At 46.3% G+C, this 72,089-nt stretch overlaps 1 protein-coding gene and 1 non-coding gene across 2 annotated transcripts; one reads left to right on the top strand and one right to left on the bottom strand.

Moving 5' to 3' along the window:
* Positions 1 to 55,629: 55,629 nt before the first annotated feature.
* LOC135529108 (U2 spliceosomal RNA) lies at positions 55,630 to 55,820 on the top strand. Its single transcript, XR_010453653.1, has one exon. It is a non-coding gene; the product is annotated as a U2 spliceosomal RNA (small nuclear RNA).
* Positions 55,821 to 58,599: 2,779 nt separating this feature from the next.
* LOC135529104 (14-3-3 protein beta/alpha-A-like) lies at positions 58,600 to 70,355 on the bottom strand. Its single transcript, XM_064958001.1, has 3 exons — positions 70,161 to 70,355; positions 62,555 to 62,650; positions 58,600 to 60,538 (listed from the first exon to the last, which is right to left on the bottom strand). Exons 1-3 carry the CDS (start codon positions 70,338 to 70,340, stop codon positions 60,482 to 60,484), a joined length of 333 nt encoding a protein of 110 aa, XP_064814073.1. The 5' UTR covers positions 70,341 to 70,355; the 3' UTR covers positions 58,600 to 60,481.
* Positions 70,356 to 72,089: the final 1,734 nt, after the last annotated feature.

The following is a 72,089-nucleotide window of genomic DNA, read 5'->3' as shown; positions in this document are numbered from 1 at the left end:
TAGTTACCAGAAAGACGCGACAGAAGGTTAGTTACCAGAGAGACGACAGAAGGTTAGTTACCAGAGAGACGACAGAAGGTTAGTTACCAGAGAGACGACAGAAGGTTAGTTACCAGAGAGATGACAGAAGGTTAGTTACCAGAGAGATGACACAAGGTTAGTTACCAGACAGACAACAGTAGGTTAGTTACCAGACAGATGACAGTAGGTTAGTTACCAGAGAGACGACAGTAGGTTAGTTACCAGAGAGACGACAGATGGTTAGTTACCAGAGAGACGACAGAAGGTTAATTACCAGAGAGACGCGACAGAAGGCTAGTTACCAGAGAGACGAGACAGATGGTTAAGTTACCAGATAGACGACAGAATGTTAGTTACCAGAGAGACGACAGAAGGTTAGTTACCAGAGAGACGACTGAAGGTTAGTTACCAGAGAGACGAAAGAAGGTTAGTTACCTGAGAGACAACAGGTTAGTTACCAGAGAGACGACAGAAGGTTCGTTACCAGAGAGACGACAGAAGGTTAGTTACCAGAGAGACGCGACAGAAGGTTAGTTACCAGAGAGACGACAGAAGGTTAGTTACCAGAGACACGACAGAAGGTTAGTTACCAGAGAAATGACAGAAGGTAAGTTACCAGAGAGACGACAGAAGGTTAGTTACCAGAGAGACGACAGAAGGTTAGTTACCAGAGAGACGACAGAAGGTTAGTTACCAGAGAGACGACAGAAGGTTAGTTACCAGAGAGACGTGAAAGAAGGTTTGTTACCTGAGAGACGACAGAAGGTTAGTTACCAGAGAGACAACAGGTTAGTTACCAGAGAGACAAGAGAAGGTTAGTTACCAGAGAGACGACAGAAGGTTAGTTACCAGAGAGACGACACAAGGTTAGTTACCAGAGAGACGACAGAATGTTAGTTACCAGAGACACGACAGAAGGTTAGTAACCAAAGAGACGACAGAAGGTTAGTTACCAGAGAGACGACAGAAGGTTAGTTACCAGAGAGACGACAGAAGGTTAGTTACCAGAGAGACGACGGAAGGTTAGTTACCAGAGAGACGACAGAAGGTTAGTTACCAGAGAGATGACAGAAGGTTAGTTACCAGAGAGATGACACTAGGTTAGTTACCAGACAGACAACATTAGGTTAGTTATCAGACAGACGACAGTAGGTTAGTTACCAGACAGACGACAGTAAGTTAGTTACCAGAGAGACGACAGATGGTTAGTTACCAGAGAGACGACAGATGGTTAATTACCAGAGAGACGCGACAGAAGGCTAGTTACCAGAGAGACGAGACAGATGGTTAAGTTACCAGAGAGACGACAGAATGTTAGTTACCAGAGAGACGACAGAAGGTTAGTTACCAGAGAGACGACTGAAGGTTAGTTACCAGAGAGACGACAGAAGGTTAGTTACCTGAGAGACAACAGGTTAGTTACCAGAGAGACGACAGAAGGTTCGTTACCAGAGAGACGACAGAAGGTTAGTTACCAGAGAGACTCGACAGAAGGTTAGTTACCAGAGAGACGACAGAAGGTTAGTTACCAGAGACACGACAGAAGGTTAGTTACCAGAGAAATGAAAGAAGGTAAGTTACCAGAGAGACGACAGAAGGTTAGTTACCAGAGAGACGACAGAAGGTTAGTTACCAGAGAGACGACAGAAGGTTAGTTACCAGAGAGACGACAGAAGGTTAGTTACCAGAGAGACGTGAAAGAAGGTTTGTTACCAGAGAGACGACAGAAGGTTAGTTACCAGAGAGACAACAGGTTAGTTACCAGAGAGACGAGAGAAGGTTAGTTACCAGAGAGACGACAGAAGGTTAGTTACCAGAGAGACGCGACAGAAGGTTAGTTACCAGAGAGACGACAGAATGTTAGTTACCAGAGACACGACAGAAGGTTAGTAACCAAAGAGACGACAGAAGGTTAGTTACCAGAGAGACGACAGAAGGTTAGTTACCAGAGAGACGACAGAAGGTTAGTTACCAGAGAGACGACGGAAGGTTAGTTACCAGAGAGACGACAGAAGGTTAGTTACCAGAGAGACGAGACAGAAGGTTAGTTACCAGAGAGACAACAGGTTAGTTACCAGAGAGACACGACAGAATGTTAGTTACCAGAGAGATGACAGAAGGTTAGTTACCAGAGAGACGACAGAAGGTTAGTTACCAGAGAGATGAGACAGAAGGTTAGTTATCAGAGAGATGACAGAAGGTTAGTTACCAGAGAGACGACAGAAGGTTAGTTACCAGAGAGACGACAGAAGGTTAGTTACCAGAGAGACACGACAGAAGGTTAGTTATCAGAGAGACGACAGAAGGTTAGTTACCAGAGAGACGAGACAGAAGGTTAGTTAACAGAGAGACAACAGGTTAGTTACCAGAGAGACACGACAGAATGTTAGTTACCAGAGAGATGACAGAAGGTTAGTTACCAGAGAGACGACAGAAGGTCAGTTACCAGAGAGACGAGACAGAAGGTTAGTTACCAGAGAGACGACAGAAGGTTAGTTACCAGAGAGACGACAGAAGGTTAGTTACCAGAGACACGACAGAAGGTTAGTTACCAGAGAAATGACAGACGGTAAGTTACCAGAGAGGACAGAAGGTTAGTTACCAGAGTGACGACAGAAGGTTAGTTACCAGAGAGACGACAGAAGGTTAGTTACCAGAGAGACGACAGAAGGTTAGTTACCAGAGAGACGTGACAGAAGGTTTGTTACCAGAGAGACGACAGAATGTTAGTTACCTGAGAGACAACAGGTTAGTTACCAGAGAGACGAGAGAAGGTTAGTTACCAGAGAGACGACAGAAGGTTAGTTACCAGAGAGACGACACAAGGTTAGTTACCAGACAGACGAAGGTAGGTTAGTTACCAGACAGACGACAGTAGGTTAGTTACCAGACAGACGACAGTAGGTAAATTACCAGAGAGACGAGAGATGGTTAAGTTACCAGAGAGACGACAGAAGGTTAGTTACCAGAGAGACGCGACAGAAGGCCAGTTACCAAAGAGACGAGACAGATGGTTAAGTTACCAGAGAGACGACAGAATGTTAGTTACTAGAGAGACGACAGAAGGTTAGTTACCAGAGAGACGACAGAAGGTTAGTTACCTGAGAGACAACAGGTTAGTTACCAGAGAGACGACAGAAGGTTTGTTACCATAGAGACGACAGAAGGTTAGTTACCAGAGAGACGACACATGGTTAGTTACCAGACAGACGACAGGTTAGTTACCAGAGAGACGAGACAGAAGGTTAGTTACCAGAGAGACGACAGAAGGTTAGTTACCAGAGAGACGACAGAAGGTTAGTTACCAGAGAGACGACAGAAGGTTAGTTACCAGAGACACGACAGAAGGTTAGTTACCAGAGAAATGACAGAAGGTTAGTTACCAGAGAGACGTGACAGAAGGTTTGTTACCAGAGAGACGACAGAAGGTTAGTTACCTGAGAGACAACAGGTTAGTTACCAGAGAGACGAGAGAAGGTTAGTTACCAGAGAGACGACAGAAGGTTAGTTACCAGAGAGACGACACAAGGTTAGTTACCAGACAGACGAAGGTAGGTTAGTTACCAGACAGACGACAGATGGTTAGTTACCAGAGAGACGACAGATGGTTAAGTTACCAGAGAGACGACAGAAGGTTAGTTACCAGAGAGACGCGACAGAAGGCCAGTTACCAGAGAGTGTTAGTTACTACAGAGAGACGGAAGGTTAGTTACCTGAGAGACAACAGGTTAGTTACCAGAGAGACGACAGAAGGTTTGTTACCAGAGAGACGACAGAAGGTTAGTTACCAGAGAGACGACACATGGTTAGTTACCAGACAGACGACAGTAGGTTAGTGACCAGACAGACGACAGTAGGTTAGTTACCAGAGAGACGACAGATGGTTAGTTACCTGAGAGACGACAGAAGGTTAGTTACCAGAGAGACGACAGAATGTTAGTTACCAGAGAGACAACAGGTTAGTTACCAGAGAGACGACAGAAGGTTAGTTACCAGAGAGACGGCAGAAGGTTATTTACCAGAGAGACGACAGAAGGTTAGTTACCAGAGAGACGAGACAGAAGGTTAGTTACTAGAGAGACGACAGAAGGTTAGTTACCAGAGAGATGACACCAGGTTAGTTACCAGAGAGACGACGGAAGGTTAGTTACCAGAGAGATGACAGAAGGTTAGTTACCAGAGAGACAACAGGTTAGTTACCAGAGAGACACGACAGAATGTTAGTTACCAGAGAGACACGACAGAAGGTTAGTTATCAGAGAGACGACAGAAGGTTAGTTACCAGAGAGACGAGACAGAAGGTTAGTTAACAGAGAGACAACAGGTTAGTTACCAGAGAGACACGACAGAATGTTAGTTACCAGAGAGATGACAGAAGGTTAGTTACCAGAGAGACGACAGAAGGTCAGTTACCAGAGAGACGAGACAGAAGGTTAGTTACCAGAGAGACGACAGAAGGTTAGTTACCAGAGAGACGACAGAAGGTTAGTTACCAGAGACACGACAGAAGGTTAGTTACCAGAGAAATGACAGAAGGTAAGTTACCAGAGAGACGACAGAAGGTTAGTTACCAGAGTGACGACAGAAGGTTAGTTACCAGAGAGACGACAGAAGGTTAGTTACCAGAGAGACGACAGAAGGTTAGTTACCAGAGAGACGTGACAGAAGGTTTGTTACCAGAGAGACGACAGAATGTTAGTTACCTGAGAGACAACAGGTTAGTTACCAGAGAGACGAGAGAAGGTTAGTTACCAGAGAGACGACAGAAGGTTAGTTACCAGAGAGACGACACAAGGTTAGTTACCAGACAGACGAAGGTAGGTTAGTTACCAGACAGACGACAGTAGGTTAGTTACCAGACAGACGACAGTAGGTAAATTACCAGAGAGACGAGAGACGGTTAAGTTACCAGAGAGACGACAGAAGGTTAGTTACCAGAGAGACGCGAAAGAAGGCCAGTTACCAAAGAGACGAGACAGATGGTTAAGTTACCAGAGAGACGACAGAATGTTAGTTACTAGAGAGACGACAGAAGGTTAGTTACCAGAGAGACGACAGAAGGTTAGTTACCTGAGAGACAACAGGTTAGTTACCAGAGAGACGACAGAAGGTTTGTTACCATAGAGACGACAGAAGGTTAGTTACCAGAGAGACGACACATGGTTAGTTACCAGACAGGACAGGTTAGTTACCAGAGAGACGAGACAGAAGGTTAGTTACCAGAGAGACGACAGAAGGTTAGTTACCAGAGAGACGACAGAAGGTTAGTTACCAGAGAGACGACAGAAGGTTAGTTACCAGAGACACGACAGAAGGTTAGTTACCAGAGAAATGACAGAAGGTTAGTTACCAGAGAGACGTGACAGAAGGTTTGTTACCAGAGAGACGACAGAAGGTTAGTTACCTGAGAGACAACAGGTTAGTTACCAGAGAGACGAGAGAAGGTTAGTTACCAGAGAGACGACAGAAGGTTAGTTACCAGAGAGACGACACAAGGTTAGTTACCAGACAGACGAAGGTAGGTTAGTTACCAGACAGACGACAGATGGTTAGTTACCAGAGAGACGACAGATGGTTAAGTTACCAGAGAGACGACAGAAGGTTAGTTACCAGAGAGACGACAGAAGGCCAGTTACCAGAGAGACGACAGAATGTTAGTTACTAGAGAGACGACGGAAGGTTAGTTACCTGAGAGACAACAGGTTAGTTACCAGAGAGAGCGACAGAAGGTTTGTTACCAGAGAGACGACAGAAGGTTAGTTACCAGAGAGACGACACATGGTTAGTTACCAGACAGACGACAGTAGGTTAGTGACCAGACAGAACAGTAGGTTAGTTACCAGAGAGACGACAGATGGTTAGTTACCTGAGAGACGACAGAAGGTTAGTTACCAGAGAGACGACAGAATGTTAGTTACCAGAGAGACAACAGGTTAGTTACCAGAGAGACGACAGAAGGTTAGTTACAAGAGAGACGGCAGAAGGTTATTTACCAGAGAGACGACAGAAGGTTAGTTACCAGAGAGACGAGACAGAAGGTTAGTTACTAGAGAGACGACAGAAGGTTAGTTACCAGAGAGACGACAGAAGATTAGTTACCAGAGAGATGACACCAGGTTAGTTACCAGAGAGACGACGGAAGGTTAGTTACCAGAGAGATGACAGAAGGTTAGTTACCAGAGAGACAACAGGTTAGTTACCAGAGAGACACGACAGAATGTTAGTTACCAGAGAGATGACAGAAGGTTATTTACCAGAGAGACGACAGAAGGTTAGTTACCAGAGAGACGAGACAGAAGGTTAGTTATCAGAGAGATGACAGAAGGTTAGTTACCAGAGAGACGACAGAAGGTTAGTTACCAGAGAGACACGCCATAATGTTAGTTACCAGAGAGATGACAGAAGGTTAGTTACCAGAGAGACGACAGAAGGTTAGTTACCAGGGAGACGAGACAGAAGGTTAGTTACCAGAGAGACGACAGAAGGTTAGTTACCAGAGAGACGACAGAAGGTTAGTTACCAGAGAGACGACAGAAGGTTAGTTACCAGACAGACGACAGTAGGTTAGTTACCAGAGAGACGACAGATGGTTAGTTAACATAGAGCCGACAGAAGGTTAGTTACCAGAGAGATGACAGAAGGTTAGTTACCAGAGAGACGACAGAAAGTTAGTTACCAGAGAGACGACATAACTTTAGTTACCAGATAGACGACAGAAGGTTCGTTACCAGAGAGATGACAGAAGGTTAGTTACCAGAGAGACGCGACAGAAGGCTAGTTACCAGAGAGACGACAGAAGGTTAGTTCCCAGAGAGACGACACAATGTTAGCTACCAGAGAGACTACAGAAGGTTAGTTACCAGAGAGACGATAGAAGGTTAGTTACCTGAGAGACAACAGGTTAGTTACCAGAGAGATATGACAGAATGTCAGTTACCAGAGAGACGAGACAGAAGGTTAGTTACCAGAGAGACGACAGAAGGTTAGTTACCAGAGAGACGACAGATAGTTAGTTACCAGAGAGACACGAGAGAGATGACAGAAGGTTAGTTACCAGAGAGACGACAGAAGATTAGTTACCAGAGAGACGACAGATGGTTAGTTACCAGAGAGACGACAGAAGGTTAGTTACCAGAGAGACGACAGAAGGTTAGTTACCAGAGAGACTACAGAAGGTTAGTTACCGGAGAGACGACAGAAGGTTAGTTACCTGAGAGACAACAGGTTAGTTACCAGAGAGACGACAGAAGGTTAGTTACCAGAGAGACGCGACAGTAGGTTAGTTACCAGAGAGACGCGACAGAATGTTAGTTACCAGAGAGACGCGACAGAATGTTAGTTACCAGAGAGACGCGACAGAATGTTAGTTACCAGAGACGCGACAGAAGGTTTGTTTCCAGAGAGACGACAGGTTAGTTACCAGAGAGACGACAGAAGGTTAGTTACCTGAGAGACAACAGGTTAGTTACCAGAGAGACGACAGAAGGTTAGTTACCAGAGAGACGACAGAAGGTTAGTTACCTGAGAGACAACAGGTTAGTTACCAGAGAGACGACAGAAGGTTAGTTACCAGAGAGACGACAGAAGGTTAGTTACCAGAGAGATGACAGAAGGTTAGTTACCAGAGAGAGACACGACATTAGGTTAGTTACCAGAGAGACGCGACAGTAGGTTAGTTACCAGAGAGACGCGACAGAATGTTATTCACCAGAGAGACGACAGAAGGTTAGTTACCAGACAGACGACAGTAGGTTAGTTACCAGAGAGACGACAGATGGTTAAGTTACCAGAGAGACGACAGAAGGTTAGTTTTCCAGAGAGACGCGACAGAAGGCAGTTACCAGAGAGACGAGACAGATGGTTAAGTTACCAGAGAGACGACAGAATGTTAGTTACTAGAGAGACGACGGAAGGTTAGTTACCTGAGAGACAACAGGTTAGTTACCAGAGAGACGACAGAAGGTTTGTTACCAGAGAGACGACAGAAGGTTAGTTACCAGAGATACGACACATGGTTAGTTACCAGAAGTGGACAGAGGGCTGGAGGATGAGGATGGCGAGGAGGAAGAGGAGGGTGAGCAGACCGTGATGAAAAGGAACCGGGCCAACATCATAACCTTCACAGAGGAGCAGGCGGAGGAGCTGGCCAAAAATGACCCTGGTGACGAGGCATCAGTGTCAGAGAAGGTGCTGGCCCAGTCGGCGGCGGAGCGCGACCGCATCAGCGAGATCAAGGACAAGGCGGTGGAGCTGGAGACAGAGCCCAAGTTCGCCAACTGCTGTAACTTCTGCCCCAAGAGCTTCAAGAAGCCCAGCGATCTCGTCAGGTGAGCTGAGTGTTGGAGAACTGTCTCCCTCTGTCCTGTACTCTCTTATATGCTCCTTCTCACTCTCTCTTCATCTACTTTCTCTGTCCTATTCAGGGCCTGAAACTAACGTTTTGTTCCGCCAGCCATTCTGTGGCAGGTAGATTTAAAAATTGACCAGCCACCCATTTTAACTAGCCAAAATGTTTTTTTTTCTCCATAATTACACCAAAACCTTCCCCCCAAAACAGAGGACCATGCCTCTAAAATAAGAAATGTTTTACTAGTAAGAATTGATGTGGTATATTGCCCAATGCTATTTCATGTTCTGTGACCTTAGTCTTTCAATCAAAATATCACAGATGAGACAAAAAAATTCAGCTGCTCCTTTAAAGGAAAGATTCACCCATTTTGAGCGATGTTCTATCGATTCCCTGGGTCATTTCATGTTTTCATGTGTATCTGAGCTATCGCTGTTCAAGCAGGCAGAAATGTGGCTGGTATGAAGCATCTCACTACACTGGAAGTTAATAGGAATATGACTTTTAGATCACAAAAACATCTGTCATACATGTCAGATTTAAATACTGTCCGATGTCATAACGCGAGAGATTGTCTTCGATTGAGCCATTGATCATGTTTTTGCGATATTCCTACCTGGAGAAATGTGTAATTGAAGAGGGGGTCTAGCACATTTCTCCTGTTTGTCTGCCTCTTCAGTACAGGGTGCATTGCATGGTGCTGTTGTCAATGTCAGACTGCAGGTTGAACATGGTAAGATTGTAGACTTCTAAATTGATAGCTGTAAAATTGCCAAAACAAACTGCACCAACTAGCTACTTCACATGCTGAACAGATTTCCATGTTTCCACATCCATTTTCACATGTTGGTACCAACCTTATTATAACGATAAAATAAAACATTTGTTCACGAAAATATGGATGGATGTCATAAGGTGAATTCACCAATTTGTAAGTCGCTCTGGATAAGAGCGTCTGCCAAATGACTTAAATGTAATGTAAATGTAGACAGACGACAGTAGGTTAGTTACCAGAGAGACGACAGATGGTTAGTTACCTGAGAGACGACAGAAGGTTAGTTACCAGAGAGACGACAGAAAGTTAGTTACCAGAGAGACAACAGGTTAGTTACCAGAGAGACGACAGAAGGTTAGTTACCAGAGAGACGACAGAAGGTTAGTTACCAGAGAGACGACAGAAGGTTAGTTACCAGAGAGACGTGACAGAAGGTTTGTTACCAGAGAGACGACAGAATGTTAGTTACCTGAGAGACAACAGGTTAGTTACCAGAGAGACGACAGAAGGTTAGTTACCAGAGAGACGACAGAAGGTTAGTTACCAGAGAGACGACACAAGGTTAGTTACCAGACAGACGAAGGTAGGTTAGTTACCAGACAGACGACAGTAGGTTAGTTAACAGACAGACGACAGTAGGTAAATTACCAGAGAGACGAGAGATGGTTAAGTTACCAGAGAGACGACAGAAGGTTAGTTACCAGAGAGACGCGACAGAAGGCCAGTTACCAAAGAGACGAGACAGATGGTTAAGTTACCAGAGAGACGACAGAATGTTAGTTACTAGAGAGACGACAGAAGGTTAGTTACCAGAGAGACGACAGAAGGTTAGTTACCTGAGAGACAACAGGTTAGTTACCAGAGAGACGACAGAAGGTTTGTTACCATAGAGACGACAGAAGGTTAGTTACCAGAGAGACGACACATGGTTAGTTACCAGACAGACGACAGAAGGTTAGTTACCAGAGAGACGACAGAATGTTAGTTACTAGAGAGACGACAGAAGGTTAGTTACCAGAGAGACGACAGAAGGTTAGTTACCAGAGAGACGTGAAAGAAGGTTTGTTACCAGAGAGACGACAGAAGGTTAGTTACCAGAGAGACAACAGGTTAGTTACCAGAGAGACAAGAGAAGGTTAGTTACCAGAGAGACGACAGAAGGTTAGTTACCAGAGAGACGACACAAGGTTAGTTACCAGAGAGACGACAGAATGTTAGTTACCAGAGACACGACAGAAGGTTAGTAACCAAAGAGACGACAGAAGGTTAGTTACCAGAGAGGCGACAGAAGGTTAGTTACCAGAGAGACGACAGAAGGTTAGTTACCAGAGAGACGACGGAAGGTTAGTTACCAGAGAGACGACAGAAGGTTAGTTACCAGAGAGATGACAGAAGGTTAGTTACCAGAGAGATGACACTAGGTTAGTTACCAGACAGACAACAGTAGGTTAGTTATCAGACAGGCGACAGTAGGTTAGTTACCAGACAGACGACAGTAAGTTAGTTACCAGAGAGACGACAGATGGTTAGTTACCAGAGAAATGACAGAAGGTTAATTACCAGAGAGACGCGACAGAAGGTTAGTTACCAGAGAGACGACAGATGGTTAGTTACCTGAGAGACGACAGAATGTTAGTTACCAGAGAGAAGACAGAAGGTTAGTTACCAGAGAGACGACAGGTTAGTTACCAGAGAGACGACAGAAGGTTAGTTACCTGAGAGACAACAGGTTAGTTACCAGAGAGACGACAGAAGGTTAGTTACCAGAGAGACGACAGAAGGTTAGTTACCAGAGAGACGACAGAAGGTTAGTTACCAGAGAGACGACAGAAGGTTAGTTACCAGAGAGACGACAGAAGGTTAGTTACCAGAGAAATGAAAGAAGGTAAGTTACCAGAGAGACGACAGAAGGTTAGTTACCAGAGAGACGACAGAAGGTTAGTTACCAGAGAGACGACAGAAGGTTAGTTACCAGAGAGACGACAGAAGGTTAGTTACCAGAGAGACGTGAAAGAAGGTTTGTTACCAGAGAGACGACAGAAGGTTAGTTACCAGAGAGACAACAGGTTAGTTACCAGAGAGACGAGAGAAGGTTAGTTACCAGAGAGACGACAGAAGGTTAGTTACCAGAGAGACGACACAAGGTTAGTTACCAGAGAGACGACAGAATGTTAGTTACCAGAGACACGACAGAAGGTTAGTAACCAAAGAGACGACAGAAGGTTAGTTACCAGAGAGACGACAGAAGGTTAGTTACCAGAGAGACGCGACAGAAGGTTAGTTACCAGAGAGACGACAAGGTTAGTTACCAGAGAGACGACAGAAGGTTAGTTACCAGAGAGACGAGACAGAAGGTTAGTTACCAGAGAGACAACAGGTTAGTTACCAGAGAGACACGACAGAATGTTAGTTACCAGAGAGATGACAGAAGGTTAGTTACCAGAGAGACGACAGAAGGTTAGTTACCAGAGAGATGAGACAGAAGGTTAGTTATCAGAGAGATGACAGAAGGTTAGTTACCAGAGAGACGACAGAAGGTTAGTTACCAGAGAGACGACAGAAGGTTAGTTACCAGAGAGACACGACAGAAGGTTAGTTACCAGAGAGACGACAGAAGGTTAGTTACCAGAGAGACGAGACAGAAGGTTAGTTAACAGAGAGACAACAGGTTAGTTACCAGAGAGACACGACAGAATGTTAGTTACCAGAGAGATGACAGAAGGTTAGTAACCAGAGAGACGACAGAAGGTCAGTTACCAGAGAGACGAGACAGAAGGTTAGTTACCAGAGAGACGACAGAAGGTTAGTTACCAGAGAGACGACAGAAGGTTAGTTACCAGAGACACGACAGAAGGTTAGTTACCAGAGAAATGACAGAAGGTAAGTTACCAGAGAGACGACAGAAGGTTAGTTACCAGAGTGACGACAGAAGGTTAGTTACCAGAGAGACGACAGAAGGTTAGTTACCAGAGAGACGACAGAAGGTTAGTTACCAGAGAGACGTGACAGAAGGTTTGTTACCAGAGAGACGACAGAATGTTAGTTACCTGAGAGACAACAGGTTAGTTACCAGAGAGACGACAGAAGGTTAGTTACCAGAGAGACGACAGAAGGTTAGTTACCAGAGAGACGACACAAGGTTAGTTACCAGACAGACGAAGGTAGGTTAGTTACCAGACAGACGACAGTAGGTTAGTTACCAGACAGACGACAGTAGGTAAATTACCAGAGAGACGAGAGATGGTTAAGTTACCAGAGAGACGACAGAAGGTTAGTTACCAGAGAGACGCGACAGAAGGCCAGTTACCAAAGTGGTTAAGTTACCAGAGAGACGACAGAATGTTAGTTACTAGAAGACGACAGAAGGTTAGTTACCAGAGAGACGACAGAAGGTTAGTTACCTGAGAGACAACAGGTTAGTTACCAGAGAGACGACAGAAGGTTTGTTACCAGAGAGACGACAGAAGGTTAGTTACCAGAGAGACGACACAAGGTTAGTTACCAGACAGAGACAGAAGGTTAGAAGGTTAGTTACCAGAGAGACAGAAGGTTAGTTACCAGAGAGACGACAGAAGGTTAGTTACCAGAGAGACGAGACAGAAGGTTAGTTACCAGAGAGACAACAGGTTAGTTACCAGAGAGACACGACAGAATGTTAGTTACCAGAGAGATGACAGAAGGTTAGTTACCAGAGAGACGACGGAAGGTTAGTTACCAGAGAGACGACAGAAGGTTAGTTACCAGAGAGACGAGACAGAAGGTTAGTTACCAGAGAGACAACAGGTTAGTTACCAGAGAGACACGACAGAATGTTAGTTACCAGAGAGATGACAGAAGGTTAGTTACCAGAGAGACGACAGAAGGTTAGTTACCAGAGAGATGAGACAGAAGGTTAGTTATCAGAGAGATGACAGAAGGTTAGTTACCAGAGAGACGACAGAAGGTTAGTTACCAGAGAGACGACAGAAGGTTAGTTACCAGAGAGACACGACAGAAGGTTAGTTACCAGAGAGACGACAGAAGGTTAGTTACCAGAGAGACGAGACAGAAGGTTAGTTAACAGAGAGACAACAGGTTAGTTACCAGAGAAACACGACAGAATGTTAGTTACCAGAGAGATGACAGAAGGTTAGTAACCAGAGAGACGACAGAAGGTCAGTTACCAGAGAGACGAGACAGAAGGTTAGTTACCAGAGAGACGACAGAAGGTTAGTTACCAGAGAGACGACAGAAGGTTAGTTACCAGAGACACGACAGAAGGTTAGTTACCAGAGAAATGACAGAAGGTAAGTTACCAGAGAGACGACAGAAGGTTAGTTACCAGAGTGACGACAGAAGGTTAGTTACCAGAGAGACGACAGAAGGTTAGTTACCAGAGAGACGACAGAAGGTTAGTTACCAGAGAGACGTGACAGAAGGTTTGTTACCAGAGAGACGACAGAAGGTTAGTTACCTGAGAGACAACAGGTTAGTTACCAGAGAGACGACAGAAGGTTTGTTACCATAGAGACGACAGAAGGTTAGTTACCAGAGAGACGACACATGGTTAGTTACCAGACAGACGACAGAAGGTTAGTTACCAGAGAGACGAGACAGAAGGTTAGTTACCAGAGAGACGACAGAAGGTTAGTTACCAGAGAGACGACAGAAGGTTAGTTACCAGAGAGACGACAGAAGGTTAGTTACCAGAGACACGACAGAAGGTTAGTTACCAGAGAAATGACAGAAGGTTAGTTACCAGAGAGACGTGACAGAAGGTTTGTTACCAGAGAGACGACAGAAGGTTAGTTACCTGAGAGACAACAGGTTAGTTACCAGAGAGACGAGAGAAGGTTAGTTACCAGAGAGACGACAGAAGGTTAGTTACCAGTGAGACGACAGTAGGTTAGTTACCAGACAGACGAAGTTAGGTTAGTTACCAGACAGGCGACAGATGGTTAGTTACCAGACAGACGACAGAAGGTTAGTTACCAGAGAGACGACAGATGGTTAAGTTACCAGAGAGGACAGAAGGTTAGTTACCAGAGAGACGCGACAGAAGGCCAGTTACCAGAGAGACGAGACAGATGGTTAAGTTACCAGAGAGACGACAGAATGTTAGTTACTACAGAGAGACGAAGGTTAGTTACCTGAGAGACAACAGGTTAGTTACCAGAGAGACGACAGAAGGTTTGTTACCAGAGAGACGACAGAAGGTTAGTTACCAGAGAGACGACACATGGTTAGTTACCAGACAGACGACAGTAGGTTAGTTACCAGACAGACGACAGTAGGTTAGTTACCAGAGAGACGACAGATGGTTAGTTACCTGAGAGACGACAGAAGGTTAGTTACCAGAGAGACAGAAAGTTAGTTACCAGAGAGACAACAGGTTAGTTACCAGAGAGACGACAGAAGGTTAGTTACCAGAGAGACGACAGAAGGTTAGTTACCAGAGAGACGACAGAAGGTTAGTTACCAGAGAGACGAGACAGAAGGTTAGTTACTAGAGAGACGACAGAAGGTTAGTTACCAGAGAGACGACAGAAGATTAGTTACCAGAGAGATGACACCAGGTTAGTTACCAGACAGACGAAGTTAGGTTAGTTACCAGACAGACGACAGAAGGTTAGTTACCAGAGAGACGACGGAAGGTTAGTTACCAGAGAGATGACAGAAGGTTAGTTACCAGAGAGACAACAGGTTAGTTACCAGAGAGACACGACAGAATGTTAGTTACCAGAGAGATGACAGAAGGTTATTTACCAGAGAGACGACAGAAGGTTAGTTACCAGAGAGACGAGACAGAAGGTTAGTTATCAGAGAGATGACAGAAGGTTAGTTACCAGAGAGACGACAGAAGGTTAGTTACCAGAGAGACACGCCATAATGTTAGTTACCAGAGAGATGACAGAAGGTTAGTTACCAGAGAGACGACAGAAGGTTAGTTACCAGGGAGACGAGACAGAAGGTTAGTTACCAGAGAGACGACAGAAGGTTAGTTACCAGAGAGACGACAGAAGGTTAGTTACCAGAGAGACGACAGAAGGTTAGTTACCAGACAGACGACAGTAGGTTAGTTACCAGAGAGACGACAGATGGTTAGTTAACATAGAGCCGACAGAAGGTTAGTTACCAGAGAGATGACAGAAGGTTAGTTACCAGAGAGACGACAGAAAGTTAGTTACCAGAGAGACGACATAACTTTAGTTACCAGATAGACGACAGAAGGTTCGTTACCAGAGAGATGACAGAAGGTTAGTTACCAGAGAGACGCGACAGAAGGCTAGTTACCAGAGAGACGAGACAGATGGTTAAGTTACTAGAGAGACGACAGAAGGTTAGTTACCAGAGAGACGACAGAAGGTTAGTTCCCAGAGAGACGACACAATGTTAGCTACCAGAGAGACGACAGAAGGTTAGTTACCAGAGAGACGATAGAAGGTTAGTTACCTGAGAGACAACAGGTTAGTTACCAGAGAGATATGACAGAATGTCAGTTACCAAAGAGACGAGACAGAAGTTTAGTTACCAGAGAGACGACAGAAGGTTAGTTACCAGAGAGACGACAGATAGTTAGTTACCAGAGAGACACGAGAGAGACGACAGAAGGTTAGTTACCAGAGAGACGACAGAAGGTTAGTTACCAGAGAGACGACAGAAGGTTAGTTACCAGAGAGACGACAGAAGGTTAGTTACCAGACAGACGACAGTAGTTTAGTTACCAGAGAGACGACAGATGGTTAGTTACCAGAGAGACGACAGAAGGTTAGTTACCAGAGAGACGACAGAAGGTTAGTTACCAGAGAGTCTGCAGAAGGTTAGTTACCGGAGAGACGACAGAAGGTTAGTTACCTGAGAGACAACAGGTTAGTTACCAGAGAGACGACAGAAGGTTAGTTACCAGAGAGACGCGACAGTAGGTTAGTTACCAGAGAGACGTTAGTTACCAGAGAGACGTTTAGTTACCAGAGAGACGACAGAAGGTTAGTTACCAGAGACGACAGAAGGTTTGTTTCCAGAGAGACGCGACAGAAGGTTAGTTACCAGAAAGACGCGACAGAAGGTTAGTTACCAGAGAGACGACAGAATGTTAGTTACCAGAGAGACGACAGAAGGTTAGTTACCAGAGAGACGACAGAAGGTTAATTACCTGAGAGACAACAGGTTAGTTACCAGAGAGACGACAGAAGGTTAGTTACCAGAGAGATGACAGAAGGTTAGTTACCAGAGAGAGACACGACATTAGGTTAGTTACCAGAGAGACGCGACAGTAGGTTAGTTACCAGAGAGACGACAGAATGTTATTCACCAGAGAGACGACAGAAGGTTAGTTACCAGACAGAACAGTAGGTTAGTTACCAGAGAGACGACAGATGGTTAAGTTACCAGAGAGACGACAGAAGGTTAGTTACCAGAGAGACGCGACAGAAGGTTAGTTACCAGAGAGACGAGACAGATGGTTAAGTTACCAGAGAGACGACAGAATGTTAGTTACTAGAGAGACGACAGAAGGTTAGTTACCAGAGAGACAACAGGTTAGTTACCAGAGAGACGACAGAAGGTTTGTTACCAGAGAGACGACAGAAGGTTAGTTACCAGAGATACGACACATGGTTAGTTACCAGACAGACGACAGTAGGTTAGTTACCAGACAGACGACAGTAGGTTAGTTACCAGAGAGACGACAGATGGTTAGTTACCTGAGAGACGACAGAAGGTTAGTTACCAGAGAGACGACAGAAGGTTAGTTACCAGAGAGACAACAGGTTAGTTACCAGAGAGGTTAGTTACCAGAGAGACGACAGAAGGTTAGTTACCAGAGAGACGACACAATGTTAGCTACCAGAGAGACTACAGAAGGTTAGTTACCAGAGAGACGATAGAAGGTTAGTTACCTGAGAGACAACAGGTTAGTTACCAGAGAGATATGACAGAATGTTAGTTACCAGAGAGAGACAGAAGTTTAGTTACCAGAGAGGACAGAAGGTTAGTTACCAGAGAGACGACAGATAGTTAGTTACCAGAGAGACACAGAGAGAGACGACAGAAGGTTAGTTACCAGAGAGACGACAGAAGATTAGTTACCAGAGAGACGACAGAAGGTTAGTTACCAGAGAGACGACAGAAGGTTAGTTACCAGACAGACGACAGTAGTTTAGTTACCAGAGAGACGACAGATGGTTAGTTACCAGAGAGACGACAGAAGGTTAGTTACCAGAGAGACGACAGAAGGTTAGTTACCAGAGAGTCTGTTAGTTACCAGGAGAGACGACAGAAGGTTAGTTACCTGAGAGACAACAGGTTAGTTACCAGAGAGACGACAGAAGGTTAGTTACCAGAGAGACGACAGTAGGTTAGTTACCAGAGAGACGCGACAGAATGTTAGTTACCAGAGAGACGCGACAGAATGTTAGTTACCAGAGAGACGACAGAAGGTTAGTTACCAGAGACACAGAAGGTTTGTTTACCAGAGAGACGACAGAAGGTTAGTTACCAGAGAGACGACAGAAGGTTAGTTACCAGAGAGACGACAGAATGTTAGTTACCAGAGAGACGACAGAAGGTTAGTTACCAGAGAGATGACAGAAGGTTAGTTACCTGAGAGACAACAGGTTAGTTACCAGAGAGACGACAGAAGGTTAGTTACCAGAGAGACGACAGAAGGTTAGTTACCAGAGAGATGACAGAAGGTTAGTTACCAGAGAGACGACACGACATTAGGTTAGTTACCAGAGAGACGACAGTAGGTTAGTTACCAGAGAGACGACAGAATGTTATTCACCAGAAGGTTAGTTACCAGACAGACGACAGTAGGTTAGTTACCAGAGAGACGACAGATGGTTAGTTACCAGAGAGACGACAGAAGGTTAGTTACCAGAGAGACGCGACAGAAGGTTAGTTACCAGAGAGACGAGACAGAAGGTTAGTTACCAGAGAGACGACAGAATGTTAGTTACCAGAGAGACGACAGAAGGTTAGTTACCAGAGAGACGACAGAAGGTTTGTTACCAGAGAGACGACAGAAGGTTAGTTACCAGAGATCGACAGATGGTTAGTTACCAGACAGACGACAGAAGGTTAGTTACCAGACAGACGACAGTAGGTTAGTTACCAGAGAGACGACAGATGGTTAGTTACCAGAGAGACGACAGAAGGTTAGTTACCAGAGAGACGACAGAAGTTAGTTACCAGAGAGACAACAGGTTAGTTACCAGAGAGACGACAGAAGGTTAGTTACCAGAGAGACGACAGAAGGTTAGTTACCAGAGAGACGACAGAAGGTTAGTTACCAGAGAGACAGAAGGTTAGTTACCAGAGAGACGACAGAAGGTTAGTTACCAGAGAGACGACAGAAGGTTAGTTACCAGACAGGTTAGGTTAGTTACCAGAGAGACGACAGATGGTTAGTTAACATGAGAGCCGACAGAAGGTTAGTTACCAGAGAGATGACAGAAGGTTAGTTACCAGAGAGACGACAGAATGTTAGTTACCAGAGAGACGACATAACTTTAGTTACCAGAGAGACGACAGAAGGTTAGTTACCAGAGAGATGACAGAAGGTTAGTTACCAGAGAGACGCGACAGAAGGCTAGTTACCAGAGAGACGAGACAGATGGTTAAGTTACTAGAGAGACGACAGAAGGTTAGTTACCAGAGAGACGACAGAAGGTTAGTTCCCAGAGAGACGACACAATGTTAGCTACCAGAGAGACGACAGAAGGTTAGTTACCAGAGAGACGATAGAAGGTTAGTTACCTGAGAGACAACAGGTTAGTTACCAGAGAGATATGACAGAATGTCAGTTACCAAAGAGTTAGTTACCAGAGAGATGACAGAAGGTTAGTTACCAGAGAGACGACAGAAGGTTAGTTACCAGAGAGACACGAGAGAGACGACAGAAGGTTAGTTACCAGAGAGACGACAGAAGATTAGTTACCAGAGAGACGACAGAAGGTTAGTTACCAGAGAGACGACAGAAGGTTAGTTACCAGACAGACGACAGAAGTTTAGTTACCAGAGAGACGACAGATGGTTAGTTACCAGAGAGACGACAGAAGGTTAGTTACCAGAGAGACGACAGAAGGTTAGTTACCAGAGAGTCTGCAGAAGGTTAGTTACCGGAGAGACGACAGAAGGTTAGTTACCTGAGAGACAACAGGTTAGTTACCAGAGAGACGACAGAAGGTTAGTTACCAGAGAGACGCGACAGTAGGTTAGTTACCAGAGAGACGCGACAGAATGTTAGTTACCAGAGAGACGACAGAAGGTTAGTTACCAGAGAGACGACAGAAGGTTAGTTACCAGAGAGCGACAGAAGGTTTGTTTCCAGAGAGACGACAGAAGGTTAGTTACCAGAAAGACGCGACAGAAGGTTAGTTACCAGAGAGACGACAGAATGTTAGTTACCAGAGAGACGACAGAAGGTTAGTTACCAGAGAGACGACAGAAGGTTAGTTACCTGAGAGACAACAGGTTAGTTACCAGAGAGACGACAGAAGGTTAGTTACCAGAGAGACGACAGAAGGTTAGTTACCAGAGAGATGACAGAAGGTTAGTTACCAGAGAGAGACACGACATTAGGTTAGTTACCAGAGAGACGCGACAGAGGTTAGTTACCAGAGAGACGCGACAGAATTAGTTACCAGAGAGACGACAGAAGGTTAGTTACCAGAGAGACGACAGAAGGTTAGTTACCAGAGAGACGACAGAAGGTTAGTTACCAGAGAAATGACAGAAGGTTAATTACCAGAGAGACGCGACAGAAGGCTAGTTACCAGAGAGACGAGACAGATGGTTAAGTTACCAGAGAGACAACAGAATGTTAGTTACCAGAGAGACGACAGAAGGTTAGTTACCAGAGAGACAACAGGTTAGTTATCAGAGAGATGACAGAAGGTTAGTTACCAGAGAGACGACAGAAGGTTAGTTACCAGAGAGACGACAGAAGGTTAGTTACCAGAGAGACGACAGAGGTTAGTTACCAGACAGACGACAGTAGGTTAGTTACCAGAGAGACGACAGATGGTTAGTTACCAGAGAGACGACAGAAGGTTAATTACCAGAGAGACGCGACAGAAGGTTAGTTACCAGAGAGACAACAGGTTAGTTACCAGAGAGACGACAGAAGGTTAGTTACCAGAGAGACGACAGAAGGTTAGTTACCAGAGAGACGACAGAAGGTTAGTTACCAGAGAGACGACATAACTTTAGTTACCAGAGAGACGACAGAAGGTTAGTTACCTGAGAGACAACAGAAGGTTAGTTACCAGAGAGACGACAGAAGGTTAGTTACCAGAGAGACGACAGAAGGTTAGTTACCAGAGAGACGACAGAAGGTTAGTTACCAGAGAGACGACAGAAGGTTAGTTACCAGAGACGACAGAGGTTAGTTACCAGACAGAACAGTAGGTTAGTTACCAGAGAGACGAGAGAAGGTTAGTTACCAGAGTGACGACAGGAGGTTAGTTACCAGAGAGACGATACAGAAGGCTAGTTACCAGAGAGACGAGACAGATGGTTAAGTTACCAGAGAGACGACAGAATGTTAGTTACTAGAGAGACGACAGAAGGTTAGTTACCAGAGAGACGACAGAAGGTTAGTTACCTGAGAGACAACAGGTTAGTTACCAGAGAGACGACAGAAGGTTAGTTACCAGAGAGACGACAGAAGGTTAGTTACCAGAGAGACGACAGAAGGTTAGTTACCAGAGAGACGACAGAAGGTTAGTTACCAGAGAGACGACAGAAGGTTAGTTACCAGAGAGACGACAGAAGGTTAGTTACCAGAGAGACGACAGAAGGTTAGTTACCAGAGAGACGACAGAAGGTTAGTTACCAGAGAGACGACAGAAGGTTAGTTACCAGAGAAACGACAGAAGGTTAGTTACCAGAGAGACGACAGAAGGTTAGTTACCAGAGAGACGACAGAAGGTTAGTTACCAGAGACAACAGGTTAGTTACCAGAGAGACGAGAGAGGTTAGTTACCAGAGAGACGACAGAAGGTTAGTTACCAGAGAGACGACAGAAGGTTAGTTACCAGACAGACGACAGGTAGGTTAGTTACCAGACAGACGACAGAAGGTTAGTTACCAGACAGACGACAGTAGGTTAGTTACCAGAGAGACGACAGATGGTTAGTTACCAGAGAGACGACAGAAGGTTAGTTACCAGAGAGACGCGACAGAAGGCCAGTTACCAGAGAGACGAGACAGATGGTTAAGTTACCAGAGAGACGACAGAATGTTAGTTACCAGAGACGACGGAAGGTTAGTTACCTGAGAGACAACAGGTTAGTTACCAGAGAGACGACAGAAGGTTTGTTACCAGAGAGACGACAGAAGGTTAGTTACCAGAGAGACGACACATGGTTAGTTACCAGACAGACGACAGTAGGTTAGTTACCAGACAGACGACAGTAGGTTAGTTACCAGAGAGACGACAGAAGGTTTGTTACATGAGAGACGACAGAAGGTTATTTACCAGAGAGACGACAGAAGGTTAGTTACCAGAGAGACAACAGGTTAGTTACCAGAGAGACGACAGAAGGTTAGTTTACCAGAGAGACGACAGAAGGTTATTTACCAGAGAGACGACAGAAGGTTAGTTACCAGAGAGACGAGACAGAAGGTTAGTTACCAGAGAGACGACAGAAGGTTAGTTACCAGAGAGACGACAGAAGGTTAGTTACCAGAGAGATGACACCAGGTTAGTTACCAGACAGACGAAGAAGGTTAGTTACCAGACAGACGACAGAAGGTTAGTTACCAGAGAGACGACAGAAGGTTAGTTACCAGAGAGACAGAAGGTTAGTTACCAGAGAGACAACAGGTTAGTTACCAGAGAGACACGACAGAATGTTAGTTACCAGAGAGATGACAGAAGGTTAGTTACCAGAGAGACGACAGAAGGTTAGTTACCAGAGAGACGAGACAGAAGGTTAGTTATCAGAGAGATGACAGAAGGTTAGTTACCAGAGAGATGACAGAAGGTTAGTTACCAGAGAGACACGACATAATGTTAGTTACCAGAGAGACGACAGAAGGTTAGTTACCAGACAGACGACAGTAGGTTAGTTACCAGAGAGACGACAGATGGTTAGTTAACTGAGAGACGACAGAAGGTTAGTTACCAGAGAGATGACAGAAGGTTAGTTACCAGAGAGATGACAGAAGGTTAGTTACCAGAGAGACGACAGAAAGTTAGTTACCAGAGAGACGACAGATGGTTAGTTACCAGAGAGCGACAGAAGGTTAGTTACCAGAGAGATGACAGAAGGTTAGTTACCAGAGAGACGACAGAAGTTAGTTACCAGAGAGACGACATAACTTTAGTTACCAGAGACGACAGAAGGTTAGTTACCAGAGAGATGACAGAAGGTTAGTTACCAGAGAGACAGAAGGCTAGACAGAGACAACAGGTTAGTTACCAGAGAGACGACAGAAGGTTAGTTACCAGAGAGACGCGACAGTAGTTTAGTTACCAGAGAGACGCGACAGAATGTTAGTTACCAGAGAGACGCGACAGAATGTTAGTTACCAGAGAGACGACAGAAGGTTTGTTTCCAGAGAGACGACAGGTTAGTTACCAGAGAGACGCGACAGAAGGTTAGTTACCAGAAAGACGCGACAGAAGGTTAGTTACCAGAGAGACGACAGAATGTTAGTTACCAGAGAGACGACAGAAGGTTAGTTACCAGAGAGACGACAGAAGGTTAGTTACCTGAGAGACAACAGGTTAGTTACCAGAGAGACGACAGAAGGTTCGTTACCAGAGAGACGACAGAAGGTTAGTTACCAGAGAGAAGACAGAAGGTTAGTTACCAGAGAGAGACACGACAGGTTAGTTACCAGAGAGACGACAGAAGGTTAGTTACCAGAGAGACGACAGAATGTTAGTTACCAGAGAGACGACAGAAGGTTAGTTACCAGACAGACGACAGAAGGTTAGTTACCAGAGAGACGACAGATGGTTAAGTTACCAGAGAGACGACAGAAGGTTAGTTACCAGAGAGACGCGACAGAAGGCAGTTACCAGAGAGACGAGACAGATGGTTAAGTTACCAGAGAGACGACAGAATGTTAGTTACTAGAGAGACGACAGAAGGTTAGTTACCAGAGAGACAACAGGTTAGTTACCAGAGAGACGACAGAAGGTTTGTTACCAGAGAGACGACAGAAGGTTAGTTACCAGAGAGACGACACAAGGTTAGTTACCAGACAGACGACAGTAGGTTAGTTACCAGAGAGACAACAAAAGGTTAGTTACCAGAGAGACGTGACAGAAGGTTTGTTACCAGAGAGACGACAGAAGGTTAGTTACCAGAGAGACGACAGAAAGTTAGTTACCAGAGAGACAACAGGTTAGTTACCAGAGAGACGACAGAAGGTTAGTTACCAGAGAGACGGCAGAAGGTTAGTTACCAGAGAGACGACAGAAGGTTAGTTACCAGAGAGACGAGACAGAAGGTTAGTTACCAGAGAGACGACAGAAGGTTAGTTACCTGAGAGACAACAGGTTAGTTACCAGAGAGACGACAGAAGGTTAGTTACCAGAGAGACGACAGAAGATTAGTTACCAGAGAGACGACACAAGGTTAGTTACCAGAGAGACGAAGGTAGGTTAGTTACCAGACAGACGACAGTAGGTTAGTTACCAGAGTGACGACAGGAGGTTAGTTACCAGAGAGACGATACAGAAGGCTAGTTACCAGAGAGACGATACAGAAGGCTAGTTACCAGAGAGACGAGACAGATGGTTAAGTTACCAGAGAGACGACATATGGTTAGTTACCAGAGAGACGACAGAAGGTTAGTTACTAGAGAGACGACAGAAGGTTAGTAACCTGAGAGACAACAGGTTAGTTACCAGAGAGACGACAGAAGGTTAGTTACCAGAGAGACGACAGAAGGTTAGTTACCAGAGAGACGACACATGGTTAGTTACCAGACAGACGACAGTAGGTTAGTTACCAGAGAGACGACAGAAGGTTAGTTACCAGAGAGACGACAGAAGGTTAGTTACCAGAGAGACGACAGAAGGTTAGTTACCAGAGAGACGACAGAAGGTTAGTTACCAGAGAGACGACAGAAGGTTAGTTACCAGAGAGATGACAGAAGGTTAGTTACCAGAGAGACGTGACAGAAGGTTTGTTACCAGAGAGACGACAGAAGGTTAGTTACCTGAGAGACAACAGGTTAGTTACCAGAGAGACGAGAGAAGGTTAGTTACCAGAGAGACGACAGAAGGTTAGTTACCAGAGAGACGACACAAGGTTAGTTACCAGACAGACGACAGTTTAGTTACCAGACAGACGACAGATGGTTAGTTACCAGAGAGACGACAGTAGGTTAGTTACCAGAGAGACGACAGATGGTTAGTTACCAGAGAGACGACAGAAGGTTAGTTACCAGAGAGATGACAGAAGGTTAGTTACCAGAGAGACGACAGAAGGTTAGTTACCAGAGAGACGACAGAATGTTAGTTACTACAGAGAGACGGAAGGTTAGTTACCTGAGAGACAACAGGTTAGTTACCAGAGAGACGACAGAAGGTTTGTTACCAGAGAGACGACAGAAGGTTAGTTACCAGAGAGACGACAGATGGTTAGTTACCAGACAGACGACAGTAGGTTAGTTACCAGACAGACGACAGAGGTTAGTTACCAGAGAGACGACAGATGGTTAGTTACCAGAGAGACGACAGAAGGTTAGAGAGACAACAGGTTACCAGAGAGACGACAGAAGGTTAGTTACCAGAGAGACGACAGAAGGTTAGTTACCAGAGAGACACGACAGAAGGTTAGTTACCAGAGAGACGACAGAAGGTTAGTTACCAGAGAGACGACAGAAGGTTAGTTACCAGAGAGACGACAGAAGGTTAGTTACCAGAGAGATGACACCAGGTTAGTTACCAGAGAGATGACAGAAGGTTAGTTACCAGAGAGACGACAGAAGGTTAGTTACCAGAGAGACGAGACAGAAGGTTAGTTATCAGAGAGATGACAGAATGTTAGTTACCAGAGAGACAACAGGTTAGTTACCAGAGAGACACGACAGAATGTTAGTTACCAGAGAGATGACAGAAGGTTAGTTACCAGAGAGACGACAGAAGGTTAGTTACCAGAGAGACGAGACAGAAGGTTAGTTACCAGAGAGACGACAGAAGGTTAGTTACCAGAGAGACGACAGAAGGTTAGTTACCAGAGAGACACGACAGAAGGTTAGTTACCAGAGAGACGACAGAAGGTTAGTTACCAGAGAGACGACAGAAGGTTAGTTACCAGAGAGACGACAGAAGGTTAGTTACCAGAGAGACGACAGAAGGTTAGTTACCAGAGAGACGACAGAAGGTTAGTTACCAGAGAGACGACAGAAGGTTAGTTACCAGACAGACGACAGAAGGTTAGTTACCAGAGAGACGACAGATGGTTAGTTAACATAGACACAGAAGGTTAGTTACCAGAGAGATGACAGAAGGTTAGTTACCAGAGAGACGACAGAAGGTTAGTTACCAGAGAGACGACATAACTTTAGTTACCAGATAGACGACAGAAGGTTCCTTACCAGAGAGATGACAGAAGGTTATTTACCAGAGAGACGCGACAGAAGGTTAGTTACCAGAGAGACGAGACAGATGTTTAAGTTACTAGAGAGACGACAGAAGGTTAGTTACCAGAGAGACGACAGAAGGTTAGTTCCCAGAGAGACGACACAATGTTAGCTACCAGAGAGACGACAGAAGGTTAGTTACCAGAGAGACGATAGAAGGTTAGTTACCTGAGAGACAACAGGTTAGTTACCAGAGAGATATGACAGAATGTCAGTTACCAGAGAGACGACAGAAGGTTAGTTACCAGAGAGACGACAGAAGGTTAGTTACCAGAGAGACGACAGAAGTTAGTTACCAGAGAGACACGAGAGAGACGACAGAAGGTTAGTTACCTGAGAGACGACAGAATGTTAGTTACCAGAGAGAAGACAGAAGGTTAGTTACCAGAGAGACGACAGAAGGTTAGTTACCAGACAGACGACAGTAGGTTAGTTACCAGAGAGACGACAGATGGTTAGTTACCTGAGAGACGACAGAAGGTTAGTTACCAGAGAGACGACAGAAGGTTAGTTACCAGAGAGACTACAGAAGGTTAGTTACCGGAGAGACGACAGAAGGTTAGTTACCTCAGAGACAACAGGTTAGTTACCAGAGAGACGACAGAAGGTTAGTTACCAGAGAGACGACAGAAGGTTAGTTACCAGAGAGACGCGACAGTAGGTTAGTTACCAGAGAGACGCTACAGAATGTTAGTTACCAGAGAGACGCGACAGAATGTTAGTTACCAGAGAGACGCGACAGAAGGTTTGTTTCCAGAGAGACGCGACAGAAGGTTAGTTACCAGAAAGACGTGACAGAAGGTTAGTTACCAGAGAGATGACAGAATGTTAGTTACCAGAGAGACGACAGAAGGTTAGTTACCAGAGAGACGACAGAAGGTTAGTTACCTGAGAGACAACAGGTTAGTTACCAGAGAGACGACAGAAGGTTCGTTACCAGAGAGACGACAGAAGGTTAGTTACCAGAGAGATGACAGAAGGTTAGTTACCAGAGAGAGACACGACATTAGGTTAGTTACCAGAGAGACGCGACAGTAGGTTAGTTACCAGAGAGACGACAGAAGGTTAGTTACCAGGGAGACGAGACAGAAGGTTAGTTACCAGACAGACGACAGTAGGTTAGTTACCAGAGAGACGACAGATGGTTAAGTTACCAGAGAGACGACAGAAGGTTAGTTACCAGAGAGACGCGACAGAAGGCCAGTTACCAGAGAGACGACAGATGGTTAGTTACCAGAGAGACGACAGAATGTTAGTTACTAGAGAGACGACAGAAGGTTAGTTACCTGAGAGACAACAGGTTAGTTACCAGAGAGACGACAGAAGGTTTGTTACCAGAGAGACGACAGAAGGTTAGTTACCAGAGGACGACACATGGTTAGTTACCAGACAGACGACAGTAGGTTAGTTACCAGACAGACGACAGTAGGTTAGTTACCAGAGAGACGACAGATGGTTAGTTACCTGAGAGACGACAGAAGGTTAGTTACCAGAGAGACGACAGAAAGTTAGTTACCAGAGAGACAACAGGTTAGTTACCAGAGAGACGACAGAAGGTTAGTTACCAGAGAGACGGCAGAAGGTTATTTACCAGAGAGACGACAGAAGGTTAGTTACCAGAGAGACGAGACAGAAGGTTAGTTACTAGAGAGACAACAGAAGGTTAGTTACCAGAGAGACGACAGAAGATTAGTTACCAGAGAGACGACACAAGGTTAGTTACCAGACAGACGAAGGTAGGTTAGTTACAAGACAGACGACAGAAGGTTAGTTACCAGAGAGACGACGGAAGGTTAGTTACCAGAGAGACGACAGAAGGTTAGTTACCAGAGAGACAACAGGTTAGTTACCAGAGAGACACGACAGAATGTTAGTTACCAGAGAGATGACAGAAGGTTAGTTACCAGAGAGACGACAGAAGGTTAGTTACCAGAGAGACGAGACAGAAGGTTAGTTATCAGAGAGATGACAGAAGGTTAGTTACCAGAGAGACGACAGAAGGTTAGTTACCAGAGAGACACGACATAATGTTAGTTACCAGAGAGATGACAGAAGGTTAGTTACCAGAGAGACGACAGAAGGTTAGTTACCAGAGAGACGACAGAAGGTTAGTTACCATAGAGACGACAGAAGGTTAGTTACCAGAGAGATGACAGAAGGTTAGTTACCAGAGAGACGACAGAAGGTTAGTTACCAGAGAGACGACATAACTTTAGTTACCAGATAGACGACAGAAGGTTAGTTACCAGAGAGATGACAGAAGGTTAGTTACCAGAGAGACGCGACAGAAGGCTAGTTACCAGAGAGACGAGACAGATGGTTAAGTTACTAGAGAGACGACAGAAGGTTAGTTACCAGAGAGACGACAGAAGGTTAGTTCCCAGAGAGACGACACAATGTTAGCTACCAGAGAGACGACAGAAGGTTAGTTACCAGAGAGACGATAGAAGGTTAGTTACCTGAGAGACAACAGGTTAGTTACCAGAGAGATATGACAGAAGGTTCGTTACCAGAGAGACGACAGAAGGTTAGTTACCAGAGAGACGACAGAAGGTTAGTTACCAGAGAGACGACAGATAGTTAGTTACCAGAGAGACGAGAGAGAAGGTTAGTTACCAGAGAGACGACAGAAGATTAGTTACCAGAGAGACGACAGAAGGTTAGTTACCAGAGAGACGACAGAAGGTTAGTTACCAGACAGACGACAGTAGGTTAGTTACCAGAGAGACGACAGATGGTTAGTTACCTGAGAGACGACAGAAGGTTAGTTACCAGAGAGACGACAGAAGGTTAGTTACCAGAGAGACTACAGAAGGTTAGTTACCGGAGAGACGACAGAAGGTTAGTTACCTGAGAGACAACAGGTTAGTTACCAGAGAGACGACAGAAGGTTAGTTACCAGAGAGACGCGACAGTAGGTTAGTTACCAGAGAGACGCGACAGAATGTTAGTTACCAGAGAGACGACAGAATGTTAGTTACCAGAGAGACGCGACAGAAGGTTAGTTACCAGAGACGCGACAGAAGGTTAGTTACCAGAGAGACGACAGAAGGTTAGTTACCAGAAAGACGCGACAGAAGGTTAGTTACCAGAGAGACGACAGAATGTTAGTTACCAGAGAGACGACAGAAGGTTAGTTACCAGAGAGACGACAGAAGGTTAGTTACCTGAGAGACAACAGGTTAGTTACCAGAGAGACGACAGAAGGTTAGTTACCAGAGAGACGACAGAAGGTTAGTTACCAGAGAGACAGAAGGTTAGTTACCAGAGAGACGACAGAAGGTTAGTTACCAGAGAGACGCGACAGAAGGTTAGTTACCAGAGAGACGACAGAAGTTTCACCAGAGAGACGACAGAAGGTTAGTTACCAGACAGACGACAGTAGGTTAGTTACCAGAGAGACGACAGAAGGTTAGTTACCAGAGAAATGACAGAAGGTTAATTACCAGAGAGACGCGACAGAAGGATAGTTACCAGAGAGACGAGACAGATGGTTAAGTTACCAGAGAGACGACAGAATGTTAGTTACTAGAGAGACGACAAGGTTAGTTACCTTTAGTTACCAGAGAGACGACAGAAGGTTTGTTACCAGAGAGACGACAGAAGGTTAGTTACCAGAGAGACGACAGAAGGTTAGTTACCAGACAGACGACAGTAGGTTAGTTACCAGAGAGACGACAGAAGGTTAGTTACCAGAGAGACGACAGATGGTTAGTTACCTGAGAGACGACAGAAGGTTAGTTACCAGAGAGACGACAGAAAGTTAGTTACCAGAGAGACAACAGGTTAGTTACCAGAGAGACGACAGAAGGTTAGTTACCAGAGAGACGACAGAAGGTTAGTTACCAGAGAGACGACAGAAGGTTAGTTACCAGAGAGACGACAGAAGGTTAGTTACCAGAGAGACGACAGAAGGTTAGTTACCAGAGAGACGACAGAAGATTAGTTACCAGAGAGACGACACAAGGTTAGTTACCAGACAGACGAAGGTAGGTTAGTTACAAGACAGACGACAGAAGGTTAGTTACCAGAGAGACGACAGAAGGTTAGTTACCAGAGAGACGACAGAAGGTTAGTTACCAGAGAGACAACAGGTTAGTTACCAGAGAGACACGACAGAATGTTAGTTACCAGAGAGATGACAGAAGGTTAGTTACCAGAGAGACGACAGAAGGTTAGTTACCAGAGAGACGAGACAGAAGGTTAGTTACCAGAGAGATGACAGAAGGTTAGTTACCAGAGAGACGACAGAAGGTTAGTTACCAGAGAGACACGACATAATGTTAGTTACCAGAGAGATGACAGAAGGTTAGTTACCAGAGAGACGACAGAAGGTTAGTTACCAGGGAGACGAGACAGAAGGTTAGTTACCAGAGACAGAAGGTTAATTACCAGACAGAAGGTTAGTTACCAGAGAGACGACAGAAGGTTAGTTACCAGAGAGACGACAGAAACTTAGTTACCAGAGACGACAGAAGGTTAGTTACCAGAGAGATGACAGAAGGTTAGTTACCAGAGAGATGACAGAAGGTTAGTTACCAGAGAGACGACAGAAGGTTAGTTACCAGAGAGACGACAGAAGGTTAGTTACCAGAGAGACGACGACAGAAGGTTAGTTACCAGAGAGACGACAGAAGTTAGTTACCAGAGAGACAGAAGGTTAGTTACCAGAGAGACGACAGAAGGTTAGTTACCTGAGAGACAACAGGTTAGTTACCAGAGAGACGACAGAAGGTTAGTTACCAGAGAGACGACACAGAAGGTTAGTTACCAGAGAGACGACAGAAGGTTAGTTACCAGAGAGACGACAGAAGGTTAGTTACCAGAGAGACACGACACAGAAGGTTAGTTACCAGAGAGACGACAGAAGGTTAGTTACCAGAGAGACGACAGAAGGTTAGTTACCAGAGAGACGACAGAAGGTTAGTTACCAGACAGACGACAGTAGGTTAGTTACCAGAGAGACGACAGATGGTTAGTTACCTGAGAGACGACAGAAGGTTAGTTACCAGAGAGACGACAGAAGGTTAGTTACCAGAGAGACGACAGAAGGTTAGTTACCAGAGAGACGACAGAAGGTTAGTTACCAGAGAGACGACACCAGAGAGACGACAGAAGGTTAGTTACCAGAGAGACGCGACAGAGGTTAGTTACCAGAGAGACGACAGAAGGTTAGTTACCAGAGAGACGCGACAGAAGGTTAGTTACCAGAGAGACGACAGAAGGTTAGTTACCAGAGAAACGACAGAAGGTTAGTTACCAGAGAGACGCGACAGAAGGTTAGTTACCAGAGAGACGACAGAAGGTTAGTTACCAGAGAGACGACAGAAGGTTAGTTACCAGAGAGACGACAGAAGGTTAGTTACCAGAGAGACGACAGAAGGTTAGTTACCAGAGAGACAACAGAAGTTAGTTACCAGAGAGACAGAAGGTTAGTTACCAGAGAGACAACAGGTTAGTTATCAGAGAGATGACAGAATGTTAGTTACCAGAGAGACGACAGAAGGTTAGTTACCAGAGAGACGACAGAAGGTTAGTTACCAGAGAGACGCGACAGAAGGTTAGTTACCAGAGAGACGACAGAAGGTTAGTTACCAGAGAGACGACAGAAGGTTAGTTACCAGAGAGACGACAGAAGGTTAGTTACCAGAGAGACGACAGAAGGTTAGTTACCAGAGAGACGCGACAGAAGGCCAGTTACCAGAGAGACGAGACAGATGGTTAAGTTACCAGAGAGACGACAGAATGTTAGTTACCAGAGAGACTACATAACTTTAGTTACCAGATAGACGACAGAAGGTTCGTTACCAGAGAGATGACAGAAGGTTAGTTACCAGAGAGACGCGACAGAAGGCTAGTTACCAGAGAGACGAGACAGATGGTTAAGTTACTAGAGAGACGACAGAAGGTTAGTTACCAGAGAGACGACAGAAGGTTAGTTCCCAGAGAGACGACACAATGTTAGCTACCAGAGAGACGACAGAAGGTTAGTTACCAGAGAGACAACAGAAGGTTAGTTACCAGAGAGACAACAGGTTAGTTACCAGAGAGATATGACAGAATGTCAGTTACCAGAGAGACGAGAAGGTTAGTTACCAGAGAGACGAGAAGGTTAGTTACCAGAGAGACGACAGAAGGTTAGTTACCAGAGAGACGACAGAAGGTTAGTTACCAGAGAGACGACAGAAGGTTAGTTACCAGAGAGACGACAGAAGGTTAGTTACCAGAGAGACGACAGAAGGTTAGTTACCAGACAGACGACAGAAGTTAGTTACCAGAGAGACGACAGATGGTTAGTTACCAGAGAGACGACAGAAGGTTAGTTACCAGAGAGACGACAGAAGGTTAGTTACCAGAGAGACGACAGAAGGTTAGTTACCAGAGACGACAGAAGGTTAGTTACCTGAGAGACAACAGGTTAGTTACCAGAGAGACGACAGAAGGTTAGTTACCAGAGAGACGCGACAGTAGGTTAGTTACCAGAGAGGACAGAATGTTAGTTACCAGAGAGACGACAGAATGTTAGTTACCAGAGAGACGCGACAGAAGGTTAGTTACCAGAGACGCGACAGAAGGTTAGTTACCAGAGAGACGCGACAGAAGGTTAGTTACCAGACGCGACAGAAGGTTAGTTACCAGACAGACTACAGAAGGTTAGTTACCGGAGAGACGACAGAAGGTTAGTTACCGGAGAGACGACAGAAGGTTAGTTATCTGAGAGACAACAGGTTAGTTACCAGAGAGACGACAGAAGGTTAGTTACCAGAGAGACGACAGAAGGTTAGTTACCAGAGAGATGACAGAAGGTTAGTTACCAGAGAGAGACACGACATTAGGTTAGTTACAGAAGGTTAGTTACCAGAGAGACCAGAATGTTAGAGAGACGACAGAAGGTTAGTTACCAGAGAGACGACAGAAGGTTAGTTACCAGAGAGACGACAGAAGGTTAGTTACCAGAGAGACGACAGAAGGTTAGTTACCAGAGAGACGCGACAGAAGGTTAGTTACCAGAGAGACGACAGAAGGTTAGTTACCAGAGAGACGACAGAAGGTTAGTTACCAGAGAGACGACAGAAGGTTAGTTACCAGAGAGACAACAGGTTAGTTACCAGAGAGACGACAGAAGGTTAGTTACCAGAGAGACGACAGAAGGTTAGTTACCAGAGAGACGACAGAAGGTTAGTTACCAGACAGACGACAGAGAAGGTTAGTTACCAGAGAGACGACAGAAGGTTAGTTACCAGAGAGACGACAGAAGGTTAGTTACCAGAGAGACGACAGAAGGTTAGTTACCAGAGAGACGACAGAAGGTTAGTTACCAGAGAGACGACAGAAGGTTAGTTACCAGAGAGACGACAGAAGGTTAGTTACCAGAGAGACGACAGAAGGTTACCAGAGAGACGACAGAAGGTTAGTTACCAGAGAGACGACAGAAGGTTAGTTACCAGAGAGACGACAGAAGGTTAGTTACCAGAGAGACGACAGAAGGTTAGTTACCAGAGAGACGACAGAAGGTTAGTTACCAGAGAGACGACAGAAGGTTAGTTACCAGAGAGACGACAGAAGGTTAGTTACCAGAGAGACGACAGAAGGTTAGTTACCAGAGAGACGACAGAAGGTTAGTTACCAGAGAGACGACAGAAGGTTAGTTACCAGAGAGACGACAGAAGGTTAGTTACCAGAGAGACGACAGAAGGTTAGTTACCAGAGAGACGACAGAAGGTTAGTTACCAGAGAGACAACAGGTTAGTTACCAGAGAGACACGACAGAATGTTAGTTACCAGAGAGATGACAGAAGGTTAGTTACCAGAGAGACGACAGAAGGTTAGTTACCAGAGAGACGACAGAAGGTTAGTTACCAGAGAGATGACAGAAGGTTAGTTACCAGAGAGACGACAGAAGGTTAGTTACCAGAGAGACGACAGAAGGTTAGTTACCAGAGAGACGACAGAAGGTTAGTTACCAGAGAGACGACAGAAGGTTAGTTACCAGAGAGACGACAGAAGGTTAGTTACCAGAGAGATGACAGAAGGTTAGTTACCAGAGAGACGCGACAGAAGGTTAGTTACCAGAGAGACACGATGGTTAGTTACAGAGAACAGAAGGTTAGTTACCAGAGAGACGACAGAAGGTTAGTTACCAGAGAGACGACAGAATGTTAGTTACCAGAGAGACGACAGAAGGTTAGTTACCAGAGAGACGACAGAAGGTTAGTTACCAGAGAGACGACAGAAGGTTAGTTACCAGAGAGACGATGACAGAAGGTTAGTTACCAGAGAGACGACAGAAGGTTAGTTACCAGAGAGACGACAGAAGGTTAGTTACCAGAGAGAGAGACACGACAGAAGGTTAGTTACCAGAGAGACGACAGAAGGTTAGTTACCAGAGAGACGACAGAAGGTTAGTTACCAGAGAGACGACAGAAGGTTAGTTACCAGAGAGACGACAGAAGTTTAGTTACCAGAGAGACGACAGAAGGTTAGTTACCAGAGAGACGACAGAAGGTTAGTTACCAGAGAGACGACAGAAGGTTAGTTACCAGAGAGAAGACAGAAGGTTAGTTACCAGAGAGACGACAGAAGGTTAGTTACCAGAGAGACAACAGAGTTACCAGAGAGACGACAGAAGGTTAGTTACCAGAGAGACGACAGAAGGTTAGTTACCAGAGAGACGACAGAAGGTTAGTTACCAGAGAGACGACAGAAGGTTAGTTACCAGAGAGACGCGACAGAAGGTTAGTTACCAGAGAGACGACAGAGAGAGACAGAAGGTTAGTTACCAGAGAGAGACAGAAGGTTAGTTACCAGAGAGACAGAAGTTAGTTACCAGAGAGACGACAGAAGGTTAGTTACCAGAGAGACGACAGAAGGTTAGTTACCAGAGAGACAGAAGGTTAGTTACCAGAGAGACGACAGAAGGTTAGTTACCAGAGAGACGACAGAAGGTTAGTTACCAGAGAGACGACAGAAGGTTAGTTACCAGAGAGACGACAGAAGGTTAGTTACCAGAGAGACGACAGAAGGTTAGTTACCAGAGAGACGACAGAAGGTTAGTTACCAGAGAGACGACAGAAGGTTAGTTACCAGAGAGACGACAGAAGGTTAGTTACCAGAGAGACGACAGAAGGTTAGTTACCAGAGAGACGCGACAGAAGGTTAGAAGGTTTAGTTACCAGAGAGACGACAGAAGGTTAGTTACCAGAGAGACGACAGAAGGTTAGTTACCAGAGAGACGACAGAAGGTTAGTTACCAGAGAGACGACAGAAGGTTAGTTACCAGAGAGATGACAGAAGGTTAGTTACCAGAGAGACGACAGAAGGTTAGTTACCAGAGAGACGACAGAAGGTTAGTTACCAGAGACGACAGAAGGTTAGTTACCAGAGACGACAGAAGGTTAGTTACCAGAGAGACGACAGAAGGTTAGTTACCAGAGAGACGACAGAAGGTTAGTTACCAGAGAGACGACAGAAGGTTAGTTACCAGAGAGACGACAGAAGGTTAGTTACCAGAGAGACGACAGAAGGTTAGTTACCAGAGAGACGACAGAAGGTTAGTTACCAGAGAGACGACAGAAGGTTAGTTACCAGAGAGACGACAGAAGGTTAGTTACCAGAGACGACAGAAGGTTAGTTACAGAGAGATGACAGAAGGTTAGTTACCAGAGAGACGACAGAAGGTTAGTTACCAGAGAGACGACAGAAGGTTAGTTACCAGAGAGACGACAGAAGGTTAGTTACCAGAGAGAGACAGAAGGTTAGTTACCAGAGAGACGACAGAAGGTTAGTTACCAGAGAGACACAGAAGGTTAGTTACCAGAGAGACGACAGAAGGTTAGTTACCAGAGAGACGACAGAAGGTTAGTTACCAGAGAGACGACAGAAGGTTAGTTACCAGAGAGACGACAGAAGGTTAGTTACCAGAGAGACGATGACAGAAGGTTAGTTACCAGAGAGACGACAGAAGGTTAGTTACCAGAGAGACAGGTTAGACAGAAGGTTAGTTACCAGAGAGACGACAGAAGGTTAGTTACCAGAGAGACGACGACAGAAGGTTAGTTACCAGAGAGACGACAGAAGGTTAGTTACCAGAGAGATGACAGAAGGTTAGTTACCAGAGAGGACAGAAGGTTAGTTACCAGAGAGACGACAGAAGGTTAGTTACCAGAGAGACGACAGAAGGTTAGTTACCAGAGAGACGACAGAAGGTTAGTTACCAGAGAGACGACAGAAGGTTAGTTACCAGAGAGACGACAGAAGGTTAGTTACCAGAGAGACGACAGAAGGTTAGTTACCAGAGAGGCGACAGAAGGTTAGTTACCAGAGAGACGACAGAAGGTTAGTTACCAGAGAGACGACAGAAGGTTAGTTACCAGAGAGACGACAGAAGGTTAGTTACCAGAGAGACGACAGAAGGTTAGTTACCAGAGAGACGACAGAAGGTTAGTTACCAGAGAGACGACAGAAGGTTAGTTACCAGAGAGACGACAGAAGGTTAGTTACCAGAGAGACGACAGAAGGTTAGTTACCAGAGAGACGACAGAAGGTTAGTTACCAGAGAGACGACAGAAGGTTAGTTACCAGAGAGACGACAGAAGGTTAGTTACCAGAGAGACGACAGAAGGTTAGTTACCAGAGAGACGACAGAAGGTTAGTTACCAGAGAGACGACAGAAGGTTAGTTACCAGAGAGATTAGAAGGTTAGTTACCAGAGAGACGACAGAAGGTTAGTTACCAGAGAGACGACAGAAGGTTAGTTACCAGAGAGACGACAGAAGGTTAGTTACCAGAGAGACGACAGAAGGTTAGTTACCAGAGAGACGACAGAAGGTTAGTTACCAGACAGAGCGACAGAAGGTTAGTTACCAGAGAGACGACAGATGGTTAGTTACCTGAGAGACGACAGAAGGTTAGTTACCAGAGAGATGACAGAAGGTTAGTTACCAGAGAGACAGAAGGTTAGTTACCAGAGAGACGACAGAACTTTAGTTACCAGATAGACGACAGAAGGTTAGTTACCAGAGAGATGACAGAAGGTTAGTTACCAGAGAGACGCGACAGAAGGCTAGTTACCAGAGAGACGAGACAGATGGTTAGTTACCAGAGAGACGACAGAAGGTTAGTTACCAGAGAGACGACAGAAGGTTAGTTACCAGAGAGACGACACAATGTTAGCTACCAGAGAGACGACAGAAGGTTAGTTACCAGAGAGATGACAGAAGGTTAGTTACCAGAGAGACAACAGAAGGTTAGTTACCAGAGAGATATGACAGAAGGTTAGTTACCAGAGAGATGACAGAAGGTTAGTTACCAGAGAGACGACAGAAGGTTAGTTACCAGAGAGACGCGACAGAAGGTTAGTTACCAGAGAGGCGACAGAAGGTTAGTTACCAGAGAGACGACACCAGAGAAGGTTAGTTACCAGAGAGACGACAGAAGGTTAGTTACCAGAGAGAATGACAGAAGGTTAGTTACCAGAGAGATGACAGAAGGTTAGTTACCAGAGAGACGACAGAAGGTTAGTTACCAAGGTTAGAGAGACGACAGAAGGTTAGTTACCAGAGAGACGACAGAAGGTTAGTTACCAGAGAGAGACAGAAGGTTAGTTACCAGAGAGACGACAGAAGGTTAGTTACCAGAGAGACGACAGAAGGTTAGTTACCAGAGAGACGACAGAAGGTTAGTTACCAGAGAGACGACAGAAGGTTAGTTACCAGAGAGACGACAGAAGGTTAGTTACCAGAGACGACAGAAGGTTAGTTACCAGAGAGATGACAGAAGGTTAGTTACCAGAGAGACAACAGGTTAGTTACCAGAGAGACGACAGAAGGTTAGTTACCAGAGAGACGACAGAAGGTTAGTTACCAGAGAGATGACAGAAGGTTAGTTACCAGAGAGACGCGACAGAAGGCTAGTTACCAGAGAGACGAGACAGATGGTTAAGTTACTAGAGAGACGACAGAAGGTTAGTTACCAGAGAGACGACAGAAGGTTAGTTACCAGAGAGACGACACAAGGTTAGTTACCAGAGAGACGACAGAAGGTTAGTTACCAGAGAGACGACAGAAGGTTAGTTACCAGAGACAACAGAAGGTTAGTTACCAGAGAGACATTACAGAATGTTAGTTACCAGAGAGATGACAGAAGGTTAGTTACCAGAGAGACGACAGAAGGTTAGTTACCAGAGAGACGAGACAGAAGGTTAGTTACCAGAGAGACGACAGAAGGTTAGTTACCAGAGAGACGACAGAAGGTTAGTTACCAGAGAGACGACAGAAGGTTAGTTACCAGAGAGACGACAGAAGGTTAGTTACCAGAGAGACGACAGAAGGTTAGTTACCAGAGAGACGACAGAAGGTTAGTTACCAGAGAGACGACAGAAGGTTAGTTACCAGAGAGATGACAGAAGGTTAGTTACCAGAGAGACGACAGAAGGTTAGTTACCAGAGAGACGACAGAAGTTTAGTTACCAGAGAGACGACAGAAGGTTAGTTACCAGAGAGACGACAGAAGGTTAGTTACCAGACCAGACGACAGAAGGTTAGTTACCAGAGAGACGACAGAAGGTTAGTTACCAGAGAGACGACAGAAGGTTAGTTACCAGAGAGACGACGACAGAAGGTTAGTTACCAGAGAGACGACAGAAGGTTAGTTACCAGAGAGACGACAGAAGGTTAGTTACCAGAGAGACGACAGAAGGTTAGTTACCAGAGAGATGACAGAAGGTTAGTTACCAGAGAGACGACAGAAGGTTAGTTACCAGAGAGACGACAGAAGGTTAGTTACCAGAGAGACGACAGAAGGTTAGTTACCAGAGAGACGACAGAAGGTTAGTTACCAGAGAGATGACAGAAGGTTAGTTACCAGAGAGACAGAAGGTTAGTTACCAGAGAGACGACAGAAGGTTAGTTACCAGAGAGACAGAAGGTTAGTTACCAGAGAGACGACAGAAGGTTAGTTACCAGAGAGACGTGACAGAAGGTTTGTTACCAGAGAGACGACAGAAGGTTAGTTACCAGACAGACGACACAAGGTTAGTTACCAGAGAGGCGACAGATGGTTAGTTACCTGAGAGACGACAGAAGGTTAGTTACCAGAGAGATGACAGAAGGTTAGTTACCAGAGAGACGACAGAAGGTTAGTTACCAGAGAGACGACATAACTTTAGTTACCAGATAGACGACAGAAGGTTCGTTACCAGAGAAATGACAGAAGGTTAGTTACCAGAGAGACGCGACAGAAGGCTAGTTACCAGAGAGACGAGACAGATGGTTAAGTTACTAGAGAGACGACAGAAGGTTAGTTACCAGAGAGACGACAGAAGGTTAGTTCCCAGAGAGACGACACAATGTTAGCTACCAGAGAGACGACAGAAGGTTAGTTACCAGAGAGACGATAGAAGGTTAGTTACCTGAGAGACAACAGGTTAGTTACCAGAGAGATGACAGAATGTCAGTTACCAGAGAGATGACAGAAGGTTAGTTACCAGAGAGACGACAGAAGTTTAGTTACCAGAGAGACGACAGAAGGTTAGTTACCAGAGAGACGACAGAAGGTTAGTTACCAGAGAGACGACAGAAGTTAGTTACCAGAGAGACGACAGAAGGTTAGTTACCAGAGAGATGACAGAAGGTTAGTTACCAGAGAGACGACAGAAGGTTAGTTACCAGAGAGACGACAGAAGGTTAGTTACCAGAGAGACGACAGAAGGTTAGTTACCAGAGAGACGACAGAAGGTTAGTTACCAGAGAGACGACAGAAGGTTAGTTACCAGAGAGACGTGACAGAAGGTTTGTTACCAGAGAGACGACAGAAGATTAGTTACCAGAGAGACGATAGAAGGTTAGTTACCAGAGAGACAACAGGTTAGTTACCAGAGAGACGACAGAAGGTTAGTTACCAGAGAGACGACAGAAGGTTAGTTACCAGAGAGACAGAAGGTTAGTTACCAGAAGGTTAGTTACCTGAGAGACGACAGAAGGTTAGTTACCAGAGAGATGACAGACAGAAGGTTAGTTACCAGAGAGACGACAGAAGGTTAGTTACCAGAGAGACGACATACAGAAGATGTTAGTTACCAGAGAGATGACAGAAGGTTAGTTACCAGAGAGACGCGACAGAAGGTTAGTTACCAGAGAGACGAGACAGAAGGTTAGTTACCAGAGAGACGACAGAAGGTTAGTTACCAGAGAGACGACAGAAGGTTAGTTACCAGAGAGACGACACAATGTTAGCTACCAGAAGACGACAGAAGGTTAGTTACCAGAGAGACGATGAAGGTTAGTTACAGAACAACAGGTTAGTTACCAGAGAGACGAGTTACCAGAGAGATGACAGAAGGTTAGTTACCAGAGAGACGACAGAAGGTTAGTTACCAGAGAGACGACAGAAGGTTAGTTACCAGAGAGAGACAGAAGGTTAGTTACCAGAGAGAGAGACAGAATTTAGTTACCAGAGAGACGACAGAAGGTTAGTTACCAGAGAGACGACAGAAGGTTAGTTACCAGAGAGACGACAGAAGGTTAGTTACCAGAGAGACGACAGAAGGTTAGTTACCAGAGAGACGACAGAAGGTTAGTTACCAGAGAGACGACAGAAGGTTAGTTACCAGAGAGACGACAGAAGGTTAGTTACCAGAGAGACGACAGAAGGTTAGTTACCAGAGAGACGACAGAAGGTTAGTTACCAGAGAGACAACAGAAGGTTAGTTACCAGAGAGACGACAGAAGGTTAGTTACCAGAGAGACGACAGAAGGTTAGTTACCAGAGAGACGACAGAAGGTTAGTTACCAGAGAGATGACAGAAGTTAGTTACCAGAGAGACAACAGGTTAGTTACCAGAGAGACACGACAGAATGTTAGTTACCAGAGAGATGACAGAAGGTTAGTTACCAGAGAGACGACAGAAGGTTAGTTACCAGAGAGACGAGACAGAAGGTTAGTTACCAGAGAGACGACAGAAGGTTAGTTACCAGAGAGACGACAGAAGGTTAGTTACCAGAGACACGACAGAAGGTTAGTTACCAGAGAAATGACAGAAGGTAAGTTACTAAGTTACCAGAGAGACGACAGAAGGTTAGTTACCAGAGAGACGACAGAAGGTTAGTTACCATACAGACGACAGAAGGTTAGTTACCAGAGAGACGTGACAGAAGGTTTGTTACCAGAGAGACGACAGAAGGTTAGTTACCAGACAGACGACAGTAGGTTAGTTACCAGAGAGACGACAGAAGGTTAGTTACCTGAGAGACGACAGAAGGTTAGTTACCAGAGAGATGACAGAAGGTTAGTTACCAGAGAGACGACAGAAGGTTAGTTACCAGAGAGACGACATAACTTTAGTTACCAGATAGACGACAGAAGGTTAGTTACCAGAGAGATGACAGAAGGTTAGTTACCAGAGAGACGCGACAGAAGGCTAGTTACCAGAGAGACGTGGTTAAGTTACTAGAGAGACGACAGAAGGTTAGTTACCAGAGAGACGACAGAAGGTTAGTTCCCAGAGAGACGACACAATGTTAGCTACCAGAGAGACGACAGAAGGTTAGTTACCAGAGAGACGATAGAAGGTTAGTTACCTGAGAGACAACAGGTTAGTTACCAGAGAGATGACAGAATGTCAGTTACCAGAGAGATGACAGAAGGTTAGTTACCAGAGAGACGACAGAAGTTTAGTTACCAGAGAGACGAGACAGAAGGTTAGTTACCAGAGAGACGACAGATGGTTAGTTACCTGAGAGACGACAGAATGTTAGTTACCAGAGAGAAGACAGAAGGTTAGTTACCAGAGAGACGACAGGTTAGTTACCAGAGAGACGACGAGAAGGTTAGTTACCAGAGAAGGTTAGTTACCAGAGAGGCGACAGAAGGTTAGTTACCAGAGAGACGACAGAAGGTTAGTTACCAGAGAGACGACACAAGGTTAGTTACCAGAGAGACGACAGAATGTTAGTTACCAGAGAGACGACAGAAGGTTAGTTACCAGAGAGACGACAGAAGGTTAGTTACCAGAGAGACGACAGAAGGTTAGTTACCAGAGAGACGCGACAGAAGGTTAGTTACCAGAGAGACGACAGAAGGTTAGTTACCAGAGAGACGACAGAAGGTTAGTTACCAGAGAGACGACAGAAGGTTAGTTACCAGAGAGACGACAGAAGGTTAGTTACCAGAGAGACGCGACAGAAGGTTAGTTACCAGAGAGACGACAGAAGGTTAGTTACCAGAGAGACGACAGAAGGTTAGTTACCAGAGAGACGACAGAAGGTTAGTTACCAGAGAGACGACACAATGTTAGCTACCAGAGAGACGACAGAAGGTTAGTTACCAGAGAGACGATAGAAGGTTAGTTACCTGAGAGACAACAGGTTAGTTACCAGAGAGATATGACAGAATGTCAGTTACCAGAGAGATGACAGAAGGTTAGTTACCAGAGAGACGACAGAAGTTTAGTTACCAGAGAGACGAGACAGAAGGTTAGTTACCAGAGAGACGACAGAAGGTTAGTTACCAGAGAGACGACAGAATGTTAGTTACCAGAGAGAAGACAGAAGGTTAGTTACCAGAGAGACGACAGAAGGTTAGTTACCAGAGAGACGACAGAAGGTTAGTTACCAGAGAGACGACAGATGGTTAGTTACCTGAGAGACGACAGAAGGTTAGTTACCAGAGAGACGACAGAAGGTTAGTTACCAGAGAGACTACAGAAGGTTAGTTACCGGAGAGACGACAGAAGGTTAGTTACCTCAGAGACAACAGGTTAGTTACCAGAGAGACGACAGAAGGTTAGTTACCAGAGAGACAACAGGTTCGTTACCAGAGAGACACGACAGAATGTTAGTTACCAGAGAGATGACAGAAGGTTAGTTACCAGAGAGACGAGACAGAAGGTTAGTTATCAGAGAGATGACAGAATGTTAGTTACCAGAGAGACAACAGGTTAGTTACCAGAGAGACGACAGAAGGTTACCAGAGAGATGACAGAAGGTTAGTTACCAGAGAGACGACAGAAGGTTAGTTACCAGAGAGACGAGACAGAAGGTTAGTTACCAGAGAGACGACAGAAGGTTAGTTACCAGAGAGACGACAGAAGGTTAGTTACCAGAGACACGACAGAAGGTTAGTTACCAGAGAAATGACAGAAGGTAAGTTACCAGAGAGACGACAGAAGGTTAGTTACCAGAGAGACGACAGAAGGTTAGTTACCAGAGAGACGACAGAAGGTTAGTTACCAGAGAGACGACAGAAGGTTTGTTACCAGAGAGACGACAGAAGGTTAGTTACCAGACAGACGACAGAAGGTTAGTTACCAGAGAGACGACAGATGGTTAGTTACCTGAGAGACGACAGAAGGTTAGTTACCAGAGAGATGACAGAAGGTTAGTTACCAGAGAGACGACAGAAGGTTAGTTACCAGAGAGACGACATAACTTTAGTTACCAGATAGACGACAGAAGGTTCGTTACCAGAGAGATGACAGAAGGTTAGTTACCAGAGAGACGCGACAGAAGGCTAGTTACCAGAGAGACGAGACAGATGGTTAAGTTACTAGAGAGACGACAGAAGGTTAGTTACCAGAGAGACGACAGAAGGTTAGTTCCCAGAGAGACGACACAATGTTAGCTACCAGAGAGACGACAGTTAGTTACCAGAGAGACGATAGAAGGTTAGTTACCAGAGAGACAACAGACAGAAGATGACAGAATTCAGTTACCAGAGAGATGACAGAAGGTTAAGTTACCAGAGAGACGACAGAAGGTTAGTTACCAGAGAGACACGACAGAAGGTTAGTTACCAGAGAGACGACAGAAGGTTAGTTACCAGAGAGACGACAGAAGGTTAGTTACCAGAGAGACACGACAGAATGTTAGTTACCAGAGAGATGACAGAAGGTTAGTTACCAGAGAGACGACAGAAGATTAGTTACCAGAGAGACGACAGAAGGTTAGTTACCAGAGAGACGACAGAAGGTTAGTTACCAGACAGACGACAGTAGGTTAGTTACCAGAGAGACGACAGATGGTTAGTTACCTGAGAGACGACAGAAGGTTAGTTACCAGAGAGACGACAGAAGGTTAGTTACCAGAGAGACGACAGAAGGTTAGTTACCAGAGAGACGACAGAAGGTTAGTTACCTGAGAGACAACAGAAGGTTAGTTACCAGAGAGACGACAGAAGGTTAGTTACCAGAGAGGTTTGTTACCAGAGAGACGACAGAAGGTTAGTTACCAGAGAGACGCGACAGAAGGTTAGTTACCAGAGAGACGACAGAAGGTTTGTTACCAGAGAGACGACAGGTTAGTTACCAGAGAGACGACAGAAGGTTACCTGAGAGACAACAGGTTACCAGAGAGACGACAGAAGGTTAGTTACCAGAGAGACGCGACAGAAGGTTAGTTACCAGAGAGACGCGACAGAAGGTTAGTTACCAGAGAGACGACAGAAGGTTAGTTACCAGAGAGACAGAAGGTTTGTTACCAGAGAGACGACAGAAGGTTAGTTACCAGAGAGAGAGACAGAAGGTTAGTTACCAGAGAGACGACAGAAGGTTAGTTACCAGAGAGACGACAGAAGGTTAGTTACCAGAGAGACGACAGAAGGTTAGTTACCAGAGAGACGACAGAAGGTTAGTTACCAGAGAGACACGACAGAAGGTTAGTTACCAGAGAGACGAGACCAGAGACGACAGAAGGTTAGTTACCAGAGAGACGACAGAAGGTTAGTTACCAGAGAGACAACAGGTTAGTTACCAGAGAGACACGACAGAATGTTAGTTACCAGAGAGATGACAGAAGGTTAGTTACCAGAGAGACGACAGAAGGTTAGTTACCAGAGAGACGACAGAAGGTTAGTTACCAGAGAGATGACAGAATGTTAGTTACCAGAGAGACAACAGGTTACAGAAGGTTAGTTACCAGAGAGATGACAGAAGGTTAGTTACCAGAGAGACGACAGAAGGTTAGTTACCAGAGAGACGAGACAGAAGGTTAGTTACCAGAGAGACGACAGAAGGTTAGTTACCAGAGAGACGACAGAAGGTTAGTTACCAGAGACACGACAGAAGGTTAGTTACCAGAGAAATGACAGAAGGTAAGTTACCAGAGAGACGACAGAAGGTTAGTTACCAGAGAGACGACAGAAGGTTAGTTACCATAGAGACGACAGAAGGTTAGTTACCAGAGAGACGTGACAGAAGGTTTGTTACCAGAGAGACGACAGAAGGTTAGTTACCAGACAGACGACAGTAGGTTAGTTACCAGAGAGACGACAGATGGTTAGTTACCTGAGAGACGACAGAAGGTTAGTTACCAGAGAGATGACAGAAGGTTAGTTACCAGAGAGACGACAGAAGGTTAGTTACCAGAGAGACGACATAACTTTAGTTACCAGATAGACGACAGAAGGTTCGTTACCAGAGAGATGACAGAAGGTTAGTTACCAGAGAGACGCGACAGAAGGCTAGTTACCAGAGAGACGAGACAGATGGTTAAGTTACTAGAGAGACGACAGAAGTTTAGTTACCAGAGAGACGAGACTGAAGGTTAGTTACCAGAGAGACGACAGAAGGTTAGTTACCAGAGAGAGAAGGTTAGTTACCAGAGAGACGATAGAAGGTTAGTTACCTGAGAGACAACAGGTTAGTTACCAGAGAGATATGACAGAATGTCAGTTACCAGAGAGATGACAGAAGGTTAGTTACCAGAGAGACGACAGAAGTTTAGTTACCAGAGAGACGAGACAGAAGGTTAGTTACCAGAGAGACGACAGAAGGTTAGTTACCAGAGAGACGACAGATAGTTAGTTACCAGAGAGACACGACAGAATGTTAGTTACCAGAGAGATGACAGAAGGTTAGTTACCAGAGAGACGACAGAAGATTAGTTACCAGAGAGACGACAGAAGGTTAGTTACCAGAGAGACGACAGAAGGTTAGTTACCAGAGAGACGACAGAAGGTTAGTTACCAGAGAGACGACAGAAGGTTAGTTACCAGAGAGACGACAGAAGGTTAGTTACCAGAGAGACGACAGAAGGTTAGTTACCAGAGAGACGACAGAAGGTTAGTTACCAGAGAGACGACAGACAGGTTAGTTACCAGAGAGACGACAGAAGGTTAGTTACCAGAGAGACGACAGAAGGTTAGTTACCAGAGAGACGACAGAAGGTTAGTTACCAGAGAGACGACAGAAGGTTAGTTACCAGAGAGACGACACAAGGTTCGTTACCAGACAGACGAAGGTAGGTTAGTTACCAGAGAGACGACAGATGGTTAGTTACCTGAGAGACGACAGAAGGTTAGTTACCAGAGAGACGACAGAAGGTTAGTTACCAGAGAAACGACAGAAGGTTAGTTACCAGAGAGACACGACAGAAGGTTAGTTACCAGAGAGACGACAGAAGGTTAGTTACCAGAGAAACGACAGAAGGTAAGTTACCAGAGAGACGACAGAAGGTTAGATACCAGAGAGACGACAGAAGGTTAGTTAACAGAGAGATGACACAAGGTTAGTTACCAGACAGACAACAGTAGGTTAGTTACCAGACAGACGACAGTAGGTTAGTTACCAGACAGACGACAGTAGGTTAGTTACCAGAGAGACGACAGATGGTTAGTTACCAGAGAAATGACAGAAGGTAAGTTACCAGAGAGACGACAGAAGGTTAGTTACCAGAGAGACGACAGAAGGTTAGTTACCAGAGAGACGACAGAAGGTTAGTTACCAGAGAGACATGACAGAAGGTTTGTTACCAGAGAGACGACAGAAGATTAGTTACCAGACAGACGACAGTAGGTTAGTTACCAGAGAGACGACAGATGGTTAGTTACCTGAGAGACGACAGAAGGTTAGTTACCAGAGAGATGACAGAAGGTTAGTTACCAGAGAGACGACAGAAGGTTAGTTACCAGAGAGAAGACATAACTTTAGTTACCAGATAGACGACAGAAGGTTCGTTACCAGAGAGATGACAGAAGGTTAGTTACCAGAGAGACGCGACAGAAGGCTAGTTACCAGAGAGACGAGACAGATGGTTAAGTTACTAGAGAGACGACAGAAGGTTAGTTACCAGAGAGACGACAGAAGGTTAGTTCCCAGAGAGACGACACAATGTTAGCTACCAGAGAGACGACAGAAGGTTAGTTACCAGAGAGATGACAGAAGGTTAGTTACCAGAGAGACGAGACAGAAGGTTAGTTACCAGAGAGACGACAGAAGGTTAGTTACCAGAGAGACGACAGAAGGTTAGTTACCAGAGACACGACAGAAGGTTATTTACCAGAGAAATGACAGAAGGTAAGTTACCAGAGAGACGACAGAAGGTTAGTTACCAGAGAGACGACAGAAGGTTAGTTACCAGAGAGACGACAGAAGGTTAGTTACCAGAGAGACGACAGAAGGTTAGTTACCAGAGAGACGTGACAGAAGGTTTGTTACCAGAGAGACGACAGAAGGTTAGTTACCAGACAGACGACAGTAGGTTAGTTACCTGAGAGACGACAGAAGGTTAGTTACCAGAGAGATGACAGAAGGTTAGTTACCAGAGAGACGACAGAAGGTTAGTTACCAGAGAGACGACATAACTTTAGTTACCAGATAGACGACAGAAGGTTCCTTACCAGAGAGATGACAGAAGGTTAGTTACCAGAGAGACGCGACAGAAGGCTAGTTACCAGAGAGACGAGACAGATGGTTAAGTTACTAGAGAGACGACAGAAGGTTAGTTACCAGAGAGACGACAGAAGGTTAGTTCCCAGAGAGACGACACAATGTTAGCTACCAGAGAGACGACAGAAGGTTAGTTACCAGAGAGACGATAGAAGGTTAGTTACCTGAGAGACAACAGGTTAGTTACCAGAGAGATATGACAGAATGTCAGTTACCAGAGAGATGACAGAAGGTTAGTTACCAGAGAGACAACAGAAGTTTAGTTACCAGAGAGACGAGACAGAAGGTTAGTTACCAGAGAGACGACAGAAGGTTAGTTACCAGAGAGACGACAGATAGTTAGTTACCAGAGAGACACGACAGAATGTTAGTTACCAGAGAGACGACAGCAGGTTAGTTACCAGAGAGATGACAGAAGGTTAGTTACCAGAGAGACGACAGAAGGTTAGTTACCAGAGAGAAGACATAACTTTAGTTACCAGATAGACGACAGAAGGATCGTTACCAGAGAGATGACAGAAGGTTAGTTACCAGAGAGACGCGACAGAAGGCTAGTTACCAGAGAGACGAGACAGATGGTTAAGTTACTAGAGAGACGACAGAAGGTTAGTTACCAGAGAGACGACAGAAGGTTAGTTCCCAGAGAGACGACACAATGTTAGCTACCAGAGAGACGACAGAAGGTTAGTTACCAGAGAGATGACAGAAGGTTAGTTACCAGAGAGACGAGACAGAAGGTTAGTTACCAGAGAGACGACAGAAGGTTAGTTACCAGAGAGACGACAGAAGGTTAGTTACCAGAGAGACGACAGAAGGTTAGTTACCAGAGACACGACAGAAGGTTAGTTACCAGAGAAATGACAGAAGGTAAGTTACCAGAGAGACGACAGAAGGTTAGTTACCAGAGAGACGACAGAAGGTTAGTTACCAGAGAGACGACAGAAGGTTAGTTACCAGAGAGACGACAGAAGGTTAGTTACCAGAGAGACGTGACAGAAGGTTTGTTACCAGAGAGACGACAGAAGGTTAGTTACCAGACAGACGACAGTAGGTTAGTTACCAGAGAGACGACAGAAGGTTAGTTACCAGAGAGACGATGACAGAAGGTTAGTTACCAGAGAGACGACAGAAGGTTAGTTACCAGAGAGACGACATAAAGTTAGTTACCAGAGAGACGACAGAAGGTTAGTTACCAGAGAGACGACAGAAGGTTAGTTACCAGAGAGACGACAGAAGGTTAGTTACCAGAGAGACGACAGACAGGTTAGTTACCAGAGAGACGACAGAAGGTTAGTTACCAGAGAGACGACAGAAGGTTAGTTACCAGAGAGACGACAGAAGGTTAGTTACCAGAGAGACGACAGAAGGTTAGTTACCAGAGAGACGACAGAAGGTTAGTTACCAGAGAGACAGAAGGTTAGTTACCAGAGAGAATACAGAATGTTACCAGAGAGACGACAGAAGGTTAGTTACCAGAGAGACGACAGAAGGTTAGTTACCAGAGAGACGACAGAAGGTTAGTTACCAGAGAGACACAGAAGGTTAGTTACCAGACAGACGACAGAATGGTTAGTTACCAGAGAGACGACAGAAGGTTAGTTACCAGAGAGACGACAGAAGGTTAGTTACCAGAGAGACGACAGAAGGTTAGTTACCAGAGAGACGACAGAAGGTTAGTTACCAGAGAGACGACAGAAGGTTAGTTACCAGAGAGACGACAGAAGGTTAGTTACCAGAGAGACGACAGAAGATTAGTTACCAGACAGACGACAGAAGGTTAGTTACCAGAGAGACGACAGAAGGTTAGTTACCAGAGAGACGACAGAAGGTTAGTTACCAGAGAGACGAGATGACACCAGAGACGACAGAAGGTTAGTTACCAGAGAGACCAGAGAGACGACAGAAGGTTAGTTACCAGAGAGACGACAGAAGGTTAGTTACCAGAGAGACGACAGAAGGTTAGTTACCAGAGAGACGACAGAAGGTTAGTTACCAGAGAGACGACAGAAGGTTAGTTACCAGAGAGACGACAGAAGGTTAGTTACCAGAGAGACGACAGAAGGTTAGTTACCAGAGAGACGACAGAAGGTTAGTTACCAGAGAGACGACACAATGGTTAGTTACCAGAGAGACGACAGAAGGTTAGTTACCAGAGAGACACGACAGAAGGTTAGTTACCAGAGAGACGACAGAAGGTTAGTTACCAGAGAGACGACAGAAGGTTAGTTACCAGAGAGACGACAGAAGGTTAGTTACCAGAGAGACGACAGAAGGTTAGTTACCAGAGAAATGACAGACGGTTAGTTACCAGAGAGACGACAGAAGGTTAGTTACCAGAGAGACGACAGAAGGTTAGTTACCAGAGAGACGACAGAAGGTTAGTTACCAGAGAGACGACAGAAGGTTAGTTACCAGAGAGACGTGACAGAAGTTTAGTTACCAGAGAGACGACAGAAGGTTAGTTACCAGAGAGACGACAGAAGGTTAGTTACCAGAGAGACGACAGAAGGTTAGTTACCAGAGAGACGACAGAAGGTTAGTTACCAGAGAGACGACAGAAGGTTAGTTACCAGAGAGACGACAGAATGTTAGTTACCAGAGAGACGACAGAAGGTTAGTTACCAGAGAGATGACAGAAGGTTAGTTACCAGAGAGACGCGACAGAAGGTTAGTTACCAGAGAGACGACAGAAGGTTAGTTACCAGAGAGACGACAGAAGGTTAGTTCCCAGAGAGACGACACAATGTTAGCTACCAGAGAGACGACAGAAGGTTAGTTACCAGAGAGACAACAGAAGGTTAGTTACCAGAGAGACGATAGAAGGTTAGTTACCTGAGAGACAACAGGTTAGTTACCAGAGAGATTTGACAGAATGTCAGTTACCAGAGAGATGACAGAAGGTTAGTTACCAGAGAGACGACAGAAGGTTAGTTACCAGAGAGACAACAGAAGGTTAGTTACCAGAGAGACGATAGAAGGTTAGTTACCAGAGAGACGCAGACCAGAGAGATGACAGAAGGTTAGTTACCAGAGAGACGAGACAGAAGGTTAGTTACCAGAGAGACGACAGAAGGTTAGTTACCAGAGAGGACAGAATGTTAGTTACCAGAGAGACGCATACAGAAGGTTAGTTACCAGAGAGACAGAAGGTTAGTTACCAGAGAGACAGATGGTTAGTTACCAGAAAGACGCGACAGAAGGTTAGTTACCAGAGAGACGACAGAAGGTTAGTTACCAGAGAGACGACAGGTTAGTTACCAGAGAGACGACAGATGGTTAGTTACCAGAAAGACGCGACAGAAGGTTAGTTACCAGAGAGACGACAGAAGGTTAGTTACCAGAGAGACGACAGAAGGTTAGTTACCAGAGAGACGACAGAAGGTTAGTTACCAGAGAGACGACAGAAGGTTAGTTACCAGAGAGACGACAGAAGGTTAGTTACCAGAGAGACGAAGGTCCCCCATTGTCAGGTCGTCTGTGTCAAGTCGTCCTCGTCAGGTCGCCTGTGTCAGGTCGTCCTCGTCAGGTCGTCTGTGTCAAGTCGTCCTCGTCAGGTCGTCTGTGTCAGGTCGTCCTCGTCAGGTCGTCTGTGTCAGGTCGTCCTCGTCAGGTCGCCTGTGTCAGGTCGTCCTCGTCAGGTCGTCTGTGTCAGGTCGTCCTCATCAGGTCGCCTGTGTCAAGTCGTCCTCGTCAGGTCGTCTGTGTCAGGTCGTCCTCGTCAGGTCGCCTGTGTCAGGTCGTCCTCGTCAGGTCGTCTGTGTCAGGTCGTCCTCGTCAGGTCGCCTGTGTCAGGTCGTCCTCGTCAGGTCGCCTGTGTTGGGTCTTGTCGATGTTTGTTAAAAGGTCCCCCATTGTCCCCCATCCTCGTCAGGTCGTCTGTGTCAGGTCGTCCTCGTCAGGTCGCCTGTGTTGGGTCTTGTCGATGTTTGTTAAAAGGTCCCCCATTGTTTCTTCACAGACTTCTTTTACTCCAAACAGTTCCCTTTAAAAATCCTCCACCACTTCCTTTATTCCCTCTGTGTCTGTTTTTAAAACCCCATCCTTGTTTTTTAACCCTGTCATTGTCCTACCCTTGCTAACTATTTTCTTTAAAAAGTACTTAGTGCACTTCTCCCTCTCTTCTGGTTCCCTTTCCTTGCTTCTTAAAATAACCCCCTTGCTTCTCTGTTCTGCTAAAATTGCCATTTCCTTCTTTACTTTCTTGGGTAAAATCAAAGCCTTGTTGGCATAGGTTAAAATACCTTTCCAGTGGCTTTTGCAGTCCCACCATGCGCCTCTCTTTTTCTCTGCTTTTTCCCTTTCCTGTCTCTCTAAAGAAGGTCCTCGTCCTTCCCTTCACCATTTCCCACCACTGTGTTCGCGTGTCAAAGAAGTCCTGCCACTGGCTGAACTGCTCTGTGTACTGACTCACTACTCTATCATCTTCTAGAAGGGTTCCTACCTCTCTAAAGAAGTCCTGCCACTGGCTGAACTGCTCTGTGTACTGACTAACTACTCTATCATCTTCTAGAAGGGTTCATATCTCTCTAAAGAAGTCCTGTAGCCCTCTGCCACTGGCTGAACTGCTCTGTGTACTGACTAACTACTCTATCATCTTCTAGAAGGGTTCCTATCTCTCTAAAGAAGTCCTGCCACTGGCTGAACTGCTCTGTGTACTGACTAACTACTCTATCATCTTCTAGAAGGGTTCCTATCTCTCTAAAGAAGTCCTGCCACTGGCTGAACTGCTCTCTGTACTGACTAACTACTCTATCATCTTCTAGAAGGGTTCCTATCTCTCTAAAGAAGTCCTGCCACTGGCTCCACTACTGCCTCCTCCACCACCACCACTACCGGCTCCACTACTGCCTCCTCCACCACCACCACTACCGGCTCCACTACTGCCTGCTCCACCACCACTACCGGCTCCACTACTGCCTGCTCCACCACCACTACCGGCTCCACTACTGCCTCCTCCACCACCACCACTACCGGCTCCACTACTGCCTCCTCCACCACCACCACTACCGGCTCCACTACTGCCTCCTCCACCACCACCACTACCGGCTCCACTACTGCCTGCTCCACCACCACTACTGGCTCCACTACTGCCTGCTCCACCACCACTACTGGCTCCACTACTGCCTCCTCCACCACCACCACTACCGGCTCCACTACTGCCTCCTCCACCACCACCACTACCGGCTCCACTACTGCCTGCTCCACCACCACTACCGACTCCACTACTGCCTCCTCCACCACCACTACCGGCTCCACTACTGCCTGCTCCACCACCACTACCGGCTCCACTACTGCCTGCTCCACCACCACTACTGGCTCCACTACTGCCTGCTCCACCACCAGTACCGGCTCCACTACTGCCTGCTCCACCACCACTACCGGCTCCACTACTGCCTGCTCCACCACCACTACCGACTCCACTACTGCCTGCTCCACCACCACTACCGACTCCACTACTGCCTGCTCCACCACCACTACCGGCTCCACTACTGCCTGCTCCACCACCACTACCGACTCCACTACTGCCTCCTCCTCCACCACCACCGCTACCGACTCCCCTAGTGCCTCCTCCTCCACTACCACCTCGGCAACTGCCGTTCCAGCCCTCTGGCGCTCGTACGCCCGGTCCGCGGCCGCCCACTCCCTCCCTCCAGCCTTGGCCCTGTTGGCCCAGGAGGAGGGGCAGTCGCGGATGAGGTGGGACCACTCGCCACAGAGGTTGCACGACCTTCCGTTCGTGCACTCCTCGTAGCGGTGGCCCACCTCCCGGCACTTCATGCAGACGACCTTCTGACAGGCGTCTGCAAGGTGGCCATGTTCACATGTGAACATGGCCGCTGTTCTCTCCGAGGACTATGGTGGATGGGAGGATGGCTTTCAACCCACCATAGCCCCCAGGGTCCTCCCTTTGCTGGACAGTGACCCTCTAGGCCCCTGTCCAGATCCCATCGAGGTCTTTCACCTGGATCAGGGGACCCTTCACGTTGCAGTACCTGTCCAGATCCCATCGAGGTCTTTCACCTGGATCAGGGGGCCCTTCACGTTGCAGTACCTGTCCAGATCCCATCGAGGTCTTTCACCTGGATCAGGGGCCCTTCACGTTGCAGTACCTGTCCAGATCCCATCGAGGTCTTTCACCTGGATCAGGGGGCCCTTCACGTTGCAGTACCTGTCCAGATCCCATCGAGGTCTTTCACCTGGATAGGGGCCCTTCACGTTGCAGTACCTGTCCAGATCCCATCGAGGTCTTTCACCTGGATAGGGGCCCTTCACGTTGCAGTACCTGTCCAGATCCCATCGAGGTCTTTCACCTGGATCAGGGGGCCCTTCACGTTGCAGTACCTGTCCAGATCCCATCGAGGTCTTTCACCTGGATCAGGGGCCCTTCACGTTGCAGTACCTGTCCAGATCCCATCGAGGTCTTTCACCTGGATCAGGGGCCCTTCACGTTGCAGTACCTGTCCAGATCCCATCGAGGTCTTTCACCTGGATCAGGGGACCCTTCACGTTGCAGTACCTGTCCAGATCCCATCGAGGTCTTTCACCTGGATCAGGGGGCCCTTCACGTTGCAGTACCTGTCCAGATCCCATCGAGGTCTTTCACCTGGATAGGGGACCCTTCACGTTGCAGTACCTGTCCAGATCCCATCGAGGTCTTTCACCTGGATCAGGGGCCCTTCACGTTGCAGTACCTGTCCAGATCCCATCGAGGTCTTTCACCTGGATCAGGGGGCCCTTCACGTTGCAGTACCTGTCCAGATCCCATCGAGGTCTTTCACCTGGATAGGGGACCCTTCACGTTGCAGTACCTGTCCAGATCCCATCGAGGTCTTTCACCTGGATCAGGGGGCCCTTCACGTTGCAGTACCTGTCCAGATCCCATCGAGGTCTTTCACCTGGATAGGGGGCCCTTCACGTTGCAGTACCTGTCCAGATCCCATCGAGGTCTTTCACCTGGATAGGGGGCCCTTCACGTTGCAGTACCTGTCCAGATCCCATCGAGGTCTTTCACCTGGATCAGGGGGCCCTTCACGTTGCAGTACCTGTCCAGATCCCATCGAGGTCTTTCACCTGGATCAGGGGGCCCTTCACGTTGCAGTACCTGTCCAGCCATATTGCAACGTCCTCCGGCTGTACGGTTTCATTGTACATACGGATAATAATGGTTTTAATGCTATTATCCGTCAGCTTGGTCACCTCAAACATCGCTGTGAGGGACCCCTGGGTGTTCAGGGCGTTCTGGAGTTTCCCCCAGAACTCCCTCAGGAAGCTGGCGTTGGCAAAACTGACATCGATTAAATGTGGTTCATGTAGGGCTCATTAAATGTGGTTTATGTAGGGCTCATTAAATGTGGTTCATGTAGGGATCATTAAATGTGGTTCATGTAGGGCTCATTAAATGTGGTTCATGTAGGGCTCATTAAATGTGGTTCATGTAGGGCTCATTAAATGTGGTTCACGTAGGGCTCATTAAATCTGGTTAATGTCGGGCTCATTAAATGTGGAAACTACCAGGTTATTTATTATCCTATAATACCGGGGAAATATTCAACCCGAATGCGCATACAGGTTGATTCACAAGACACCAATCAAGTAAATTACATATATAGTATCTTCATTAGGCCTAATGGCATTTTATGAAGTCAGTTATAGTGACTGAGTAAGTCTAAAAAAGACAGGCTATTTTTATTGGTCACGTTATTTTCGTTGACGATGTCTTGAAGTCAAGTGGTTCAACATTGAAATGCAGTTTTCTGTACCACACAGGACAACCACGGGACAACCAGGAAAAAGCGACGGTCGGTGGAACTCTGGCGCCACCAAGTGGACAATTGCTTCAGTTCGTTTGTGGCAGCAATGCTACCAGATATACTTGATACAAGATCAAATGTTACGTCAATATTATTATCTCCAAATTACCCCCCCCCACACACACACACACACGTAATAAATTATTATTCCAATTTAGCTGTCGATCTGGTTTTAACTTAACGCGTTCTCTCATTTCTGATTGGAGGGCGAACAACCACGTGATCTTAGAACCTACAAATGTGTTACTTTGTAACAGTCAAACGTGGTCATTCCTGGCGTTGATCAAATCCCCATTCATGCCACCATTTATTTAAAGCATTATATTATTTATGAAAAACAAAAAACATACAGAGCTCATTTTGGTGGAACCATCATCGAATTTGACGTGTAGGAGAATGGCTACTTCTTCGCGAAACCATTGTGGTTATCGCTTCTCGGCCTTTTGGCTAAGATCAAGTGTAGTATCTGTTCTTATCAGTTTAATATCTGATACGTCCCCTATCTGGGGACCATATATTAAATTGATTTTTGGAATAGGGAGATGGAATAGGGGCTTGCTCCGTCCACTCCACGCATCGACCTGGTATTGCAGTACCTCCAGGAACGGTGCACCCCCTTTCATTGTAAAGAGAAATCAAACTGAGTTGCTTCGTTGATCTATGTTTTGTTTGAACATTGAGGAACTTCATTCTTTTTTTTTTACCTTTATTTTACTAGGCAAGTCAGTTAAGAACAAATTCTTATTTTCAATGATGGCCCAGGAACAGTGGGTTAACTGCCTGTTCAGGGGCAGAACGACATATTTTGTACCTTGTCAGCTCGGGGATTTGAACTTGCAACCTTCTGGTTACTAGTCCAACTCTCTAACGTTGTGCTGTTCAGTGCTGGTCAAATCAGTCACCGTTTTATTGACTACGATAGCTGTTGGGAATGATTTTACGTCACGTGCACGGGATACTTACTTGAAAACTTTCCTCAACATTGCATGATCAAAAATATACACACAGAGCTAAGTAATAAAGTAGATCGCTTCTCCGACTTTCGGCTCAGATCAAGTGTCGTGTCTTTGACAGTGCTGCTGCACTTGATCGGAGAAGCGATAGCAGACCAGAGGGCGCCCGGGAAATTGTGCTTATTGTTTAAAATCATTATTGTTGTATTGTTTCAATAATGGTTTTTCCTTGTCCTGGGTTAGGTGGTAGTTTATGCTGGTAACAGGTATCACCAGCCAGCTTCAGTCCACACCAGGAGTAGAAACTCCCCAAATTGCTATATAAAGCAGCTGGCTAACATACTGTCCCAGCAATAGCCCATCTGTGAAAAGGACCTTCGAGTTGTTGGCCATTCTAATGCTCAAGGCATCGAAGGCCTTCAGTTACTGTTTGAATGAACATTAGAATGGGAAAACAACTGGTAGGTCCTTGTAGCAGCAGACGACCACACCGAGTTCCTATCAGACAACAACAACAAGAGGCTGCAGTGGACACGTGATCATCAACACTGGACAACTGAGGAGAGGAAAAGCAGCGGCCGCCCCAACGAATCCCGGTTCCTTTTGCGTCCTGCTGATGTCAGGGTTTGGCGTAAACCGCATGAGTCCATGGCCCCGTCCTGCTGATGTCAGGGTTTGGCGTAAACCGCATGAGTCCATGGCCCCGTCCTGCTGATGTCAGGGTTTGGCGTAAAACCGCATGAGTCCATGGCCCCGTCCTGCTGATGTCAGGGTTTGGCGTAAACCGCATGAGTCCATGGCCCCGTCCTGCTGATGTCAGGGTTTGGCGTAAACCGCATGAGTCCATGGCCCCGTCCTGCTGATGTCAGGGTTTGGCGTAAACCGCATGAGTCCATGGCCCCGCCCTGCCTGGTGTCAACGGAACAGGCTGGTGGTGTAATGGGGTGGAGAATGTTTTCCTGGCACACGTTAGGTCCCTTGATACCAATTCAGCAACGTGTCCATGCCCCGAAGAATTCAGGCTGTTCTGGAGGGAAAGGGGGGGGTCCGATCGGGTGCACCTAGTACACAGAGTATACAAAACAAAAGACACCTGCTCTTTCCATGACAGACTGACCAGGTGAATCCAGGAGAAAGCTGTGATCCCTTAAATCCACCTCAGTGTAGATCAGAGCTGCCCAACCCTCTTCCTAGAGATCGACTGTTCTGTTGGTTTTCATTCCAAGTCGATCTCCAGGAAGAGGGTTGGACTGAACCCACAGGACCGTAGATCTCCAGGAAGAGGGTTGGACTGAACCTACAGGACCGTAGATCTCCAGGAAGAGGGTTGTACTGAACCCACAGGACCGTAGATCTCCAGGAAGAGGGTTGGACTGAAAACCTACAGGACTGTAGATCTCCAGGAAGAGGGTTGGACTGGCCTGGTGTAGATACGTTCCAGAATAATTTTTAAGCCTTGATACAATTCAGACATGAACTGTTTGTGTGCCCCATTCAGTGGATGAATGGGCACGACAAATGCTCAGTGCCTTTGAACGAGGTACGGTAGTAGGTGCCAGGCGCACCGGTTTGTGTCAAGAACTGCAACGCTGCTGGGGTTTTCACACTCCAGTTTCCTGTGTGTATCAAGATTGGTCCACCACCCAAAGGACATCCGGCCAACTTGACAATTGTGGGAAGCATTTAAATCAACATGTGGGAATGCTGTTGACACCTTGTGTGTGTGTGTGGTGGGGGTTGGGTAGGTGTGTGGGTATTTAGTCTAAGTAATTCTGTGAGCAGCTCTGGAGGTTTTGTGGTTCGGGGGGGTGGGGGGGGGGGTAACAGGACGACTCCAGACATGAGTGATTCAGAGAGAACAGTAGTTCCAACCAATAGCCTTGATTCCTGTTTTGTTTGTGTGAACCAGCCAACCTGGACTGTTATTGCAGTATGCCGACCCCTTTCATTTCATACTCTGGATTTGTCAGAGTTGCCAGATGGGGTCACAGAGTTGCCAGATGAGGTCAGAGTTGCCAGATGGGGTCACAGAGTTGCCAGATGGGGTCACAGAGTTGCCAGATGGGGTCACAGAGTTGCCAGATGGGGTCACAGAGTTGCCAGATGGGGTCACAGAGTTGCCAGATGGGGTCACAGAGTTGCCAGATGGGGTCACAGAGTTGCCAGATGGGGTCACAGAGTTGCCAGATGGGGTCACAGAGTTGCCAGATGGGGTCACAGAGTTGCCAGATGGGGTCACAGAGTTGCCAGATGGGGTCACAGAGTTGCCAGATGGGGTCACAGAGTTGCCAGATGGGGTCACAGAGTTGCCAGATGGGGTCACAGAGTTGCCAGATGGGGTCACAGAGTTGCCAGATTTGTGATCTCTTACCAAAAGGCGTCGAGGGGAAGAAAAAAAACTTGAGATTAAGAGACCTAAAATAATTCAGATCAGACAAACGCAAAACTTTTAAATTATCTTTTTAATTCCACATACATGAAATAACATATCCCCTCCAGATAACAGTTATGCTTGGGTGTTTCGTATGAAAATTTCCAAAAAGACGTGGACAAAGACAACCAGCCCAACAACAACCCCTTTCTCCCCGTGAAGCAGTTCTTAACCACAAAGATCAAAATAAAAAATAAAAAATGAAAATCTTAACTGGGGAAAGAAGAAGCAGCGACTAGATGAAGCAACGAGGGGAAATTCTTCCTTGCTCTGCTGGTTTAAAACAGAGTACTAGGAGTCCTCTTTGTTCTAGACTTTTCCCAAACCTCCTACTTGACACAGAAATACAAAATGACGTGAGCAGGTCAGTGAAACCGAAGAAGAAGCTGGAGCAGAACAGTGACAGTTTAATGGAATGTAACATCACTATCCAAGGTTTCCCTCTCAGCTGGAGCCCTACTCCCTTCATAGTGCACAGAGTGTTTGACCAAGGTCCATAGGGTTCTGGTCTAAAAGTAGTGTACTTAACAGGGAATAGGGTGGCATTTGGGGAGCAGCACAACGCCCACGCCAACCCACCATGGATAAGACGCCATCGGGACGATCCCCTAATGCTCCTGCCGTCAGTCGCCTGGCTACAGACTAAAACCGCTCGCTGCTGCCTCCTCCAATCAGGAGAGACTGATGTCCAACCACAAATGAATCAAGCAATGTTGTCAAGCACAAGATCTTTACCATGTAGACAGGTAGAGGACTAGACCAGGTTAATTCCCAACCTGAACCCAGGTAGAGGACTAGACCAGGTTAATTCACAACCTGAACCCAGGTAGAGGACTAGACCAGGTTAATTCCCAACCTGAACCCAGGTAGAGGACTAGACCAGGTTAATTCACAACCTGAACCCAGGTAGAGGACTAGACCAGGTTAATTCACAACCTGAACCCAGGTAGAGGACTAGACCAGGTTAATACACAACCTGAACCCAGGTAGAGGACTAGACCAGGTTAATTCCCAACCTGAACCCAGGTAGAGGACTAGACCAGGTTAATTCCCAACCTGAACCCAGGTAGAGGACTAGACCAGGTTAATTCACAACCTGAACCCAGGTAGAGGACTAGACCAGGTTAATTCACAACCTGAACCCAGGTAGAGGACTAGACCAGGTTAATTCCCAACCTGAACCCAGGTAGAGGACTAGACCAGGTTAATTCCCAACCTGAACCCAGGTAGAGGACTAGACCAGGTTAATTCCCAACCTGAACCCAGGTAGAGGACTAGACCAGGTTAATTCCCAACCTGAACACAGGTAGAGGACTAGACCAGGTTAATTCCCAACCTGAACACAGGTAGAGGACTAGACCAGGTTAATTCCCAACCTGAACCCAGGTAGAGGACTAGACCAGGTTAATTCCCAACCTGAACCCAGGTAGAGGACTAGACCAGGTTAATTCCCAACCTGAACCCAGGTAGAGGACTAGACCAGGTTACTTCCCAACCTGCATGAGTTGAGAACTTCCCTCCCCCGTCAACCTACATGTAACACCCTGTTGCTCCGCCCACAAATAATTATACGCTCAGTAGACAAGTCCCTCACCCCAACATACCATAATATACGTCCCAAAACCCCTCCCACAACCAAGTCCTGGAACGAAACCCCTCCCACAACCAAGTCCTGGAACGAAACCCTCCCACAACCAAGTCCTGGAAAGCAACCCCCCCCCACCCCCCACAATGATTCCCGAAAGAAGAGTAAACGTATGGAGGTGTGAGACGACGTGACAGACAGAACTAAAGAGAAGCGTTGGGCAGGATGAGGTGGTCAGTCTGTCTGTCTCAGTGTTGATAGAGGATGATGACAGTCAGTCAGACAGACAGACCAGGGAACAGGAACCAGGTCAGTCTCTACCCTCCTCAGCATCCTCCCCATCTCCCTGGTTGTCTGAGGTCCACAGCTACAGAGGGGACAGAGGAGAGAGAGAGGACAGAGATGAGAGAGAGGACAGAGATGAGAGAGAGAGAGAGAGAGATGAGAGAGGACAGAGAGGACAGAGATGACAGAGATGAGAGATGAGAGGGGACAGAGGAGAGAGAGAGGACAGAGAGGAGAGAGAGGACAGAGAGGACAGAGGACAGAGAGGACAGAGGAGAGAGAGGACAGAGATGAGAGAGAGGACAGATGAGAGAGAGAGAGGACAGAGATGAGAGAGAGGACAGATGAGAGAGAGAGAGGACAGATGAGAGGGGACAGAGATGAGAGGACAGATGAGAGAGAGAGAGAGGGGACAGAGATGAGAGAGAGGACAGAGATGAGAGGGGACAGAGATGAGAGGACAGATGAGAGAGAGAGAGAGAGTACAGAGATGAGAGAGAGGACAGATGAGAGAGAGAGAGGACAGATGAGAGAGAGAGAGGACAGAGATGAGAGAGGACAGAGATGAGAGAGGGGACAGATGAGAGAGAGGACAGATGAGAGAACAGATGAGAGAACAGATGAGAGAGAGGACAGAGATGAGAGAGAGGACAGAGATGAGAGAGAGGACAGAGATGAGAGAGAGGACAGAGATGAGAGAGAGGACAGAGATGAGAGAGAGGACAGAGATGAGAGAGAGGACAGAGATGAGAGGACAGAGATGAGAGAGAGGACAGAGATGAGAGAGAGGACAGAGGAGAGAACAGATGAGAGAGAGGACAGAGATTAACAACATGTTAAAAGACTGTAGGTCAACATACACATGACATGTCAGTGGAGCTGACCTCGGACTGAGTACATTCACTCATTCTACATTCTTGTCATTTAGCAGACTCTCTGATCCAGAGCCACTACAGTAGTGAGTCATTTAACAGACTCTCTTATCCAGAGCCACGAACAGTAGTGAGTCATTTAGCAGACTCTCTGATCCAGAGCCACTACAGTAGTGAGTCATTTAGCAGACTCTCTGATCCAGAGCCACTTACAGCAGTGAGTCATTTAGCAGACTCTCTGATCCAGAGCCACTTACAGCAGTGAGTCATTTAGCAGACTCTCTGATCCAGAGCCACTACAGCAGTGAATCATTTAACAGACTCTCTGATCCAGAGCCACTAACAGTAGTGAGTCATTTAGCAGACTCTCTTATCCAGAGCCACGAACAGTAGTGAGTCATTTAGCAGACTCTCTGATCCAGAGCCACTACAGTAGTGAGTCATTTAGCAGACTCTCTGATCCAGAGCCACTAACAGTAGTGAGTCATTTAGCAGACTCTCTTATCCAGAGCCACGAACAGTAGTGAGTCATTTAGCAGACTCTCTGATCCAGAGCCACTACAATAGTGAGTCATTTAGCAGACTCTCTGATCGAGAGCCACTACAGTAGTGAGTCATTTAGCAGACTCTCTGATTCAGAGCCATTTACAGCAGTGAATCATTTAGCAGACTCTCTAATCCAGAGCCACTAACAGTAGTGAGTCATTTAGCAGACTCTCTTATCCAGAGCCACTAACAGCAGTGAGTCATTTAGCAGACTCTCTGATCCAGAGCCACTAACAGTAGTGAGTCATTTAGCAGACTCTCTGATCCAGAGCCACTAACAGTAGTGAGTCATTTAGCAGACTCTCTGATCCAGAGCCACTTACAGCAGTGAGTCATTTAGCAGACTCTCTGATCCAGAGCAACGAACAGTAGTGAGTCATTTAGCAGACTCTCTGATCCAGAGCCACTAACAGTAGTGAGTCATTTAGCAGACTCTCTGATTCAGAGCCATTTACAGCAGTGAATCATTTAGCAGACTCTCTAATCCAGAGCCACTTACAGCAGTGAGTCATTTAGCAGACTCTACTGTAGTGAGCAGAGTGCATACATTTTCATATTTGTTCCTCCTGGGTAGACGGGTCACATGGCCTCTCTAACAGTGAGAGACACCAGTGACTCTCCGACATCACAAGTCAACCCAGTGACACCAGGGAACTATGATTTCAGTACGCGACACTTACTGTCAAGTTGTCTCTCAGTAGCTGCATGATCAAGGTGCTGTCTTTGTAGGAGTCTTCACTCAGAGAATCAAGCTCTGCAATAGCGTCGTCGAAAGCCTGCAGGAGAACAGAAGTTAACATCAAAAATTGTAAAAAAAAAAAATCACAGTGTTGTTCTACATTTCATATTGGATGACTGCGTATCGTTGGGTTTGGAGCTGGAGAAAGGCACCTCACTGTTACTTGGTCACGCAACATTAAAACCTGGAAGGAGAGAGGGGACACGCTAAGCTAGAACCTTCTCACCTCGACTGATAGGCCCTCATGTCGTTCACCAGGTTCTCCTGTCGGTGACAGGGCGACGTGTGGACAGAAACCGGGTGCTTCACAAAGCACGACCAAATTAGCCAGTCATTTTGAGAAACATTAAGAAAGTTTATTTGACTAAAATAAAATTAGACCAGTTATCTACCCTTGATAAGCTGCTAGTTAACTCCCATACCAATATCAAATGTTTCTGAACTAATATCTGACTAACTCAGAAATATGAAGTTATGAAAGTGAATTATGTTAGCTAGCTATCCCCAGTTCGATAATGCTCTGTGACATTATGTTAGCTAGCTATCCCCAGTTAAATAACGCTCTGTGACGTTATGTGAGCAAGCTATCCCCAGTTAGATAATGCTCTGTGACATTATGTTAGCTAGCTATCCCCAGTTCGATAATGTTCTGTGACATTGTTAGCTAGCTATCCCCAGTTAGATAATGTTCTGTGACATTATGTAAGCTAGCTATCCCCAGTCAGATCATGCTCTGTGACGTTATGTTAGCGAGCTATCCCCAGTCAGATCATGCTCTGTGATGTGATGTTAGCTAGCTATCCCCAGTTCGATAATGCTCTGTGACGTTATGTTAGCTAGCTATCCCCAGTTCGATAATGCTCTGTGACATTATGTTAGCTAGCTATCCCCAGTTCGATAATGCTCTGTGACATTATGTTAGCTAGCTATCCCCAGTTCGATAATGCTCTGTGACATTATGTTAGCTAGCTATCCCCAGTTAGATAACGCTCTGTTATGTTAGCTAGCTATCCCCAGTTCGATAATGCTCTGTGACATTATGTTAGCTAGCTATCCCCAGTTCGATAATGCTCTGTGATGTGATGTTAGCTAGCTATCCCCAGTTAGATAATGCTCTGTGATGTTAGCTAGCTATCCCCAGTTCGATAATGCTCTGTGACATTATGTTAGCTAGCTATCCCCAGTTCGATAATGCTCTGTGACATTATGTTAGCTAGCTATCCCCAGTTCGATAATGCTCTGTGACGTTATGTTAGCTAGCTATCCCCAGTTAGATAATGCTCTGTGATGTGATGTTAGCTAGCTATCCCCAGTTCGATAATGCTCTGTGACATTATGTTAGCTAGCTATCCCCAGTTCGATAATGCTCTGTGACATTATGTTAGCTAGCTATCCCCAGTTCGATAATGCTCTGTGACGTTATGTTAGCTAGCTATCCCCAGTTAGATAATGTTCTGTGACATTATGTTAGCTAGCTATCCCCAGTTAGATAATGTTCTGTGACATTATGTTAGCTAGCTATCACCAGTTAGATAATGCTCTGTGACATTATGTTAGCTAGCTATCCCCAGTTAGATAATGCTCTGTGACATTATGTTCGCTAGCTATCCCCAGTTCGATAATGCTCTGTGACATTATTAGCTAGCTATCCCCAGTTAGATAATGTTCTGTGACATTATGTTAGCTAGCTATCCCCAGTTAGATAATGTTCTGTGACATTATATTAGCTAGCTATCCCCAGTTCGATAATGCTGTGACATTATGTTAGCTAGCTATCCCCAGTTAGATAACGCTCTGTTATGTTAGCTAGCTATCCCCAGTTAGATAATGCTCTGTGACGTTACGTTAGCTAGCTATCCCCAGTTCGATAATGCTCTGTGAGCAACAAAAATATAAAAAACGCAACATGCAACAATGATTTTACTGAGCTACGGTTCATATAAGTAAATAAGTCAACTGAAAATCAATTCATGAGGCCCGAACCTATGAATGTCACATGACTGGGAATAAAGATATCAATCCGTTGGTCACAGATCCCTTCAAAAAACAGTTAGGGGGCGTGGATCCGAAAGCCAGTCAGTATTTGGCGTGATCAACATTTACCTCATGCAGCGAGACACATCTCCTTCACAGAGTTGATCAGGCTGTTGATTGTGGCCTGGGGAATGTTGGGTAGCCTGTCTGGTGAGTGTGCAGGCCATGGAAGAACTGGGACATTTGCAGCTTCCAGGAATTGTGTCCAGGTCCTTGTGACATGGGGGCCGTGTATTATCATGCTGAAACATGAGGTGATGGCGGCGGATGAATGGCACGACAACAGGGCCTCGGGATCTCATCACGGTATCTCTGTGCATTCAAATTGACATTAATAAAAATGCAATTGTGTTTGTTGTCCGTAGCTTACGCCTGCCATTACCATAACCCCACCGCCACCATGGGGCACTCGGTTCACAACGTTGACATCAGTAAACCCCTCTCAAACACAACGCCACACTGCCCGGTACAGTTAAAACCGGAATTAATCCGTGAAGAGCACACAGGGTAGCCTAGTGGTTAGAGCGTTGGGACTAGTAACCGAAAGGTTGCAAGTTCAAATCCCCAAGCTGACAAGGTACAAATCTGTCGTTCTGCCCCTGAACAGGCAGTTAACCCAATGTTCCTATGCAGTCATTGAAAATAAGAATTTGTTCTTAACTGACTTGCCTGGTTAAATAAAAGGTCAAATAAATAAAAACTTCTCCAGCGTACCAGTTGGCCATCGAAGGTTGAGAATTTTCCCACTGAAGTCGGTTACGACGCCGAACTGCAGTCAGGTCATGACCCCGGTGAGGACGACGAGCCTGCAGATGAGCTTCCCCGAGACGGTTTCTGACAGTTTGAGCAGAAATTCTTCAGTTGTGTCAACCCACGGTTTCATCAGCTGTCCGGCTGGCTGGTCTCAGATGATCCCCGAGGTGAAAAAGCCAGATGTGGAGGTCCTGGGTTGGCGTGGTAACACGTGGTCTGCGGTTGTGAGGCCGGTTGGACGTACAGCAAACATTTTCGAAGACAACGTTGGAGGCGGCTTATGGTAGAGGAATTAACATTAAATTACGTTTTGTGACAAAACTGCAAATTTTAGAGTGGCCTTGTATTGTCCCCAGCACAAGGTGCACCTGTGTAATGATCATGCTGTTAAATCAGCTTCTTGATATGCCACACCTGTCAGGTGGATGGATTATCTTGGTAAAGGAGAGATGCTCACTAACAGTTAGTAAACAAATTTGTGCACAGAATTAAAGAGAAATAAGCTTATTGTGCATAACATTTGAGATAAATAGTATTTTTGTGAGTATGGAACATTTCTGGGATCTTTTATTTCAGCTCATGAAAAACGGGACCAACACTTTACCTGTTGCGTTGATATTTTTGTCCAATGTTGATGCGCAATGGATTATGATCATTGTAGTTAATTACAACATTTTATGCGCTAAACTATGTATAATATTGGCCTGTTGGAAACTACAACTCCCTACTGCCTCACAGTTCAGGCTGGATCCGATTTATCTCTCGAGAAACTACAACTCCCTACTACATCACAGTTCAGGCTGGATCTGACTTATCTCTCAAGAAACTACAACTCCCTACTACATCACACAGTTCAGTCTGGATCTGATTTATCTCTCGAGAAACTACAACTCCCTACTACAATGTGGCATTGAGCTCAAATAATATATATTTTTAAAAAACTATTTTTTTTAAATGTAATTTAATTTTGGTTAATCGCTCAGCACAATCAACCAAATCGCGCCCTGGGTATTCAGCCAATCAGCGGGCGCAGCAGTCACATGCGCCGAATACAACAGGTGTACACTTTACCGTGAAATGCTGACTGACGATAATGAGACTATATACACAAGGAGTACCAATATAAAGGCCCTAGAGCTGTGACCCGTGACCCCATGTATAAAGACCCTAGAGCTGTGACCCGTGACCCCATGTATAAAGACCCTAGAGCAGTGACCCGTGACCCCATGTATAAAGACCCTAGAGCAGTGACCCGTGACCCCATGTATAAAGACCCTAGAGCTGTGACCCGTGACCCCATGTATAAAGACCCTAGAGCAGTGACCCGTGACCCCATGTATAAAGACCCTAGAGCAGTGACCCGTGACCCCATGTATAAAGACCCTAGAGCAGTGACCCGTGACCCCATGTATAAAGACCCTAGAGCAGTGACCCGTGACCCCATGTATAAAGACCCTAGAGCAGTGACCCCATGTATAAAGACCCTAGAGCAGTGACCCCATGTATAAAGACCCTAGAGCAGTGACCCCATGTATAAAGACCCTAGAGCAGTGACCCGTGACCCCATGTATAAAGACCCTAGAGCAGTGACCCGTGACCCCATGTATAAAGACCCTAGAGCAGTGACCCCATGTATAAAGACCCTAGAGCAGTGACCAGGACCCCATGTATAAAGGCCCTAGAGCAGTGACCCGTGACCCCATGTATAAAGACCCTAGAGCTGTGACCCGTGACCCCATATATAAAGACCCTAGAGCAGTGACCCCATGTATAAAGACCCTAGAGCAGTGACCCCATGTATAAAGGCCCTAGAGCAGTGACCCGTGACCCCATGTATAAAGACCCTAGAGCTGTGACCCGTGACCCCATGTATAAAGACCCTAGAGCAGTGACCCGTGACCCCATGTATAAAGACCCTAGAGCAGTACCCGTGAATGTATAAAGACCCTAGAGCAGTGACCCGTGACCCCATGTATAAAGACCCTAGAGCACCCGTGACCCGTGACCCCATGTATAAAGACCCTAGAGCTGTGACCCCGTGACCCCATGTATAAAGACCCTAGAGCAGTGACCCCATGTATAAAGGCCCTAGAGCAGTGACCCCATGTATAAAGGCCCTAGAGCAGTGACCCCAGTGACCCCATGTATAAAGGCCCTAGAGCAGTGACCCCATGTATAAAGACCCTAGAGCAGTGACCCCATGTATAAAGGCCCTAGAGCAGTGACCCCAGTGACCCCATGTATAAAGGCCCTAGAGCAGTGACCCCATGTATAAAGACCCAAGCGCAGTGACCCCATATATAAAGGCCCTAGAGCAGTGACCCCAGTGACCCCATGTATAAAGGCCCTAGAGCAGTGACCCCAGTGACCCAAGCGCAGTGACCCCATATAAAGGCCCTAGAGCCCCATGTATAAAGGCCCTACCCCAGTGACCCCATGACATATAAAGGCCCTAGAGCAGTGACCCCATGTATAAAGACCCTAGAGCAGTGACCCGTGACCCCATGTATAAAGACCCTAGAGCAGTGACCCCATGTATAAAGGCCCTAGAGCAGTGACCCCAGTGACCCCATGTATAAAGACCCTAGAGCAGTGACCCCATGTATAAAGACCCTAGCGCAGTGACCCCATGTATAAAGACCCTAGCGCAGTGACCCCATGTATAAAGGCCCTAGAGCAGTGACCCCAGTGACCCCATGTATAAAGGCCCTAGAGCAGTGACCCCATGTATAAAGGCCCTAGAGCAGTGACCCCAGGTATAAAGACCCTAGAGCAGTGACCCCATGTATAAAGACCCTAGAGCAGTGACCCCATGTATAAAGACCCTAGAGCAGTGACCCCATGTATAAAGACCCTAGAGCAGTGACCCCATGTATAAAGACCCTAGAGCAGTGACCCCATGTATAAAGACCCTAGAGCAGTGACCCCATGTATAAAGGCCCTAGAGCAGTGACCCCCATGTATAAAGGCCCTAGAGCAGTGACCCCATGTATAAAGACCCTAGAGCAGTGACCCCATGTATAAAGACCCTAGAGCAGTGACCCCATGTATAAAGACCCTAGAGCAGTGACCCCATGTATAAAGGCCCTAGAGCAGTGACCCCATGTATAAAGACCCTAGAGCAGTGACCCATGTATAAAGGCCCTAGAGCAGTGACCCCATGTATAAAGACCCTAGAGCAGTGACCCCATGTATAAAGGCCCTAGAGCAGTGACCCCATGTATAAAGACCCTAGAGCAGTGACACGTGACCCCATGTATAAAGACCCTAGAGCAGTGACCCCATGTATAAAGACCCTAGAGCAATGACCCCAGTGACCCCATGTATAAAAAGAGCAGTGACCTACCCCATGTATAAAGACCCTAGAGCAGTGACCCGTGACCCCATGTATAAAGACCCTAGAGCTGTGACCCGTGACCCCATGTATAAAGACCCTAGAGCAGTGACCCGTGACCCCATGTATAAAGACCCTAGAGCAGTGACCCGTGACCCCATGTATAAAGACCCTAGAGCAGTGACCCGTGACCCCATGTATAAAGACCCTAAAGCTGTGACCCGTGACCCCATGTATAAAGACCCTAGAGCAGTGACCCCATGTATAAAGGCCCTAGAGCAGTGACCCCATATATAAAGGCCCTAGAGCAGTGACCCCATGTATAAAGGCCCTAGAGCAGTGACCCCAGTGACCCCATGTATAAAGGCCCTAGAGCAGTGACCCCAGGTATTAAGACCCAGTGAGAGACAGTGACCCCATGTATAAAGACCCTAGCAGTGACCCCAGTAAAGACCCTAGAGCAGTGACCCCATGTATAAAGGCCCTAGAGCAGGACCTAGACCCCATGCCCTAGAGCAGTGACCCGGTGACCCCATGTATAAAGGCCCTAGAGCAGTGACCCCAGGTATTAAGACCCTAGAGCAGTGACCCCATGTATAAAGACCCTAGAGCAGTGACCCCATGTATAAAGACCCTAGAGCAGTGACCCCAGTGACCCCATGTATAAAGACCCTAGAGCAGTGACCCCATGTATAAAGACCCTAGAGCAGTGACCCCATGTATAAAGGCCCAAGCGCAGTTACCCCATGTATAAAGACCCTAGAGCAGTGACCCCATGTATAAAGACCCTAGCGCAGTGACCCCATGTATTAAGACCCTAGAGCAGTGACCCCATGTATAAAGACCCTAGAGCAGTGACCCCATGTATAAAGACCCTAGCGCAGTGACCCCATGTATAAAGACCCTAGAGCAGTGACCCCATGTATAAAGACCCTAGAGCAGTGACCCCATGTATAAAGGCCCTAGAGCAGTGACCCCATGTATAAAGGCCCTAGAGCAGTGACCCCATGTATAAAGGCCCTAGAGCAGTGACCCCAGTGACCCCATGTATAAAGACCCTAGAGCAGTGACCCCATGTATAAAGACCCTAGAGCAGTGACCCCATGTATAAAGGCCCTAGAGCAGTGACCCCAGTGACCCCATGTATAAAGACCCTAGAGCAGTGACCCCATGTATAAAGGCCCTAGAGCAGTGACCCCAGTGACCCCATGTATAAAGACCCTAGAGCAGTGACCCCATGTATAAAGGCCCACATTTCACAGGGTCACTTCAGTCCCAAACTAATCTTTTTCTTCTTCTTTTCTAACTCAGGCACCGACGACCCTTTGAAAACAACCCGCGACCCACCGGTCGAGACTCTCTGCCCTATCAGGACTGTCAACCTCATCGTCAAGCGGCCATCTTGGACGGGCTCATCACCACATACCGTCTTGGCCAGTTTGCAGGCCTGCTCGGGGGAGTTGAGGATCTCGTAGTAGAAGACAGAGAAGTTGAGAGCCAGACCCAGGCGAATCGGGTGGGTGGGTTGCATGTCCTTCTTGCTGATCTCAAACGCATCCTTATAGGCCTCCTGGGAGTTACCGATGATGGCTGGAGAGAGGAACATTAGAAATATACGACCTTAAATACATACATCTCTTGATACATCATCTTTTGATGAACAACTTTTTAATTTCAGACAGTGTTCCGTCTAAGATTAGAAATTATAACCCCCCCCAAAAATACAACTTCAAAACCAAAGAGCAAGAAAATCTAGGCATGTTGTGGGCTGGAGGTAACGTCTGCAGTCAGCGAGTGAAAGAGATCACGTTATCTCACAATGGTTGTCGTGGTAAAGGTGGGCGGGACCGTGGGCCTACGAGGAGCATTAAGTTAAGGTCTACTTCCTGTGCCAGTTCCAGAGAGGTGGAGACTAGATGACGTCTTCCACTGTGCAGCTCAACACAACAGACTGACACGAAGAGGAACCGAGCCCTGCTTTAACTTCCTGTTCACACATTCTCTCTCTGATTAGCATCTACTGGTCTCCCTCACAGCTTCCTGCAGTCACTAGAACCAGCCTCCCTCACAGCTTCCTGCAGTCACTAGAACCAGCCTCCCTCACAGCTTCCTGCAGTCACTAGAACCAGCCTCCCTCACAGCTTCCTGCAGTCACTAGAACCAGCCTCCCTCACAGCTTCCTTCAGTCACTACAACCAGCCTCCCTCCCAGCTTCCTTCAGTCACTAGAACCAACCTACCTCACAGCTTCCTTCAGTCACTACAACCAGCCTCCCGCACAGCTTCCTTCAGTCACTACAACCAGCCTCCTCACAGCTTCCTTCAGTCACTAGAACCAGCCTCCCAGTCACAGCTTCCTTCAGTCACCTCCCTCACAGCTTCCTTCAGTCAAGAACCAGCCTCTACTGGTCTCCCACAGCTTCCTGCAGTCACTAGAACCAGCCTCCCTCACAGCTTCCTGCAGTCACTAGAACCAGCCTCCTCACAGCTTCCTGCAGTCACTCCAGCCTCCCCTCACAGCTTCCTGCAGTCACTACAACCAGCCCCTCACAGCTTCCTGCAGTCACTAGAACCAGCCTCCCTCCCAGCTTCCTTCAGTCACTAGAACCAGCCTCCCTCACAGCTTCCCTGCAGTCACTAGAACCAGCCTCCCTCACAGCTTCCCTTCAGTCACTACAACCAGCCTCCCCACAGCCTCCTGCAGTCACTAGAACCAGCTCTCCTCCCAGCTTCCTTCAGTCACTAGAACCAGCCTCCCTCACAGCTTCCTTCAGTCACTAGAACCAGCCTCCCTCACAGCTTCCTTCAGTCACTAGAACCAGCCTCCCTCACAGCTTCCTTCAGTCACTAGAACCAGCCTCCCTCACAGCTTCCTGCAGTCACTAGAACCAGCCTCTACTGGCCTCCCTCACAGCTTCCTTCAGTCACTAGAAACAGTATCAGCTGGCCCTCACAGCTTCCTTCAGTCACTAGAAACAGTATCAGCTGGCCTCCCTCACAGCTTCCTTCAGTCACTAGAACCAGCCTCAGCTGGCCTCTCACAGCTTCCTTCAGCCACTAGAACCAGCCTCTACTGGCCTCCCTCACAGCTTCCTTCAGTCACTAGAAACAGTATCAGCTGGCCTCCCTCACAGCTTCCTTCAGTCACTAGAAACAGTATCAGCTGGCCTCCCTCACAGCTTCCTTCAGTCACTAGAACCAGCCTCAGCTGGCCTCTCACAGCTTCCTTCAGCCACTAGAACCAGCCTCTACTGGCCTCCCCTCAGTCACTAGCTTCCTTCACAGCTTCCTCTTTCAGTCACTAGAAACAGTATCAGCTGGCCTCCTCACAGCTTCCTTCAGTCACTACGAACCAG

The sequence above is a fragment of the Oncorhynchus masou genome, unplaced genomic scaffold (assembly GCF_036934945.1).
Source record: "Oncorhynchus masou masou isolate Uvic2021 unplaced genomic scaffold, UVic_Omas_1.1 unplaced_scaffold_1097, whole genome shotgun sequence".
In the NCBI taxonomy this organism is placed as follows: domain Eukaryota; kingdom Metazoa; phylum Chordata; class Actinopteri; order Salmoniformes; family Salmonidae; genus Oncorhynchus; species Oncorhynchus masou.
Note: the sequence above shows the minus strand (reverse complement) of the source record. Positions and strands in the feature narration are given on the sequence as shown.

Excerpts from the sequence above, each read along its gene's own strand:
- LOC135529104 (XM_064958001.1), bottom strand. The coding sequence starts at position 70,340 with ATGTTCCTCTCTCCAGCCATCATCGGTAACTCCCAGGAGGCCTATAAG. Across the intron at positions 62,651-70,160 it reads CCTGCAAACTGGCCAAGACG|GCTTTCGACGACGCTATTGC; the intron begins GTATGTGGTGAT and ends GTTCTCCTGCAG. Across the intron at positions 60,539-62,554 it reads TACTGAGAGACAACTTGACA|CTGTGGACCTCAGACAACCA; the intron begins GTAAGTGTCGCG and ends TCCCCTCTGTAG.